Below are 72,089 nucleotides of genomic sequence, written 5' to 3'. Positions count from 1 at the left end.
ATATAACCAAGGATGTAAATTTATCTTTTAATCCCATTTTTCCATAAACTCTTTTAAGTCCCCTTGTATATACAAACTGTATAAAATATGTGCTGAACAGATTCTGTTAGTAAAAAAAAAAATAGATCTATAGCAACCCAAAAACTTTAGACGGCAAAGATTTAAATACATTTTAAATACATTACAAAATTCCCTTTTAAAACGATTTCTTTATTTGAAAGGCAAAGTACCAGAGAGAAAGAAACAGATCTCTTGTGGATCCACTCCAGAAATGACCATAACAGCCAGGTCTGGGTAAGGCAGAAGCTAGAGGACAGGAATTCTATCCTGGTTTCCCACGAGTGTGGCAGAGACCCAAGTCTTTGGTCCATCTTCCATTGACCTCCTAGGTGCATTATCAGGAAACTGGAGGGAAGCTGAATACCCAAGATTCAAACTGGCATTCCAATATTAGATCCTGTCCTTGGGAGCAAGGGCTTAATCTGCCAGCCCCACATTACTCAAATTTTTGTTTTGATATGAGCTCATCTTTTATCTAGACTAAAACTTTCTCTAAATTTCCTTTTTTTCACCAAATTAAAACTAGGTAACTTTGGATACCTTAAATAAAAGGTTTCTGGGTTAAAAAAAAAAGAATAAATTATCCAAAATAGTAAGAGAGATTAAAAGATGCAAACTCTGAAAAAAAGTACTAAATAGTGTTATATTTCAACCTATACTTATCATTATACTTTTTACAAATGGTTTTCATCAATATGAACTAACAGAAGTAAGTGACAAATTCAGCTTTTAAGGCAAATTTATTCATATTCAGTCAAATTCTCATCATGTCTTTGATTCACCTTAACATTAGCAGGATTTATATTACCATAGAAAAATATCCAACACAGCCTCACTTCAAAGAGCAAAGTCCAAGGTTTATCAGCCACATTTGATAGTGTTCATTCTGGCTGAGTCTTGAGTTGGCATAGAACACCACGTAGTGAGAAACAGGAAGCACTTGTGTCCCTGAAAGTTACTGACTGTGTGGTCTTTCTCTCTTTCTGGATAAAGGAACCAGGATTCAATTATGGGGACTCCACCCTCTCGACATAATTCAATCTAATCAGTTCCCAAATGCCCTGCTTCTGAACACCGTAACTGGATCACGTTTCTAACCTCCTAGTACCACTAACATAAGACTTTGTGACATGAACTCCTGAGCTCACAGGGACAAATATTCCAACCAAGTAATTCCTCCCTTTATCTCTCTTTCTATGTAAATCCAAATAGCTCTCTTCTTAATCTGGTAGTTCAACTCACTTCTACCATCTTTGCTTGACTAGTAGACCTTCCTATCAATTTTCCTACCAACAGATGTACCAACTCAAAAAAGAACCAAAGCATTTTTGTAGGTGTATGATTTTAGTAAGTCATCTCTTAACTTCAGTTTCTTAATGTGAAAGCAAGTAATCATACTTTTAAATATTTCATCTAGATTTTAAAGCCGTAATATAAAAATTGCACTAGACAAATGTAAAGAGTCTGTGAGAAACAAATTGTGAAATAGATACTGAACAGCAGAAGCAGTACAGAAAATAATGACACTTAGTAGAATTTTTTCCTGTTCCCTGGTGATGACAAATGTTTGCTAGAAAGCCAGGAGAATTGTTCCTTAAGTTGGGTTGTCTTGTTTCTTTCAAATGAAGATAGTAAAAACATTGGCTTCCAATAGGAAGAAGACAAAGAGGGCAGCTGCAGGCATTCTCTTTTGACCTAATAAGCTGGACAATAAAACACATATTTGATGCTATTATTATGAGTAACTACTATATTTTCTTCCTTTCTTAGAAAAAAAGAAACACAAATTGTAGTCAAACATAAACCAATATAGGGCATGGAGCCTTTAAGAAATTAGCATTTCCATCAAATGTCAAGTCAGTTGTGTGATTTAGATTAAGTGAAATACCAATGCTTTAGTATATCTTGTGATACCATGACACTTCCAGAAAAGGTTAACTTAGGTGAAAATGAAAAAAAACAAATTTCATAATTGTAGTGTTTCTAAGGCATTCAAATTACACATGTCTATGTGCAAATAGTTCAGTATGATGTCTAATCCTTCAGGAAATAGCAATACAGCCTGTGAAAATCAAGATGTGGCTGGAGCATGAAGGGAGTGTTTTATTATCTCCTAAAAGCACTGATTTATCTACACTAGATGGAAAATTCATTTGGCATATTTAGTGAATTCATATTTATATACAATGAATTACTTAAGTAAAGTTTCTGCTTTTACTTCCACTTCAGATATGCTCTGTGACTTTGGGAAAATCATTGAACTGCTCCCTACCTATTTCATCATGCATAACTTTAATCTTCATTCATTCATTTACTTAAAAAATGTCTCTCTATACCTTCCAAGTGCAAAGCAAATGGCTTGCTGTTATGTCAGATACAGTGACAAATTTAAACACGAGCCTCACTGAACTTGTTATCTTGAAAGAGAAAGAAAAATAAGGTATATAAATAATGCGTTCTTTGTGTTATATAAAGAACTATTATACAGGGTTGAAAGTGACAAATGCCATAAAGCTGTTCAGATAAAGTACAATGCATGTTCAGAGAGCCAAGATTATTTAATGTAGAAATAAATGGAAAGATTTTGGATGAGTTGAAATTTGACCTGGGCATAACAATGCACGTTGAATTTAAACATATGGAAATCAGAAAAAAAGCCCCATCTAGCTGTCCACCCAGGCTTTGGTTTGCCTAGAGTGTAGAGTACAAAGTTTATTATTTACATGTGGGCCAAATTGTAGAAGGAACTGATGTCAGTGTTAGCAGTTCAAGCTTTATTCTGTGAACACAGGTAGGATAGTGAAGGCTTTTGAAATAGGAAAAAGCAGAAATTAGTTCCTCTTTTTGGAAGACTAATATATCATATATCCAGGACACACTGTCTTTCTTTCCTAATTGTGTAAGAAACTCCAAGAACATTCTTGTGAATGCGAGAGAAGCATTTAACTTTTCTCATCAAAAACCTTCTGTGTTACTGTTTGCATTACCAGTAAAAAAAGGTTATAAATATAATGAAGTCTATCATAGCTTATTTACTCTAATACAGAAACAATGTTTCCTATAACAAACTGGTTTATGAGGAGGACAGAACAGAGGCTAGGTAACAATAACTTTTCCCAAGTAAATTAGTTACTAAAAATCTCAGTGTCAGAGAAAAATAAAGTTTAGGGTTTGAAGCAGTGCATTGCATAAGAATAAACCAGAATGAATTAAAGGAAAACCAAATATCTTGAGTCCACCTCGGAGTTTCTCAAGGAGAAAATACATTTAATCACAAACAAGGCCAATTTCATCCAGAGTCATGGCAGCTGTATTTGCCCTTTGCACTTTGAGTAGTGATCACATTTATAGAGACCTATTCACATCTCCCTGCCCATCTGGCTTTATGTCTAAATTCCCTCATGCCAGCATCACAAATCTCAAAGATGGCTTTGTCAAAGTGTGTTTTGTGACTTTTCTATGAGATTACCTTTTTCCCAGAAAAACTCACACTGGGATTTCAGTTTGGGCATTGGGGCTGTCTAATCCCACACTCAGCCCAATCATTATATATGGCCCATCTTTGCAGCCTCAAATGTCATCTTGCTATGAAGTGCATTCTCTGTAATCATATCCATTTATCTCTGCCTCACTCTGATTGACTCTCTGGGAACATGCCTTTAAAATATTTGTATTTATCTTAGCTGTTTTACATATGGTAGCAATGTAAAAAAAATTAGAAAGTAAACAACTAACTAACTAAATAAATGGTCCATTTGGGAATAAGAATAGCATGAGGAAGAAGTGCTATTTTTCAGTCCTTTCCCCAGACGAGTGTTTTGAAATCACACTATCTTCTCATTTCACATTAGAACAAAAACACTTCCAATCCTTCATGTGGTTTGAAATCTAAACAGTGCCAAAGATACAGCTCTCATTTCACACTTCAGAAATGATGCAAAAGATCATTTTATCCCCCTAGGGCTTGAAATAATGGGTAGTCATTGCATGTTTTCTGGTTGGGAAGGACTACAGATTACCTACTGTTCCTTGTATCGGTACCCATCCAGACACCACGTCATCGCCACTAAAAGCCTTATTTTTTTTTAAACAGGAACAGGGCGAAAATGAGAACAAAACACTTGTACATGTGTTAACTGTTCAGTAAATGTTAATTAGCCATTGAAGATGACAGCCTGGCTGTTTTGCATCCAACAGGAGCTTGAGTATGTTGTACAGGTTATCCACCTCCTAACTCAGACCGAATTTGTACATTTCTCCTCTACAGCATAGCATGTATAAGATTTTAAATCGGCTCTTCAGAAGGAAGGCATGATATAAATCCAGCATATGAATAAATAAATAATGCTCATAGACAGAGCTCCAGGTCATTTCTTTTTATCTCCTTCTGTTTTTGTTTTTGAGGTTTATACACAAGTTGTATTGATTTTCCCCTTTCACACACTTTCTAAGTGTGGATGAATTCTGATGAGATATTTTCTCCAAATACCAAATACAAAAGATGCAATTTTTTAGTAGTAGAATTATAAGTTTACCTAGGGAGCTTGTAATAGGTGAGTAGCTGATAGAAGTATTGGCTGAACTATTTTTAACAATGTCTGCACCATGGAAACTCAAGGAATTGTATAAGAACTATAAAATGTATTCAGACTTAGAGAGTATTTGCTTGTTTCGATGACCTTGGCCTGGTTCCTTCTGTTTTCCAGATCTTCTTGTTCTTCCTATAAAAAACTATTGCATAGGAATGTCATGAGGATAAATGAAGCTTCCTTTACATAGTAAAACTTTTCAGGTGTGTTTTATTTGAACCTGTTTGAAATCAAACATTTTAGTGCAAAGGAAACAGGTTTATTTTACAGAGATCCAAATGTATTTTCAAGGCAGCTTTTTTTGATCAAGTATGTCCCAATGTGAAGGCAACATGGAAATTTATTTGGGGACAATATAATTAGTATCTTTAAAATTAATTTTCACCGGGGCCGGCACTGTGGCTCAGCAGGTTAACGCCCTGGCCTGAAGTGCCGGCATCCCATATGGGTGCCAGTTCATGTCCCGACTGCTCCTCTTTTGATCCAGCTCTCTGCTATGGCCTGGGAAAGCAGTAGAAGATGGCCCAAGTTCTTGGGCCCCTGCATCCATGTGGGAGACCCGGAAGAAGCTCCTGGCTCCTGGCTTCGGATCGGCGCAGCTCTGGCCGTTGCAGCCCTCTGGTGAGTGAACCAACGGATAAAAGGCCTCTCTCTCTGTCTCTATCTCTCTCTGTAACTCTGCTTGTCAAATAAATAAAATAAATCTTTAAAAAGAATTAATTTTCACTGACTTTTATAAAAGAATAGAATTAAAGACAACAGTAAACTATTGACTTCTATGCTTACTCAGTAGATGAAGAGGCATATTCAGGTTTCATGCCCAGCTTCAGTATATCTGTCAATCTAAGCTTCACTTCCATTGCTGCCATATTCATAATGCACATGCTAAAATTTCATTAACAAATACTTACTGAACTATGCATAATTCATATTCCACTGGATATTTCTACTGGTGATGATACTCTCTGGGCAATATGAGTTAGGGTTGGAAAGTGATTCAACATTTATTATATATTCCTGTGTATGTTTTTAGTTTAAAACATATAATATTCAAAATTACTCAAAGAAGAAAAAAAATCTGTTTTCAAAGATTTTAAGCTGGATATGATGTGATGCATGTAGAGAAGGCCTTGTGTTTGGTTTAAAGGGCCGTGGTCACCCTCTTCAAAGTTTCAGTAATACCATGACAGGAGTCCCTGCATTTCCATTTTGCCCTCACCAGTTTCACAGACCGACCTGCATACAGGTGGCATCATAAGGTGGTATATGGTAAGAACTAAATGCATACTATTCATAATTCCTGATATAATTGATGAGGTCAAAGAAATGCTACACCCGTCTATGACACTTTGGAAATTGAAGAAACAGCAATAGCAGGAAGGCCAAGTTCACCTTCCTCTCCTTCATGAATCAGACCATAAACCTAGGAAATTCACACTGTGACCCTGTCCCTCCTTTCTTCTCTACACCTGCTCAGAGGACAGGTGTTCAGCCCTATTCTTAGAAGGAAGAAACGGTGCATAAAGATGCCCAAAGAATCTGAATAAATAGGTTTGCTACATTCCCTCCTATGTGTTAGCATTAGCTTAGTCCTTTTTGTTCTCTGATCATACTCCTGTCCATAAAAACATGAAGATTTCCCAAGCATTTTGGGTTTTCCTCCTCTGAAGACTTTCATGTCACATAAAATTTTCTCTTGTTGATCTGTCTTTTGTTATGTGAGTCTTTGTCATGAAATGTGTGATGGGTGATGGAAAGTTATTACTTTTTCTCTCCTAAAGAATGAAAAAAACCAGACCACTGTATCAAAACTACAAGGTTAGGGTAGGATGAAATACATCATCTATAAAATAAACAGGTTATGAAAAACATCCTGATACTACTTTAAATGGCCCAGTCGTTAATAGGTCTGTCTCCATATTGAAATAGAATTGATGCCTATATTCCAATTAAAATATCATTAGAATTCTAAGGCCATAATCTATTTCAACTTTGATGCACTAACATTTCTAAGAAGCATCTGTTCACTCAGATGGAGTAAGTTCCTAAGGGCAGACTAATACCTATTAGTAAACAAAAGGATGTAGGCTTTTATTAACTGAGTGAAAGTTAACTTCTCCCTCCTTTAAATTTAAATGTCTACACTTTTAATTGGTTACTGCTATTGCCCGTTTGAAAATCCCAATTGGGGATGGATCTTGTCTATAATTCACACAATAGTAGCAACTTACTGTTAACTGGCTGACAAGATACTGTCACGTAGGTCACTTCATGACACATTTGAACTTAATTGGTCAAACTGTCAAAATCTTGAAGATCCTATGAACGCAAGAGTTTATTGATCCAAGCCACCAAATATTACACCAAGAAAAGATGCACCACAAAAATCTATCTTTTTGAGAAACAGGATAGACCAATGGGCTCTTACAAAACAGAGAGTGCCTTCCTGCTCATGTCCTTTTACAAAAAAATACACTTATTAATATGAGCATGAGACCAAAACTTGGGCCAATTGACCTAGAAAACCAAGTGGTTGCACCCGACTATTTTCAAAAACTAGTCATTAGAGGTGCCACAGAACAAGTGGTGCTGAAGTGCATGAGAAAAGTGGCATGGAAAGCACTGGCAAGTCACAGAATGATTGATGACAAACCTCTTTTGCTGGGTACCATCTGTTAACTACTACAAGTAGTTAAGTGAATAGCAGATTATTTTTAAATAGCTTGTTTCTTTTATGAAATCCATGTAATAGAACTTAAAAAGTACATGTCAACTTGCCCTCCCAGATTTTAGCCCTTTCCTTCTCCTGTCAAAAATATTTTTGGTAAGTAAAAAGAGGCCTCATGCCATATGTGTTTTAACATGATAATTTCTGAAACTTTTATTTTCTTTTCCTTCTCAAGTTGAAGAAAAAAAATTATTGCTTAAATTCTGCTCCAAAATTCACTTGAGAAAAGATTTTCAGAATACGTGATTTCCCATTTTTGTAGCTGATTATTTCATTCACTAACATTCCCCAGTGTTCAAAATCGTATCTTTAATTTAGAGTAGAAAATGAGTAGGCAAGGCATACTAATACTGTTATACATTTTAGATATAGACCTTGTGAAAGTTATATTAGATCTGTCATTGATGAGTCCTTAATTTGAATAAGCCTTCTTAATAACTTGTATGTTTAAGACCTATTTTAAATCCCAACACTTGCAAAATGATGTTCTCTCCCTCCTACCTTCCCTCTCTTTTCTCATAAAAAATAAGAATTTTATGTATATATTCAAATCTAATTTTTAAAAGTAGGTTTTTTAAAAATATTGAAGTTATTTAAAACATTAAATTAACACCAATATGTTTTTCAGTGAAGTTTCACTGATGTTATCACATGAGTATACTGCTGTAGTTTTACATATTGATGGTGAAGTCTGGCCTATATTTCACCTATTTCACATGAAAATACGGATCATTATTGATGAAGAGAAAGTTGTGTCTACATTTTCATAAGGATTTTGCATAAATCTCTGCAGCAATAGGACTGTAAGATATTCTATGAATTTTTTCTCTTACAAGTCAAGTTTCTACAATGAATTTAAAATAAGGTAGGTTAAATCTGTGCAACAGAATGAAAATTCACATATATTCAACTGCCTAACTTAGAAAAGGAATAGGGAGATGACCTTTTCTATTCTATCACTGATTTCTAAGGGATATTAAAGCTGATTTCATATACTGTAGAGCAATATCAGTATTACTACAGCATTTTTAACAGTGGAAAGTGTGTGTATAGTAAAGACAAGATTAATACTGTCAAAATGAGTATAACAAATTGAACTTATGTTATCACAAAAATTAAGAGAAAAATACACAAGGAAGGAGGAGGGAAAGAAGATGGGAAGTTTCATTATGTTCTTATGAAATCTGTTCCCTTTATATAATAAAAATATTTAATGTTACTAAACTTAATTATAGTGATTATAGTTGCTTTTTAAAAAGTCAAAATTATTTTAGGTAGGTAATTGTCCCTAGGGGAAAAAACAACCTTAATAACTCTACTGATCTTATAAAGGTATTTATTTGGGAATTAAAATATCCAGTTTCTTTTATGAATCTGAACAAAGATTTGCCTAATTTTGTTTCCTGTTCTGACTATATCACCAATGAAATGAAGGCATATAGGAAGGATATATATATCAGAATTTCAGAGAGAGAGAAAGAGATCTTCCATCCACTGGTTCACTCCCAAAATGGCTGAAATGGCCTGTGCTGGGCCAAGCTGAAGCTGGGAGCCGGGAGATTCTTCTGAGTCTACAATATGGGTGCAGGGGCCCAAACACTTGGGCCAACCTCTGCTTCTTTCCCAGGCACACTAGCAGGGAACTAATTTGGAAGAGAAATAGCCAGGACTCAAATCTGTACCCATATGGTAAGCTGGGCCCAGCACTGGCCTCAAAATAAAGGACTTTAAAGATAAGCTTGAATGCTTTTATGATATAAGGTATAGAAATCATCAAAAACTAAAATTTGTACAAATATACAATCATAACTCCACACAACTAATATGCAGGGCCTGAGGTTTTTTTTTGTTTTTTTTTTTTTGTTTTTTTTTTTTTTCTCTAATATCCTACTAATTAAAGCCAGAAGAACTCGACAAAACTTTTAAGGGACCAATCAGGTATTCCATTGGGGTAGAAGAAACCAAACTACTTGAGCCATGACTTCGATACCTCCCAGGGTGTTCATCAGCAAGAATTGGAATCAGAAGAGCCAGCACTGGAGTCCAGGTACTCTGATAAGAGATGTGAGCATCTCAAGTGGGTTCTCAACTCCTAGACCAAGCACCAACCCCCAGAAAGACTTTTTAAAGAAATTTTACATATGAACAGAAATCAAATTCAAAGCAAATTCAGAACATGTTCTTGCTCTGTTTTATTACAGCATGTTGAGTTTTTCTGAAATCATATCAAGGCAGTTAATAATACTTTCGTATATTAATTCAGTTGCTCTTTTTTTTTTTTTTTTTTTGACAGGCAGAGTTAGACAGTGAGAGAGAGAGAGAGACAGGGAGAAAGGTCTTCCTTTTCTTTGGTTCACCCCCAAAATGGCCGCTATGGCCGGCGCAGCTGGTCTCCCACGTGGGTGCAGGGCCCAAGGACTTGGGCCATCCTCCACTGCACTCCCGAGCCACAGCAGACAGCTGGACTGGTAGAGGAGCAACCGGGACAGAATCTGGTGCCCCAACCGGAACTAGAACCTGGGGTGCTAGCGCCGCAGGCAGAGGATTAGCCAAGTGAGCCGCGGTGCCAGCCAATTCAGTTGCATTTTTAATACTTACAAAGACCCTGCTAGTTGCTCTGCTAGGCAATGTGTCATGATTTGGGCTTGGAGATATTAAAAAAAATTAGTCTATTTGTAGCATGGAAAGAATTAAGAAAAAAGTGAAAAAATAAAAACAAAAAGTAAAATTCTATTCTGAAAATGCTAACGTAGCTAGCCCAGTGTTAGTACTATAAATAAACATATGGATAGATATGTAAATAAATAATTGGTATAAATTATGAGCAGAATTGTAACCTCATGTATGAGATAAGGAGGTATTCCAAAAGTTAATGAACAAAGCATGTTATGAAAAAACTATGTATGATTTTCAAAATATTTTTCACCAAATTTATGTTTTATTTCTCTTTCTTCCACAAACTTTTTGTAGTGCCCTCCCAAATGTGATAATCTAGTTTAGTGATTGTCCCATGTTTGTGATTTTGCTCTTCCAGAGTGAGAGTTTCTTCAATGATTCCAGTGATGAGTTTCAAACTGCCAAGCTGTGCCAATAGGAAAATGCCACTTTAAGGAGTGAATATTAGACAATGGTGACTGAATTGGAAGACAGAGAGAGGAGAACGTATGCATAGTTGGGGAAGCATAAAATTATACAGCTTTGTAACAGAAGTTCAAGGGTGATGGGAAAGGGGTAAAAATTACACAAAATTGCTCAAGATATGTTAAGAAAATAATAGTGAGCATATCAATTAGGAGCAGACAACAGACTGACAAAAGAAGTTAGAAGGATACAAAGGCTTTCTGTTTTACCATTGTTTTCTTTTGAAGTGCTTGTGGTGTTTATACACACGTTGGCATTGCAGGCAAGGACTTAACCCATTACACCACAATGCCTGCCGTTCCCCTTGGATCTTGATTTCTAAATTCAGTTCTCTGATTAAAGAAACCTGGGTTTGGGGCCGGCGCCGTGGCTCAATAGGCTAATCCTCCACCTTGCGGCGCCGGCACACCGGGTTCTAGTCCCGGTCAGGGCGCCGGATTCTGTCCCGGTTGCCCCTCTTCCAGGCCAGCTCTCTGCTATGGCCAGGGAGTGCAGTGGAGGATGGCCCAGGTGCTTGGGCCCTGCACCCCATGGGAGACCAGGAAAAGCACCTGGCTCCTGGCTCCTGCCAGGATCAGCGCGGTGCGCCGGCTGCAGCGGCGGCCATTGGAGGGTGAACCAACGGCAAAGGAAGACCTTTCTCTCTCTGTCTCTCTCTCTCACTGTCCACTCTGCCTGTCAAAAAAAAAAAAAAAAAACCTGGGTTTGGAGCAGGTCTTTAGCAAAACGCTTTGGAAATTTGAATTCTATATGGGAGAACCTGGATTCAAATCTCAGCTCGGCTCTTTTTCCAGCTTCCAGTTAATGTGCAATGTAGGAGGTAACAGGTAATGGCTCAAGTACCTTCCATCAATGTGGGAGACCTCAACTGAGTTTGGCACAGTCCCAGATGTTGTAAGAATCTGGTGAGTGTACCAGTAGATGCTAGGCCGGCGCCGCGGCTCACTAGGCTAATCCTCCGCCTTACAGAGCCGGCACACCAGGTTCTAGTCCCGGTTGGGGCGCTGGATTCTGTCCCGGTTGCCCCTCTTCCAGGCCAGCTCTCTGCTGTGGCCCGGGAGTGCAGTGCTTGGGCCCTGCACCCCATGGGAGACCAGGAAAAGCACCTGGCTCCTGGCTCCTGCCATCGGATCAGCGCGGTGCGCCGGCCGCAGTGCGCCGGCCGCGGCGGCCATTGGAGGGTGAACCAACGGCAAAGGAAGACCTTTCTCTCTGTCTCTCTCTCTCACTGTCCACTCTGCCTGTCAAAAAACAAACAAACAAACAAACAAACAAAAAAAAACAAAAAAACAACAGTAGATGGGAGTGCCCGCCCCCCGCCACACACACCCTCTGTATTCTTCCTCTCAATTGTATTTGTAAAACCCACAGCATCTTGATGAATTAATTACAGAACTGAGGAAAGAATTGTCCAGCAGAGCTAAACTGCACAATCTTTTTGTGCTACATAAAAGGACATGACCAAATAAGGAAGGATATGGTAAAAGACATGGAATCAAATTTAAGGATCTCTCTGCTGCCAGTTATGAGACAATTAAAACTTGTAAATAAGTGATGATAATGACATATCATAAACCATAAAATCCTTGACTATTAAAGGACATGACTGTAATGATTGAATACATTTGAATGGTGTTAATGGTATCAGTGTTAAGTTTCCATTTGTAATGCTTCTATTGTGATTATGTACAAAAATGTCTTCTTTTAAGAAAATACTTAATATAGTATTTAGAAAATGGAGTATTTAAAAGGACAAGCACTGTGGCATAATGGGTTAAGCCTCTGCCTGTGGCATCGATATCCCATGTGGGTACCAGTTCATATCCCAGCTGCTCTACTTCCCATCTAGCTCTCTGCTATGGCGTGGTAAGGCAGTAGAAGATAGCCTAAGGGTTAGGCCCCTGTACGTGCATAGGAGAACCAGCAGAAGCTCTTGGCTCCTGGCTTCAGATCAGCCTAGCTCTGGCTGTTGTGGTCATGTGGGGAGTAAACCAATTGATGGAGAAACTCTGTCTCTGTCTCTCACTCTCTCTATATATATTTAACTCTGCATCTCAAATAAATAAATAAATCTTAAAGAAAATAGAGGAGCTGGCACTGTGGCATAGCAGGTCAAGCAGCTGCCTGCAGTGCTGGCATCACATATGGGTGCCAGTTAGAGTCCTGGCTGCTCTTCTTCCAATCCAGCTCTCTGCTATGGCTTCCGAAATAAATGGAAGATGGCCCAAGTTCTTGGGTCCCAGTACCTGTGTGGGAGACCTGGAGAAGGCTTCTGGTTCCTGGCTTTGGATCAGTGCAGTCCCGGCTTTCGCAGTCATCTGAGGAATGAACCAGTGGATAGAAGACCTCTCTTTCTTGCTGTTTCTGCCTCTCTGTAACTCTGCCTTTCAAATAAATAAATAAAACGTTTTTAAAAAATAAAGTATTATACTCTTAAATGATCAGGAAAAACCATACATATAAATAAACTTAGAAGTATGAGAAAGCTAATCTGAGAACTAGCCCATTGTTGGTGGGAATGCAAACTGGTCAAGCCACTATGGAAGTCAGTCTGGAGATTCCTCAGAAACCTGAATATAACCCTACCGTTCGACCCAGCCATCCCACTCCTTGGGATTTACCCAAAGGAATTTAAATTGGCAAACAAAAAAGCGGTCTGCACCCTAATGTTTATTGCAGCTCAATTCACAATAGCAAAGACCTGGAACCAACCTAAATGCCCATTAATGGTAGACTGGATAAAGAAATTATGGGAGATGTACTCTTTAGAATACTATACCGCAGTAAGAGACAACGAAATCCAGTCATTTGCAACAAAATGGAGGAATCTGGAACACAACATGCTGAGTGAAATAAGCCAGTCCCAAAGGGACAAATACCATATGTTCTCCCTGATTGGTGACAACAGACTGAACACCAAAAAGGAAACCTGTTGAAGTGAAATGGACACTATGAGAAATGGTGACTTGATCAGCATAGCCCTGACTGTTAATGAACAACTTAATACATTATCCCTCTTAGTAGTTTTTTTGTCTGTTCTACTTAATATGACTGGTTTAATTCTGTAATTAATACACAGTTATTCTTAAGTGTTGAAAATTAACTGAAATGTGATCCCTGTTAAACATAAGAGTGGGAATAAGAGAGGGAAGAGATGTACAATTTGGGACATGCTCAGGCTGACTTGCCCCAAATGGTAGAGTTAGAAACATACCAGGGGACTCCAATTCAATCCCATCAAGGTGGCATGTACCAATGTCATCTCACTAGTCCAAGTCATCAATTTCAGTTCACAATTGATCATAATGAAAGGACTAAGAGTCAAAGGGATCACATAAACAAGTCTAGTACCTGCTAATACTAACCGATAGAATAAAGAAAGGGGAGAGTGATCCAACATGGGAAGTGAGATACTCAGCAGACTCATAGAATGGCAGATGTCCTAAATAGCACTCTGGCCTCAGAATCAGCCCTAAAGGCATTCGGATCTGGCTGAAAAGCCCATGAGAGTATTTCAGGCATGGAAAGCCAAGACACTCTGGCAAAAAAAAAAAAAAAAAAAAAAAAAAAAAAAAAAAAAAAAAAAAAAAAAAAAAAAAACTAAATGAAAGATCTCTGTGAGTGAGATCCCAGTGGAAAGAACAGGTCTTCAAAGAAGGAGGTACCTTTCTCTGAAGGGAGGAGAGAACCTCCACTTTGACTATGACCTTGTCTAAACAAGATAAGAGTCGGAGAACTCAGGGGGCTTCCATAGCCTTGGAAACTCATGACTGGTGCATAGGGAGATTACTGAGGCCATAAACAAGAGTGTCCATTTGTAAAGTCAACAACAGGAGTCACTGTGCACTTACTCCTCATATAGGATCTCTGTCCTTAAGTGCTGCACATTGAGACTTAATGCTATAACGAGTACTCAAACAATATATTTCACTTTGTGTTTCTATGGGGGTGCAAACTGTTGAAAGCTTTATTTAATGTATACTAAACTGATCTTCTGTAAAAAAAAAAAAAGAAGAAATTATCAATTCCCAACTTGACTCTCACTGGGATTAAACATGACAATAGGTCTGATCTGATTTCATCATCATTTAAAAAATCATCTATTATTTTTCACTTTATGTTTGTGTGGGAGCAAACTGTTGAAATCTTTACTTAATGTATGCTAAACTGATCTTCTGTAGATAAAGAAAATCGAAAATGAATCTTGATGTGAATGGAAGAGGAGAGGGAGTGGGAGAAGGGAGGGTTGCAGGTGGGAGGGACGTTATGGGGGGGAAGCCATTGTAATCCATAAGCTGTACTTTGAAAATTTATATTCATTAAATAAAAGTTAAAAAAAAAGCTAATCTGAGAAAATAGTAGTGATTTAAAAACTTGGTAAAAGCCGTAGTGTTTTTCTCATTTTTCTGGAAAATTTTTCTGTAATTTTTGAAATTATTTCAAAATAAAATTTGTAAGTGAAATAGACAGCAAAAAGAAAATACATTGCTGCTTATATTGAAACAACTAAATCTGAATTCACTCATGATTGGTTTTGTGAAGCTGGCTGTCTAAGTGCAGCACAATCTCTTCTTGTCATCTGTTTCAATAAGCTATTTACAAGGTGGGCTTGGAAAGGTTTCCAAGAGCATTTGTCCTCAGGACCCAGCAATGTTCTAATCCAACTTTAACAGAAAAAAATGCTATTTTACTTTCATGTATGCTTATGACTAAAAAAGTTTGATATGTGACATTAGGACAATTTTTGAAGAAGCGCTATTTCCTCACACCGATTTGTATGTCATGTAAAAAACCAAAAGCAGGTCCACAAAATGTAGCTGACTGTGATACATAGGGAGAATGTTCAGAATATGGAGATGCTTTATCTGATACTCAAACCTAACAGACCTTAAGGTCAATGTTAAACAAGAACCTTCCTTGCAGGGTGAAATATGAGAGATTATTTTTTCAAGAAATCATTTTCCTAGGAACATCACTATGAAAGAAGATGAATGCAGAAAATGACTCAGTAAAAGTACAAAGATAATCAATGTAAAAAATTAGGACTATTAATGGAAATATGGCAGAACAAAGTAGTTACATAAAAATAGTAACCCTGAATGTAAATGGTCTCAATTCTCCAGTTATAAGACACAGACTGGATTAAAAAAGAGAACCCACCTATTTACTGCCTACAAGAAACACATCTCACCAGCAAAGATGCATTCAGACTGAAATTGAAAGGGTGGATAAAGTTATTCCATGCTGACAGAAACCAAAAAAGAGCTGGCATAGACATCCTAAATCAGACAAAATAGACTTTAACACAAAAACTATCAAAAATGACAAGAACACTATATAATGATTAAAGGATCAAATCACCAGGAAGATATAACTATTATAAATGTATATGCACCTAATTACAGGACACATGGATATCTAAAAGAAGTGTTAATGAATTTAAAGGGAGATATAAGCTCAAATACAATAGTAATGGACTTCAATACTCCACTTTCAGCAATGGACAGATCAACCAGACAGAAAATCAGCAAGGAAACAACACAATTAATAGAAACTATGGACCAAATGGACTTAACAGGTTTCTTCAGAGCCTTCTACCCTAAAGCCACAGATTATACATTTTTCTCACCTGTGCATGGAACTTTCTCTAGGATTGACCACATGCTAGGCCATAAGGCAAATTTCAGCAAATTACAAAAAATCAAAATCATACCATGCATCATAGACCACAATGAAATGAAGCTGGAAATCAGAGACTCAGGAATCCCTAGAACATGTACAAACACATGGTGACTAAACATTAGCTCCTGAATGAACAGTGGGACATAGAAAAAATCAAAAGATAAATCAAAAAAATTCTGGAATCAAATGAAAACATACCAAACTTATGGGATACAACATATTAAAACTTATGGGATATAGCAAAAGCAGTGTTAAGAGGAAAGTTTATACCAATTGGTACCTATATCATTTGGTACCTATATCACCAAATAAATGAGCTATCAGTGCATCTCAAGGATTTAGAAAAACAACAGAAAACCAACCCTGAAGCTAGTAGTAAAAAAGAAATAATTAAAATTAGAGAATAAATCAATAATATTGAAACAAAAAAAAGCTATACAAAAGATCAGCAAATTGAAGAGCTGCTTTTTTTTTTGAAAAATAAACATAACTGACACACTATTGGCCCAACTGCCAAAAAAAGGAGAGAGAAGATCCAAATCAATAAAATTAGAGATGAAAAAAGAAATATAACAGAGACCACAGAAATAAAAATAATCATCAGAAATTACTACAAAGAGCTGCATGCAAACAAACTGGGAAACATAGAAGAAATGGACAGATTTTTGAACATACACAACCTACTTAAATTGAGCTATGAAGACATAGAAAACCTAAAAGACCATTACCAAGATGGAAATTGAATCAGTAATAAAAACCCATACAACAAAGGAAAGCCCTGGACCAGATGGCTTCACTGCTGAATTCTACCAGATATTTAAAGAGATAACTCCAATTCTTCTCAAGTTATTCAAAACAATGGAAAGGGAGGGAATCCTCCCAAATTTTTGGAAGCCAGGTCACCTTAACTCCTAAACCCAGAAAAGATCCAACAGAGAAAGAGAATTACAGACAATTTTCCCTAACAAACAGAGATGCAGAAATCTTTAAGAAAATTCTGGCCAATTGAATCCAACAACACATCAGAAAGATCATTCACCTGGACCAAGTGGGATGTATCCCTGTTATGCAAGGATGGCTCAGCATTCATAAATCAATCATTGTGTTACATCACATTAACAAATTGAAGAACAAAATCCATATGATTAATTCAATAGATGCAGAGAAAGCATTTGATATAATACAACACCGTTTCATGGTGAAAACTCCTAGCAAACTGGGTATAGAAGGGACATTCCTCAACACAATCAAGGCAATTTGTGACAAATCCATGGACAGTGTACTATTGAATGGGAAAAATTGGAAGCATTCCCACTGAGACACGGAACCAAAGATGCCCATTCTCACATCTGCTATTCAATATAGTCCTGGAAGTTTTAGCCAGAGCCATTGGGCAAGAAAATGAAATCAAAGGGATTCAAATTGGGAAGAGGAAGTCAAACTATCCCCATTTGCAGATGGCATGATTCTATATATAGGGGATTCAAAAGACTACCAAGAGACTATTGGAACTCAGAAGAGTTTTATAAAGTAGCAAGATATAAAATCAGTACACAAAAAACAACATCCTTTGTATACACAGACAATGCCATGGCTGAGAAAGGACTTCTAAAATCAATCCCATTCACCTTAGCTGCAAAAAAATCAAATACCTTGGAATAAATTTAACCAAGGATGTCAAAGATCTCTATGATGAGAACTGCAAACATTAAAGACAGATAAAGAATAAGATACAAAAAAAATGGAAAAATCTTCCATATTCATTGGTTGGAAGAATCACTATCATCAAAATGTCCATTCTCTAGAAAACATTTTACAGATTCAATGTGATACCAATCAAAACACCAGACATTCTTTTCAGATTTAGAAAATACAATACTGAAATTCATATGGAAACACAGGAGACCTCGAATAACTAAAGCAATCTTATACAACAAAAAACAAAGCTAGAGGAAATACAATACCAGATTTCAAGACATATTACAAGGCAGTTATAATCAAAACAGGATTGTACTGGTATAAGAACAGATGGATAGATCAATGGAACAGAATAGAAATGCCGGAAATCAATCCAAGCATCTACAACCAGTTATATTTGATCAAGCAGCTAAAGCATATCCCTGGAACAAGGACAGTCTCTTCAACAAATGGTGCTGGGAAAACTGGGTTTCCATATGCAGAAGAATGGAGCAGGACCCCTACCTTCCACCTTACACAAAAATCTATTCAAAATGGATTAAAGACCTAAATATAAGACCCTGATACCATAAAATTATTGGAGAACCTTGGGGAAACCCTGTAAGACATTGGCACAGGCAAAGAGTTCTTTGAAAAGACCCAAGAGACACAGGCAATCACAGCCAAAATTCACAAATAGGCTACATCAAATTGAGAAGCTTCTGAACTGCAAAAGAAACACTCAGGGAATTTAAGAGGCAACTAACAGAATGGGAGAAATTATTTGCAAACTATGCAACCGAAAAAGGATAAATAACCAGAATATACAAAGAAATGAAGAAACTCCATAACAACAAAACAAACAATCCAGTTAAGAGATGGGCAAAGGATTTAAACAGACATTTTCAAAAGAGGAAATCCAAATGGCCAACAGACACATGAAAACATGTTCAGGTTCCTCGGGGAAATGCAAATCAAAAGCACAATGAGGTTTCTCCTGACCCCAGTTAGAATGGCTTTCATTCAGAAATCAACAAACAACAAATGCTGGGGAGGATGTGGGGGAAAGTACCCTAGTCCACAGCTGATAGAAATGCCAACTGGTAAAGCCACTATGTAAGACAGTTTGAATATAACTCAGGAATCTGAATATAGACCTCCTATATGACCCAGCCATCAAAACATTCCTGGGAATTTACCCAGGGGAAATGAATAAGCAAATCAAAGAGTTATCTGCACCCCCCATGTTTATTGCAGCTCAATTCACAATAGCAAAGAGGGAATCAACCTAAATGCCCATCAACCAAAGACTGGATAAAGAAAGTATGGTATATATGATCTATGGAATACTACACAGCTGTAAAACAAAAATGATGTCCAGTCATTTGAACAAATGGATGAATCTGGAAAACATACTTAGTGAAATAAATCAGTTCCAAAGGGAAAATGTACCAAATGTTCTCCCTGATCTGTGATAACTAACAGAGCACCTAAAACGGAATCTGTTGAAGTGAAATTCACACTTTGAAAAACAATGACTTGAATAGCCCTTGTCTTGACTGTCAAGGAACAGGGTTTTTTTTTTTTTTTTTTTTTTTTCTTCTTCATACTATTTGTTGAAATATTTGCTTAACATAGAGTTAATCATATGTGTATAAGTCAATTGAAAAGAAATCTCAGTAAAAAATATAAGTGGGAATAAGAGAGGGAGCAGGAAGTTTGTAACTGTAAAGCTGTTCTGCATACATTCCTACAGACTTACATCTGTGTGTACAGTTTAAAACTTGCCATGGACCCCAAATTCTACTAAGTTTGGTGGTAAAAACACCATCTTAAGTGCTAAAGTGATCATATAAATAGGATTAAGTGTTAAAGGGATCATAAATAAGATCAAGAGTCTGCTAATAATAGTAGATATAATTAAAAAGGAGAGAACAGTCCAATGTGGGAAGCATTACACAGCAGATTCATAGAATGACAATTGTTCTAAACAGCACTCTGACCTCAGAATCAGCCATCAAGGCATTCTGGTATGGCTGAAAGGCCATGAGAGAATTTCAGGCATTAAAACCCAAGATATTGTGGCAAAAAATGTCCTACAATGAAGGATCTCTGTGAATGAAACCACAGTGGAAAGAACCAGCCATCAAAGAAGGACATGCTTTTCTCTGAAAGGAGGAGAAAGCTTCTACTTTGCTTATGGCCTTATCTAAATACTGAGGGAGATTGTGGATTCAAAAGGCTTCCTTCCCTAGCCATGGCAGCTCTAGTCAATAGACTCAGGTGATCACTGATGCCACACATAAAAGTATTAATTGTTAAATTAACAACAGGTATCACTGTACACTTACTTCCCATGCAGGACCTCTGTCATCAATGAGTTGTAATATGAGAATTAACTGTAAAGCTTGTTCTCTGTTTTGTGTGTATGTATGTATGTGTATGTGTGCAAATTGTTGAAATCTTTGCTTAGTATAGAATTGGTCTTCTGTGTATAAAGTTAAGTGAAAATGAATCTTAATGGAAAATGAGACAAGGAGTGGGTGAGATAGTGGGGGGTGGGGTTGGAGGGCAGGTACTATATTCATAAAGTTGTACTTATGAAATTTGTACTCATGATAAAAGATTTCTTTGGGAAAAAAGACAATATGCTAGGTAATAAAGAAGGGATGGTTATTAGTTTTAAATATTTATGGTATAGAATGAATCATGGTTCATCTTGCAAAAAAGGTAAATTATAATCAATATAAATAATAACTACCCAGTGTTACAAAGTAACATATATGTGTTAAAACATTAGACAGGGGGTCGGCGCAGTGGTGTGGTGGGTTAAAGCCCTGGTCTGAAGTGCCGGTATCCCATATGGGTGCTGGTTCTAGTCCCGGCTGCTCCACTTCTGATTCAGCTCTCTACTATGACCTGGGAAAGTAGTAGAAGATGGCCCAAGTTCTTGGGCCCCTGTACACATGTGGGAGACTTTGAAAAAGCTCCTGGCTCTTGACTTTGGATTGGCTCAACTCTGGTCATAGTAGACATTTGGGGAATGAACCAGAGGATGGAAGACCTCTCTCTCTGTCTCTACCTCTCTCTGTAACTTTGTCTTTCAAATAAATAAATAAATCAAAAAAAAATTAGACAGATATAGTTATGAAGTGGAATTATAAGATTATTTGTTTTCCCTGTTTTTAAGATTGCTAATGCTTCAGTATTTCACTCATGAATGGATGGACGCTACTATGGTTTTACAATGTGAAGTATTGTCTTATTATTTGTTTGAGATTGGTTCAAGTATGCCCAGTGAATATCAAAATCAGCACATGCTCATATTGTTATGTAAAATGTTTCAGTATTTGCATTTAAACCATGCACAGCTCCTTATATATTTGAAATCATTACCAGATTCCTTATAATAGAAAATACAATGTAAATGCTATATAAGTAGTTATTAAATTGTAGTTATTAGAGAATAATTATAAGAAAAGATATCTATTCATGCTCAGTACAGATGCAATTATTTTCTGGAAATTTTTGATCTGTGGTCGGTTGAATACGCAAATGCAGAATCCATGTATATATATATATATAGTATCTATATATATAAAACTATATATATAATATGCAATTATATATGCATTATATATATTTGTGTGTGTATATATAAAATATATATGTATATATATAAAATATATATGTGTATATATATAGAGAGAGAGAGAGAAGAGACAGAGAGTCAGAGAGAGAAATTAACTAAAGTTCTTGGCTATCCAGAAAAAATTTTATCCAGAACATTTACTATCTTAGAAATATAGAAGGTCAAGGATTTATGGTGAGGAATAAATTACAGCCCTACACATGAAAACTCTATGGTGTTTAAAACTGAAAAGATAACCATTTAGTTATCCAAACTCTCCAATAAAGTCAAATTACATGAAAGATATATACTGTCAGAAATTTATCTTGAATTGACAGATTTTAAGGCTAGCTTTTCAATGTTCTCACAGGAAATATATAGTGAATATAAATTATTGTTTTTTTACTTTGCTGAAACAGATTTTAAGTGCAAAAAACATAAGTCATTTCATTGACCTATATTAAAAACCATCTTGTGTGTGGAATTATACACTCACTAAAATTTCTGATGGATTACAAAAATACGGCCCACCCTGTATTTTATGCTCCTATAAGCCTTAGCAAATCCTCACTGAAATGATCCATCAGGGATACCAATTCTGCCAGAATCCACAAAGAAGAATCAAGATACTCTATTAGACCTGAAGTCAAGGAATTGGTACATTATCCTATCACTGTTGCCAATGGTCTGCAAACACCAGAAAATTAGTATCTGGAGCATGGGGCACATAGCTGAGGAAGTAGAGTATCCATGGCAAGTGCCTCCCTGACCAATGCAACTGCTAAAAGTAGGGTGCTATGACCTGAAGAGTTATGTTTGCCTCCAAAACAAACTTACATAAGGAAATCCTAACTCCTAAGGGGATGGTAATAGGAGGTGGAGACTTTGAGTGCTGAATACCTTGTGAGGGAGGAACGCCCATGAATGGAATTAGTATCAGTGTCCTTGAATGAATGAATTAATTAATCAATGGTATTAGATTAGCACTGTTACCAAATACATTTCAGAGAACTTATTTATCCCACATGTAATGTGAGGACACAGGAAAGACACAAATATACATGAACTTGGAAGAGGCTTTAATATGCGGTCACCCAGATCTCAGATTTTCAGCCTCCAAAACTGTGAGCAATAAAATTCTTCTTTTTATAAGCCATCTATCTAGTCTATGGTACTTTGTTATAGCAATCAGAACTGACAGGGCAATTGCCTCACTAACTTCCATCTTCTGAATCAAGGGCAAGTGAATCTATATGAAGAGGAGTAATTTGTACCTTGAAATGTAGGTGCAAGGAATTGTTGAATACACAGTCAACTTTTCAATAGGTACTGTAAGAAAAGGTGTCCTGGAAAGATATGTCATTGAATTTTGTGTTCAGTAATACCATAGTCTCTCTGCTGTTCTAGGCAGATTTTCAGAAACACACTTCAAAATCCTCCCAATAAATTTAACTGGGTCAGTCTGACTATTATCTCCAAATCTGTTTTCTCCCATAAATTTTTTCTGCCATTATTCTTTAGTTCACATTCTTTCCTTCATCTCAAATGAGTTAATTATAGCTTTTCTCTTCATCTTTTTATCCAGTTCTCTCCCTATGAAAATGTCACCCCACAAAAGACAATTTCTGTCATTTTATAACCATTTCCGAATCTTTCTGTTCCTCAAAATTTGTCTCAAATTACTATGCCAGACTAATATAATAAGTAATATTAAAAACATGAGTAATTCTCACTTCTCTTAATTCTTGGTGTATTTTCAAGTTGATTTCTGTTAGGGAACCATTCATGGAGAAAGTAATTGTAGCACCGTTTGAAACAAAGTAACTGTAGCGCCCTTTGAAAGAAAGTAAATGCACAGTAGCAGGCAGCTTGAAAGTAAAGTAGAGTGGTAACCACCCTAGCTGGTAAGATTTGAAAACGGATGGCCTAACTAGACGGCCTAACCACAAACTGTCATTGCCATGATGACGGGACCCTGAGGGGTCGGAATGTGGGCAGGGCTAGCCTCTAGAAACTGTATATAAGGGGACCCTCAGACGCTGTAAACCAGAGATTGCTCAGCCTCTCTCCCCAGTCCGTAGTGCCTAGTGCCCACAGGAGTAGGCTTGAGCGATCTCTCCTCCTAGTCACCTAGAGTATCAATAAAGTGTGTTTAGCTTGACCTTCCTCAGTCTCCTCAACTCTTCCTTCACGGTAACCCGGCCAGTTCCCAAAGGGGTAGATCCTGACAATTTCCAAGTGTGATAGACTCTTATGCCCTATTAAATTTTAAAAGCTTTAGAATACCAAATGTGTTCAAAGTTTATATCAACTTTCTATGTATCAGCTAGCATAAATTTTTTAAAGATTTATTTGTTTGTTTATCTGCTTGTTTGAATGAGTGATAGAGTTCTTACTGCTGATTCACTTCCTAAAATGATGCCAACAGCTAGGACTGGGCCAGACTGAAACCAGGAGCCTGGAATTCTATCTTGGTTCCCAGGCGAGTGGCAGGGTCCCAAGTTCTTAGGCTATCAACTTCTCCCTTCCCAGGCTCGTTAGCAAGAAACTGGATTGGAAGCAGAGCAACCAGGACTGGACACAATGCTCTGTAACAGGATGCTGGTGCTGCAAGCAGCACCTGGACCCACTGTACCACAATGCTGGCCCTTACCATAATGTTTGGTAGTTGGTAGATAGTAAATATTGCTTATCCTATCGAATAAAATGATTTCATTAAAATACTATATCATATTTTGAAAAAAGGTAAATGAAATAAAATTTTGTTCAAATGTATTCATAGGATATTGATACCAAGGTTTCCAACAAAATATTTTATATTACAGTAGATTATTTTCATATAAAATAGAAAAAATACACCCAATACAAAGAATATATTCCTGATGTGTATAGCAGCAAGGATTTATGAATAGTTTCTGTAGACACAGACAACATTTGTTTAGAGAACTGTAATGACTCGTACTTCAGGCTCATCATTAAGCATAATATAGAAATGGCCGAATACAAGGTATTAGAGAAACATTCTCAAAATGCAAATGTGCCTTCCTAACATAAGGGTCTGCAGAGGCTTATCCCTTAAGACATTAAGAACTGAAATGGAGATAAGATTCCTGATTATATTAAGACAAAAATTTGTCTCATTTAAAGGGACACATCCAGATGACCCTAATTAGGTCAGCTTAATTTCTGTGATGGATTCATTTTATTTCCAGATGTTTCAATTCCCAACTGAACTACTTCTGACAAATGAACTGTGAAGATACTGGCATTTATTTATTTAGTCATTTATATATCTATTCATTTACTTTCAGCTGAATAATGAGTTTTAACAAAAACTTTTGGCATGCTATGTAAAAACACTATGGCATGTATATTTGCAAATGTATATCACTAGATGCAATTGCAGGACTAATGTTGAAATTCTGCAAGAGCTGTGCATTTCATTGTGCCAGCTAAAGCTAAGACGACAGGCTTTATTTCAATTTAAATAAAACCTGAAGGTAGAGCTGTGGAAAGCTGGCTCAAACTGTCTGGCATTCTGCCTAGAAGGGAAACTTTGATAGTGTGCTTCCTGAGACTACATTAACTTCCCCAGTATTTCTTAGTTAACATTAAAAATTTAATTCTCCAAACAGTATAATTCATCAGGATTTTGCAATTGTTTCATCTGCTTCTTTCTTTCTCACACTTTATAAAGCAATTCATTCAAATCAGGAAACGAGAATTTACAAAGTTAGTAGTCTATATTTTGCTGCTCGCTTTCATTTTTTAATTCAATACAATACTGCCATTCAAAACTTGGAAGTGTCATTTTGGTATCTGCTACTTCACAAAACTGAGCTCAGGGCAGTAGATGTTTTTGAGACCAAAAGGTTCCTTTTAAAGAATGTGTTTCTTAACTTTATTTTTAAATAAGTTTTCAGGGGCTGGAGGTTATCAGTCGGAGTGAAAGGTGGATTAAGAAGCATTTGTAGGTTGTGATCTGCTTATGAGAAAAACAGTCTGCTTTACATCTGCTTGATGAGAAGAAAAAGTATTCCCTGCCCAGAAGTGCTTAGAACATGTCAAAGAAAAAATTCACAATCCCAAATGAGCTCGCGTTTCCTTGCTTACTTGTTTTGGGCCCTTGGTTTTGCATTTCTTGTTGTCTGAGCAGAGGGTTTTTCCCACGCCTCTGAACCAGAGCTCTGGAGTTGCTGAGCTTTTTCATTTGCACGTTCTACCGCCTTCCCCCCAAGAAGTCTTTTCAGACTGCCCTTAACAGATATTAACACATTCCCAAAGCAAAGGCATTGAGCTAATTTATTTATGGACACCTTCTGATAATTTCAGACAGCTTGTTAGTGCATTAAACTTACTCTTCCAAGTCATTCTAAACCAGATCGGGGCCTCCCCGGTCTGCTCCATTCCATTAGTTTTGCATTTCACATAACTGTGTAGTCCCCTTTATCGGAGTGCAGGGACAAGAACAAGTACGGCTTGACAAATCTCTTATATTGAGCATGACTATTTGTTTCAAGGTTGAAAAGAAAATTTCAGTTGAAAAATTCAAATTACCTTTTGATTTTTCAGTCTTTACCCGATGACTTGTATTTCTGCCCTGACACTTAGCTTGTGCTACTCTTTCTTTTCAAATTTTCAATAAATCTTTGTTTACTATTATTTATTCCATAGTTGTTTTCCTCTTAGATATTTCTTTAATTAAATCCTTTTTTCCTTTTAACTTATCTGGCTTCTTTGTAATTTTTTTTTTTAAAACTTCATGCAGCAAAGATTTACTGACCACTTAATATGTGCTGGTTGCCACTTGTTTCAATAGAATCACTTTCACTGATTATAGTTTTTATAAGAAGCAAAATAGTACAGATGTGAAAGAAGCCAAGAATTGTCAAGTGTTGTTTAATAGTTTTGATTTGTTTTCACTCCTGGCCATGAAGGACTCTTCAACCCCCCATTACTTTGAAAGGTTAAAGCTTTTCTCCTACCAAAAAAAAAAGTACTTCTTACATGAAGAAAGATATTACATATTTCAAATTAAGTATGGAATTTTCTTACTAGGTTATAAAGGTAGGTTACTGATATGATAGACTTTTGTGTTCTATTTTTTTCATCAGTTAATAAGGACCTATAATTCAGCATTTAATAATTGAATGAAACCAAAGTTTGGAAATAGAATTAACATAAAGAGACACTGAAATTCTATCTGGTGTGATGGAATAATGTTTTCATCATATTTTTAAAAAGCCCCATAAAATTACATAACAAAAGTTTTAAATGGTAAAATCATAGTTTGATTTCTTCAAAAACATTACCAGAGAAAAGAATTTCAGTGCAAGATCTTTATTTGGAAGCAAGGAAGTGAAGTCGGAGTGAAAAGTCAACAGAAGACGTGTTGGTTAATGTGTTACTGGTGTGGACGCCAGGAGTCAGATCCCATAAGGAAACTCAACACAGCCCTCTTCAGCTACCATTCCTTGAGATGCAAAGCAGTTGCACTGTTTATCCAGCAACTCCTACCTCCCTTCCTGGGTAGATATGCATGAAGAAGGAGTCATTTCCTGAAAAGTTCCCTGGCATGGACCAAGGAATTATATGCAGCATAAAAAAGCCCTCAGACAACAGAAGGTAGTTCTTGTGGTGAAAACTTTATGATGAGTATGGGAATCATCCATGGAAACTGCAGAACAGACAGAAGCAAATTTTCAGACCATTAATAGTATCTTCTACTATAATATCGATAAGGAAAGCATCTACTTCATCAGTATTTTAATTTACTTTAGAAAATTAAAAAGTTACCATTATTTCACTGTTTATGTCCCAAGAAGACTTAAATATATATTATGCAAAATAGATTAAAGTATTTGGTGAGAAACTTGTATACAGATAATCCACTCTTGATTCTAATGAAGGCACATTTTGATGCAAAACAGATTATTGCATTTGGTGAAGAATTTGAATAGAGATAATCCTCTCTCTATGTAATAAAGAAAATTTGGAAAATTATTGATTTTGGTTTTTCTCACTAATATGTTTAACAGTCTGTCCTAAAATAATTAGTTGTTTTTAAAAGAGAATCAATGATTTCCATTTGATATCTGGTGTTATCACTTAAATAATGTAATTCAGGAGCAAAGGAATAATTTAATAGCATATTTACATTTTGCATGTGTCTAAATTTGAAACACCCTTCCTTAAGAACAGTGAAGAGATGCAGAGTTCCCAATCGGTAGTGTTGATGTACAGCAGACTGCCATCTCTATTTCATATCCATTTACTGCTTAAAATTAAAATAAAAGCTACTAAAATCCTCTTTGAATTCTCCTAAAGGCAAGCCAAGGCACATGGATTCATGCTTGTCTGCTCTCAGTCAGAACAGTGAAAGTCTGTGGCACTGACGCTGTGACAGACGCCCTACTCCAAGTGCAGCATCTCAAGAATAGCAGTTTCCCAACCCAGCACTATTCTAGGACAGAAGTTTCCTATTTGGAGAAGTAAGCTGAGAAGATCAGAGGCTTTGGCCTTTGCTCAAAGTATCCTTTTATAGACAGAGGTAAAACTGAGAAAATCAGACACTGTCCCAACCCCAGCTCCAGCGCAGTGGCACAAGAGGTATTTGCCTGGGGTCAGCGATTTCCTAAGAACCAAGTGCTGGTTCAGCCTCAGGGAGATTTCAAATGGAAATCATTGATTCTTGCCCTAAGAGGATTGACTTTACTTGATACAGAGTGTAGGGAATTCATTCCTTTATTCCCAAGGATGCTCTTGAAAGCCACAGATGCGGCAGATGTGGTGAGCCATTGAGAGGAGCCTGGTAGCAACATGAGAACTCACAGTCCAGCTGCAAGTGGAGCAGAGAACCAGGGAAAGGGAAGCTCCAAAGGGCCCTGTGGTGTCAGCATAGCCTCAGACACTGAGGGCTCCCAGTCCCTCCACAGTGGAACAATTACTGGACCTGAGGCATTATACAAAAAGAATGTGGTAATCAACTGGCAAATGATAGAGGCTAGTAACTGGGTATTATACCAATAGAGGAAGTCTAGACAAAGCATTCTGGAAGAGTGTGCTTGTGCCCAAGATCTTATGATATAGGGAAGGACATGAAAGACTACACAAGACTGGAGGATGAGGTTGTCAGCATCCAGAGCTGCTACTAAGCACTGCTCTTACTGTCCACTAAATGTGTGTATATATTTGTTATATATTGCATATAATATATAATTATTTATATTATATATAGTGTCCACTTATATATATATATAACACAAGTAAAGAAATAAGAACTCAATGTGTTTAAAATAATTGAAATAATATGAAATCTGTTGCCTGACCACGTTAGAAATCAGTAACAAAATAAAATTTAGGTAATGTATAAATAACTTGTTTGAAGTAACATATTCTTTTTTTTTGACAGGCAGAGTGGACAGTAAGAGAGAGAGACAGAGAGAAAGGTCTTCTTTTGCCGTTGGTTCACCCTCCAATGGCTGCCACGGCCGGCGCGCTGTAGCCGGCGCACTGCGCTGATCCGATGGCAGGAGCCAGGTACTTATCCTGGTCTCCCATGGGGTGCAGGACCCAAGTACTTGGGCCATCCTTCATGCACTCCCTGGCCACAGCAGAGAGCTGGCCTGGAAGAGGGGCAACCGGGTCAGAATCCGGCGCCCCAACCGGGACTAGAACCTGGTGTGCCGGTGCCACAAGGTGGAGGATTAGCCTAGTGAGCCGCGGTGCCAGCCGGTAACATATTCTTAAATATATATGGCAGATAGAAGAAATGAGAAACATTGGAAAATGTTTGAGATACACAAATTAAAGGATAGTGTATCAAAATTCATTGTATTTAGCTAACATTCTTAGAGGAAAATTTGTTTTTCAAAATGCTTATATAAATAAATAACAATTATCTCAAATAATAGTATAACCTTTTATTCTAAGAAACTTGAAAATGAAGAAAAATTAATCCCAGTCAGAAGGAATAAAATACTATCGAAATAGAAAAATTGAGTAAAATAAAGAACAGAGAAAAATCAACAGAAAAAAATGTTGGTCCTTTGAAGTGTTCCCAAATTGTAAAAAAATTCTACAAAAACTAAGACTAATGAAGGAGGGAGACAGAAAGACAGAAAATTTTATTTATTATTTATTTGAAAGTCAGAGTTACAGAGAAAGGAAGAAAGAGAGAGAGAGAGAGAGAATCTTCTATCTATTGGATCACTCCTAAATGGCTGCAACAGCCAGGGCTAGGCCAGGCTGAAGCCAGGAGCTTCTCCCAAGGTCTCCCAAGCACTTGGGCCATCTTCTGCTGCTTTCTGGGTGTGTTAGCAGGGAGCTGGATCAGGAGTGGAGCAACCAGGATTCAACCTGCCCCTATACGAGATGCCAGTGTCACAGGCAGAGGCTTAACCTGCTATGCCACAACAAAGGCCCCTATTCTGTTTGTTTTTAAGATTGATTTATTCATTTGAAAGGTACAATGGCAAGACAGGGGAAGGACAGAGAGAGAGAGAGAGAGATCAATCTGGTTCAATGCAGGTGTCCCAAATGGTGTCGTAACTGTCACACAAAATGTGTGCCCCTAATCCGCATCATTTATCATATCCTTTATTGATGTAATAAACCCATAAACACAAGCAAGTGTTTTCTTGAGTTCTGTAAGCCATCCTAGTTAATTAATGATAACCAAGGACAGAATTGTAGAAACCACAACAGGAGGGGGTGGACGTACTTGTGGGACTGAGCTCCTGATTTGTGGGATCCAGCTAGATAGTGTCATATTTGAGTTGAATAACAGGTCATGCAGTTGAGTAAACCTATAACAAGAAAATACAACAAATTAGTACTTGAAAACAAGCTAACCAACAAACAAAAGAGCTTCCTACACTGAGTGGGAGTTTATAGAAAAGCTAGGGGAGTTAGAATGTAATAATGGATTAGAGTAGCAAACATAAATATGAGCTCATATTAACTTTAATATACAGGAAGTCACACAAAATATTTAAATGTGTGTATATACATGGATTAGTATACATTCATTTATTTCCTTACTCTATCAGTTGAGGAATCCCAGAAACAATGACATGCTCTCAGCAAATGACATTTCTAGGACCCATATCTTATTTTCTAGTACTGTCTATCAATAAAATAATTTATGTTTAATTGTACAAATTACTAATTCTATCCCTGGGACAGGGAATATTCATGATGATCCTGGAACATCTCATAATAACACCAGAAATTAAGAAAGTGCTATGATAATGATATTATCCACAATGTTGGCAGTATATCAAAATGACACAAAAGCCAAATGAAAAGAGTTTCTAGTGGCCAAACCTGCAAAAATTTGAGCTAGAAGAGAAATAAATCTGCACTGAAGTATGTGTCAAAATGTGAAATAAATATCAATAAATTCATCCTGAAATAAGCAATTGAATAAATAATTGAGAAAAATATTTAAATTTCTTATGCTGAAGCATTCTAAAATTCTTCTGCTGAAGACATTCTACCATGAACATGGTTGAGTGTAGCTCCCCACTCATTAAGTGTGGATTGTGCATAGCGACTTCTTTCCCAAGAGTTCAGTATGGCATGTACAGAAGAGTTTAGCATGGAAATAAAGTAAATACATATGGGGCTAGAGCTAGGAGTAACAAGTAAAGCCACTGTCTGCAGTGCTGGCATCTCATATGGGCAAGCGGTTCTAGTCCTGGCTGCTCCACTTCTGATCCAACTCCCTGCTGATGTCCTGGGAAAGCAGCAGAAAATGGCACAAACCTTGGGCCCCTGCACCCATGTAGGAGACTTGGAAGAAGCTCCAGGCTCCTGGCTTCAGATCAGCCCAGCTCTGGCTATTGCGGCCATTTGGGAGTGAACCAGTGGATGGAAGACATTTCTCTCTCTCTGTCTCTGCCTCTCTGTAACTCTGATTTTCAAATAAATAAATAAATCTTTTTTATCCTTCTTTTTTATTATTTATTTATTTTGTTTATTTTTAAGGAATACAAATTTCATAAGTACATTTTAGGAATATAGCTATTCTTCCCACTATACAGCCCTCCCACCCACACTCCCAACACTCCTCTTCCTCCCTCTCCCCTTGCTAGTCCCATTCTCCATTAATTCACTTTTAATTAACTTTGTACAGAGAAGACCAACTCTATACTAAGATTTCAACAATTTGCACACAAGCACACACAGACACAAACAAACACTGTTTGGGAACTAATTTTACAATTAATTCTCAATACAACTCATTGAGGACAGAGGTCTTGCATGGGGAATTAGTGCACAGTGACTCCTGTTGTTAACATTAACACCCTTATGAATGGCACCAGTGACCACCTGAGGCTCTTGCCACGAGCTGCCTAGGCTATGAAATCTTTTTGAGTTCACAAACTCCATCAGTATTTGGACAATGCCATAAGCAAAGTGGAAGTTCTCTCCTCCCTTTAGAGAAAAGTACATCCTTCTTTGATGGCCACTTCTTTCCAGTGGGGTCTCACAGAGATCCTTCACATAGAACATTTTTTGCCACAGTGTCTTGGCTTTCCATGCCTGAAATGATCTCACAGGCTTTTCAGCCAGACTAAGAAGCAAGTTGATTCTTATGTCTGAGTGCTGTTTAGAGTGATTGCCATTTTGAGTCTGCTGTGTGGACTGCTTACCATGTGGGCATTCTCTCCTTTTTACTTCTATCTATTATCATTACCAGGCATTTGATCCTATTTATATGATCTCTTTAACACTTAATCCTATCTATATGTTCACTTTAACACTTAATATGATCACTTTAACACTTAAGATGGCATTTTTTACCACCAAGCTTAATGGGATTTGGAGTCCCATAAGTTTTTAAACTGTAACCTTAGAAATAAGTCCATAGGAATGTATGCAGAACTGTAGAACTTTACAGTTACAAACTTCCTCCTCCCTCTCTTAGTCCCACTCTTATTTTTACTGAGACCTATTTTCAATTGACTTTATACACCTATGATTAACTCAATGTTAAGTAAAGAGTTCAACAAATAATATGAAGGAAAAAAGGTCAAAAAAACAAACTGTTCCTCGACACTTAAGACAAAGGCAGCTCACCGGCGCCACGGCTCACTAGGCTAATCCTCCGCCTTGTGGAGCCAGCACACCGGGTTCTAGTCCCGGTGGGGGCGCCAGAGTCTATCCCGGTTGCCCCTCTTCCAGGCCAGCTCTCTGCTATGGCCTGGGAGTGCAGTGGAGGATGGCCCGAGTCCTAGGGCCCTGCACCCCATGGGAGACCAGGAGAAGTACCTGGCTCCTGCCATCAGATCAGCGTGGTGCGCCGGCCGCGGCGGCCATTGGAGGGTGAACCAATGGCAAAGGAAGACCTTTCTCTCTGTCGTTCTCTCTTACTGTCCACTCTGCCTGTAAAAAAAAAAAAAAAAAAAAAAAGACAAGGGCAGCTCAAGTCACTCCTTCTTGAAGTGTCAATTTCACTTCTACAGATTTCATTTTGGGTGCTCTATTTGTTCTCACAGATTAGGGAGAAAATATTGTATCAAAATTGATCATATATGGACAATTATAATCAATAAGCATATTAATAGAATGAAGGACAAAAACACATATTCATTTCAATGGATGGAAAAAAATTGACCAAAATTGAGCAAATTTTCATGATCAAACACTAACAAGGGAACTGCCTGGACTTGATCAAGAATATCTGTGAAAAATCTCCATGATATCATGTTCATAGGGAAAGAATTTATGTGTTCACTTTAAGATCAGAGACCAAACAAGGATGTCTACAACTACCCTTTCCATTCAGTATTTTTCAGGGAGATTCTCATCAGGACAAATAGAATAAAAGAAGAAGTAAGAGGAATCTATATTAGAAATAAAAGTAATTGGGGCAGCTATTGTAGAGCAGCAAATTAAGCCACTGCTCACAGCATCTGCATACTGGAGTGCCAGTTCTGAGTCCCAGCTACTCTGCTTCCAATCCAGCTTCCAGCTTTTGCATTCATCTTCCTGCTAATGCATCATAATGCAGTAATGGATCAAATGCCTGGGCCCAGGTATCCACCTAGGAGACCCGGTGGATTTCTAGGCTCCAGGTTGGTCTAGCCCATCCTCGAATTTTGGGCATTTTTAGAGTGTACTAGCAGATGGATGATGTTTCTTCCTCTATCTCTTTTTGTCTCTTTATGTCAATCTGCTTTTCAATAGAAGAAAATAATATTTAAAAAAAAATAAAGAAGTAAAACACTTTTTTTAAAAAAGATTTATTTATTTGAAAGGCAGAATTGCAGAGAGGCAGAGGCAGAGAGAGAGAGAGAGAGAGAGAGAGGTCTTCCATCCACTGGTTCACTCCCCAGATGGCCGTAATGGCCGGAGCTGTAATAATCCAAAGCCAGGAGCCAGGAACTTCTTCTGGATCTCCCATGAAGTTAAATGGGCCAAAGAACTTGGGCCATTTCTACTGCTTTCCCAGGCCACAACAGTGAGCAGGATTGGAAGTGGAGCCTCAGGGACTCTAACTGGTGCCCATATGGGAATGCCAGCACTGTAGGAAGTGGCTTTACCTTCTATGCCCAGTGCTGGCTCCATAAAACACTATGACTACAAAACAATTACAAACATATCTAATTTCCTTACAATGTCCTGAAATTTATATTCATTAAATGAAAGTTAAAAAAATAAAGACTTGGTTCTCACAGTCTTACGTTGATGGAACGAAGAGTGGAGAAACTTAATCCAATTATAGTGTTGGCAGGCAGGGCTACAGAGAACTTGTAAAAAATTTGTATTTACTTGAAAGGCAAAAAGGTAGACCATCCACTGGTTCACTCCCTAAATGTTGCCAGGGCTGGGCCAGGCCAAAGCCAGAAGCCAGGACATTGATCTGGTCTCATGTGTGTGGCAGGGATCCAAAAAAAAAAAAAAAAAAAAAAGGAGTAGAGAACTAACTAAATGCAAGAACAACAACTTAAAGACAGATGTAATCTTTATGATGATGGATTATACAATAATTTATTAATAATAAAACCAAAAGCATAAGCAAGTGAAAGAAGAAAAAAATCATAATTTTAGATAATTTTAATAAATACATAATTTTAGAACTTGTGAGGAGTAAAAGCTTTATTCTGAAAATTATAGCTCAAGATAGTGAAAATACAACCCATTGCATGAAGGATCTTTGAAAATTATATACCTGATAAAAGACTTCTACTAAAATACACAAAGAACTCACACAACTCAACAATAAAAAGACAAATAACATAATTTAAAAATGGAAAAAAATATTCTTCCAAAGAAGATAAACAAATACCCAGTAAGTACACGAAATGATGTTCGATTATTAATTGCTAGGTAAATACAAATAAAAACCACATTGAGATACCAATCCATATCCACTAGACAGACAAAATTGTTGTCAAGGACATAGAAGAATTAGCACCCTTGTCCATTACTGGGAGAATGAAAAACAGTTTTGTAATTTAGAAAATAGGCAGATCTCCAAAATGTGGAGCATGCACTCACCATGTGTCACAGCAATTACACATGTAGGTATATAAAATCAGGAGCAATGGAAACAAATATGCTTATTAAATTTGTGCATAAGTGTTCACAGATGCATTGTTACAATGCCAAAAGTTGGAGACACATCAAATGTACATACAGACCTAAAATTTAGCATAGTTAATTTAGGTAGATAGATAAATGCCCAACTTCACTTCAGAGATTCACCATTTGAAAGTCAACCCTTGAGATCAACTATCCCATATTTGCAAAAATAGATTTCTAAATTTCCTGCACAGTGTAGAGAACAGTCAAGGAGCGTGGACTGTTGAATCTTCTATCATCTTCCAATAGATCCATAACAATGATCAGTAGTACAATCTTATGTCATGTATTATCACAATCAACCATCAACATATAGAACAACACAGGACATCAAAAATTTCGTTGTTTCTTACTTTGGTATTGTATTTCCATAGTGTCTTTATAGAGCATATCAAAATACTAGATCCCTGGGAAAATGGCCATGTTAATCATCTATGGATTATTATAAAATATAGCTGTACTTCACCACAGAAGAACATATGCAAGTCTATAATACATCATATGAAATGAAATATAAAAATCTGATTAATCTAACATTCTATCATTGTCTTAAAACCATTCTCCTCCAGGCAAAGATCAGTAATTTGGTCTCCTTCTAAATCTAGGCTTAAATTTGACAGCTAAGGCTTTAGGACATGAAGAGATTAGTACTATCTAAATCCTGAGGTTGCCTAATGCATCTATAATCTGGAGCCAAGTGGCTAAGAAATACACCTTGGACAATAAAAGAAAAGCACAAGTCTAGCTTCTCTTGTTTCTCCATTCTTACATTCTTTACAGTATTTCCTAACAATAAATGCAAATAAATTGATGAGCAAACATAAAATGCAAGCCTAGACTCTTTTCCTAAGGATAAACAGGCTTTCAAAATGATAGTAACCTATCGCTAATATCGCTAAAAGAGAATCTATTTTTTTAATCTTTCACTAACACTATGAAAGTTATTTACATAATAAAATCAGCTGCATACATCCCTATAAACATGATCAACCCATACAAGCAAAGACTAATTTAAAAAAATATATATTTCTAGTTACAGAATTGAAATCAATTGGTTCTCCCTAATACTTATTTCTTGCTTGCTCAAGTAGTCACTTTGATTCAGTTCACTGAAAAATGCTATGATTAGTACAAATATTTATTCCAATCTACAAAGAGCTTACATTATGTTGTAATATTATGTTCTGACAACATATATAATACTTTTTAATCAAGACAATGGGATAACTCAGAAAAAAATTACACAATAAACAGTCTTACTCATGTGTTTATTTCCTGCTTTTTTTGTGCCTACTTTTTATATTCACACAAAGGGAACAAATTTCATGTATTTCATATATACAGTTTTAAGAGTATAATATTACTTCCCATCCTACCCTCTCTCCTTCCCTCAATCCCACTCTCCCTCCTCCTTCTTTTCTTTTAACTTTTACAGTGACATATTTTCAATTTACTTTATAATAACAAGTTTAACCTTCCACTGAACAAAAAATTCAACAAGTAGTAAAAGAAAATCCACTGTTACTCAAGAGTATAAACAAGAGCTTTAAACAGTAATCAAATCTCAAAATGTCAATTTTTCTCATATACATTACTTTTTTGTACTCCATATATTAGTTACGAAAAATCAAGGAAAGCATATGGATATTTGCCATTTTGATATTTGCTTATTTCACTAAGCATTCATTTTGTAGCAAAAGACAGGACCTCCTCTGCTTTCCGATATAGGGAATACACAAAGTATTCTGATCTATAAGAATTTTCTCTTTAAAATCATGGTAGCTGTTTTGAGAGTTCTCATAAAATAAATTTGAAGAAAGTAAATCATAAAAAAATGTAATTTTTTCCCTCTTTATCTACACTGAACATTGGTATAGTATTTTTAAAAAAAATCATAGTATCATATCATGGTATTAATGGAATAGATATTGTTTCCATTTGTAGCAGAGAAAACTAAGGAGGTGAAACATCAGAAAAGTATTCAGCTATTCACGCACTTCGCAGCATAGCTGGAAGTTAATGCAAGTTTTAAAAATTCAAGGTCAAGAGATTGCACTTTTAGAGAGATAGATCTTGTCACTATTGTATTTAAAGCAGCATGGCCAAATAAAGTCTCTTTTCAACAGCACACTTTTAGTCACAGAGCCAAACAGGATCCATTCCTATCAAACCTGATGAAAAATTATCTCTAGGATTGCAGAGGTGTTGTCAAAAGCTTTCACTGCCACATGATTTGTCTAATAGTGCCTTGATGACTGTTTAAAACATGACATACATAATATCTGAATGAGCCTGGTGAAATCAGATCTGTGTTCAGCAGCCAATGTGCCCCAAACTACCTTTGTTATTGCTTTGTATTTTTCCCCTAAATTTAAAGTGCTCATATCTCTTTACCATCCCTCCATTCCCACATACATGCTCTTATTTTATGCTTGGTAAAGTAGGCCAGTCCCAAAAAGACAAATATCATATGTTTACCCTGATTTCTGGTAACTACAACACAGAGTACAAAAAAAAAAGTAATGTATATGAGCAAAATTGACATTCTGAGATTTGATTATTGTTTAATGCCCTTGTCTATACTATTGAACAACAGTGGCTTTTCTACTTACTTCTCGTTGAATCCTTTGTTCAGTGGAGGGTTAAGCCTGTGACTATAAAGTAAATTGAAAGTATCCCATTGTATAAATTAAGAGCAAATAAGAAAAGGGGGAAGAGGGAGGGTAAGAATGAGGGAGGGAGGGAAGGTAGGGTGGGAAATATCTTTATGCTCTTAAAACAGCATATGTGCAACACATAAAATGCATTCCCTTTATATAAATAAAACAGCAAAAAATTAAAATTTGTCACTTTAGCATCTATAATGATTTTGTATGTACATTACCTCATTTAATTCTCTTGAAAACTCTGAAAGAACTTCGTCACCATTTGTAATTAATAGTAGCTGACATGTCTTCAGTACTTAACTAAGACCAGCCATCCTCCTAAGCACTTCACACATGCAGGTATTTGCCATTTTCATTACAAGAGCAACTCAATGAGATAATTACTATAACTCATCCTATACACAGATGAGGAAACTAAAGAGAAACTAATTGATCTCACTAAGTCATCCATTGAATAAATGGCAGATGTATTGATTAATCCATAACAGTTGTTAATCTGCTAATTTGTTACCTCAAAGTCAGGGCCTAGGGTCTCATGTACTAAAAGGATTCCCCACAGATAAAGGCAAGACTAGAGCTTCAGTATCTCACATAACAACTTAGCTAGTTAGCTATGAAGGTATGTACTCTTTCCTTTGAATCATTTCACCTTCTTCAAAACAGAGAGAGACACAGGTAGACAGAGAGAATTGCTCATATTTAAATGAGAATTAATGGGGAGGTAAAAATGACTACATTGATATGATCATAATAAAGATGATATGTATTATTTATATTTGAAGTAATCATTCTGAGTTTTTAAATCTTATGTGAGAGGATACATTTCCTTAATGCAATATTAAAAGATTGTAAAATATCTAAATCTATATATTTTCCAGAAAATGTAATATTTCCTGTTTAGTTTACATTCCTTGATGACTTCTTTACACCTACCCAATTTTTTGGAAAAGCATGTTTTTCTTCTTGTTTCTACTTACAGGTTCAGTAGCACTTGCTTCTTTGTTATAGAGCTGCATTTGATATTTAATTATTTTCAAAAAGGTGTAAATAATCTTTAAAGAAAGAAAAATTCTTATCAAATTCTAGCACTCTTATATTGAAGCAGTTGTTTTAAATGTTCAATAAGTACCTGCTCCAAAATGCATGCAAAAATGAGAATATGATGATACTCATTTAAAAATAAATAAGTATAGTCACTTTGGTTAGAAGCAATTTTAGTATATCACTTGAAGAATGTCCCACTTAAAATTCTGCTTTACCAAGTTGGTTGATTTAATCCTGCTTTATATTCAGATAAACTAGCTGTTATTTACTGCCTGCATACCACTGCATACTAGGTCTTCCAAAAGCAAATACAATTCACTTTTTTCTTTATTTTCCCCCTGCTTAGTGAGCTCATGGATATTGAAAAAATAGCAATGGAAATAAGCCAATCTAAATAAGGTATTAAAGATTGTATTAATAATTTTAGGTCATTTGATAAAGCTATGAATACAAACATGAGTCTGGAAATCAGGACAATTGTCCCAATCCTGTTATACATGAAGATTGGAAGGGTCATCAGTATCCACACTTGACCTGACATCATATAATTAGAGTTGGTTGGCGCAATAGCATCCAGGAGGGGAGATTCCAAGATGGCAGAATAGGGAAAGGGGTACTGCTCTGGGCTAGGGGTAAATATTGACAAAAAAGTGTAGGTAGAACATTCTCAGGGGACAGCTAGAGAGAAAGCTACAGTGGGCATTCTACAGAATGAAGGAAAACACTGTGGATTGGCGTGGAAGGTGCAGGCACACAGTACAAACACGGACGCAACCTACAACCCCAGCATCTAAGAGCCAGAGAAAGCACCAGCTTTGGAGAATGAAGTAAGATCAGAATGCAGCAGCCTGTGCCACTGGTGATATAGTCAGGGAGAGTTTGTCATGATCCAGGCTGGAGCCCAATGGGGATTAGGGTAGGCGCTGACCCACTGAGAAAGAAACATGCTTGTCTCTCCCCATCCCCCACCTATAATAGCACCAGGCAACTAGCTGAGAGGGCAGGGGCCATTTGGGGCATAGCTGTGGAAGCTCTTGTGTACTCATCCAGCAACTGGCTGGGACAAGACATTATCTTGTCAGCAGTACTGGTGGCAGCAGCTCAGGTATGTGCACTGTGCCACCAGTGGGGAGAAGGTAGCATTCAGCCAGTGTCTCTTGTGCATGTTTGTGATCCAGAGATTCTAGCAGAAGGAAAATTCCATGTTCCCCACTGACTTTAACTCTGACTGGGAGGATTAACAGGAAGCTGGGCATCCATGTAGAACTAAGAGGTTCTCCCAGCCTCTCAATATCTCACAGACTCTGGGCCACAAACCACTTAGGTGGAGTATGCACATGCAGCTGGCTCTGGGAACATTTCAGTATCTCTATAGTCAAGACAGGCTAGCAATGAGAGCAAATCCTCTACACACTATGACTGTGGGTGCAACATTGTGTGCTGAGACTGGGAACTGTAACTGTACAAGAGGTTGCTAGGTACAGCTGAGTCTTTGAGCAATCAGTGTGTGTGGCTCCATAAGCTCAGAGCACTCTGATTGTCTGGGGTGGATTATTGCAACAGGATCTATGCTTACACTGGAGACTGCACAGATCCTTTGTGCAGTTCATACAGCAATGCAGATGAGTATTGCACCTATTGTAGGCTAACACCCAAGCATTAATCACTGTGGAAGAGAGGAGGTGATGGTGTAATTTCACCAGCAGAAGTTATTATACTCTCCTTTCTGCTAAAGAAGAGATCCGCCATGCCCAATGTGGGTGTGTCACCCTGGATACTCACCCTGCCCTGGAGCACTGACCAGAGATTCTTGAATACATCTGGCACACAACTTTAGGTATTCACCAAAGAGCAAGCACCCCACTAAGCCACAGAGGCATAGTTCAAAGATAACAGCAAGCATAAGAAAAAAAAATATGTCCACAAATGCCTAAAAATAAACATAGAAATTCAAGAAACAAGAATAAGGAAGACGAGGGCCAGCGCCACGGCTCACTAGGCCAATCCTCCACCTTGCGGCACCAGCACACCAGGTTCTAGTCCCAGTTGGGGCACTGGATTCTGTCCCGGTTGCCCCTCTTCCAGGCCAGCTCTCTGCTGTGGCCAGGGAGTGCAGTGGAGGATGGCCCAAGTGCTTGGGCCCTGCACCCCATGGGAAACCAGGATAATTACCTGGCTCCTGCCATTGGATCAGCATGGGGCACTGGCTGCAGTGCACTGGCCGCGGCGGCCATTGGAGGGTGAACCAACAGCAAAAGGAAGACCTTTCTCTCTGTCCCTCTCTCTCTTACTGTCCACTCTGCCTGTCAAAAAAAAAAAAAAAGAAAAGAAAAGAAAAAAAAAAAAGAATAAGGAAGATGACTTGACCTCTCCAACGGAATACAGCAACACTTCAATATTATAATGTGAAGATGAAGAGATTGATGAAATTCCTGAAACAGAATTCAAAAGATTAATCATGATTATTCAGAAGCAATTAGAAGCAAATTCATAAATTAAAGAAAAAATTCTACCATGAAATTGAGACTTTGAAGATAAATGAAAATTAAATATTAGAATTGAAGAATACAAAATGTCAAATAAAAATTCAATGGAAAACCTCAACAACAGAGATTGGTGAGGCAGAAAAAGGAATAACCGAGCTATAGGACAAATCTTTGGAAATCTTCAGTCAAATTAAATAAAGAATGGGAAATTATAAAAATTAAAAACATGGGGCCGGCACTGTGGTGCAACCGGTTGACGCCCTGGCCTGAAGCGCCAGCATCCCATATGGGCACCAGTTTGAGACCCAGCTGCTCCACTTCCCATCTAGCTCTCTGCTATGGCCTGCAAAAGCAGTGAAGATGGCCCAGGTCTTTGGGCCCCTGCACCCACATGGGAGACTGGGAAGAAGCTCCTTGCTCCTGGCTTTGGATTGGTGCAGATGCAGCCATTGCAGCCAATTGGGGAGTAAACCATCAGATGGAAAACCTCTCTCTTTCTCTATGCCTCTCCTCTCTCTGTAAATCTGACTTTCAAATAAAAGAAAGAAATCTTTAAAAATATTAAAAACAATGCTGATGATTTATGTTATACAATCAAATGACCCAACATACAGGTCATAGTAGTTCATGAAGGTGTGGAAAGAGAGAATGGATTAGAAGGCCTATTCGGTGAAATAATTATAGAAAACTCCCCTAATTCGGAGGAAAATAGGGAAATCAAAGTACATGAGGTGCATAGACCTCCTTATAGACATGACTAGAAAAAGTCTTCACACGATACAATATAGTCAAATTTAAAAAGTAAAACATAAAGAAAAAATTCTAAAATGTACACGAGAGAAATGCCAAATTTCATTCAAAGGTTCTTCAATTAGACTCACAATTGATTTCTCATCAGAAACCCCACAGCTAAGGAGAGACATAGTCCAAGTCCTAAGAGAAAAAAACTGTCAACCTAGAATGCTGTATCCTCCACAGCTCTCCTTTGTGAATGAAGGTGAAAAATAGACCTTACATAACAAATAGAAATTGAAAGAATTTGTCACCACTCATCCAACTTTACAAAAGTTGCTTAAGAATGTGTTTCACACAAAAACACAGAAATATAGTCATCATCATGAACAAATGTGAAGGCAGAAAATCTCCCAGTAAAAGTGCAAAGGAAATCCAAATCCTACAATAGGAATATTTATAGAAACATGGCAGGGCCAAGTCATTATTAGTCAATAGTAACCTTGAAAATAAATGGCCTACATGTCCAAATACCAATGTAGTCTATGGTCACAAAAGGCTTCCATAGCCTTGGCAGCCCATGGCAAGAGTCTCAGGTGATCACTGACATCATAAATAAGAGTGTTAATTTTTAATGGGACAACAGAAGTCACTGTCCACTTACTCCCCATGTAGGACCTCCATCCTTAATGAGTTGTACCATGAGAATCAACTGCAAATTTATTCTCAAACTGTACTATATATGTTGTATGTGTACATGGGTGCAAACTGTTGAAATCTATGCTTAACATGGAGTTGGTCATCTGTATATAAAATCAAACTAAAAATGAGATGGGAGAAGTAGAGGGAGGTGGGTTGGGAGTCTAGGTGGGAGGGTGGGTATGGGGAAAGAACCACTATATTTCTAAAGTTGTATCTATGAAAAAATGCATTCATTAAATAAAAACTTTAAAAAAAGAAAAGAAATGGCCTAAACTCTCCAATTCAAAGATACAGTCTGTCTGAACAAAGATACAGTCTGACAAGACCCATCTATTTGCTGCCTACAAGGAACATACCTCACCAACAAAGATATAGGCACACTGAATGGGAAAGGATGGAAAAAGATATCGCATTCTAACAGAAAGCAGAGATAAGCAGGTGTAGCCATCCTAATATCAGACAAAATAGAGGTTAACACAAAAACTGTTAAAATAGAATAAGAATGGTACAGTGTAATGATTAAGAGATCATTTCAACAGGAAGATATGACTATAATAAATGCATATGCACACCCAATTCCAGGGTACCTGGCTATTTAAAAGAAATGTTAATGGATATAAATGGAGACAAAGATTCCAATACATCAGTAATGGGGTACTTCAAAAACCTATTTTCATCAGTGGAGAGATCAACTAGACAGAAAATCAACAAAGAATCAACAGAGCTAGTTGAAACCATGGATGAAATATACCTACCATATCTATAGAATATTCCACCCCATAGTTGCAGAATATACATTATTTTCATCCATGTATGGGATATTCTCTAGGATAGACCATATGCTTGACCATAAAGCAAGGCTTGTCAAATTAAAAAAGAATCTAAATTATATGATGTATCTTTTCTGACCAGAATGGAATGAAGCTGAAAGTAAACAACTCAAGAATCTGTAGATCATATGTGAACACATAGACTGAACAGCATACTCCTAAATGAACATTGTGTCATAGAAGAAGTCAAAAGACAAATTAAAAAAAAAACTTCTTGAAATGAATAAATATAACAATACAGCACATCAAAATTTACAGGTGGGGCTGGCACTGAGGTATAGCAGGTAAAGTTGCTGCCTATGGCACCTGCATCCCATGTGGGCTACAGTTCAAGTCCCGGTAGCTCCACTTCCAATCCAGCTCTCTGCTATGGCCTGGGAAAACAGTATAAGATGACCCAAGAGCTTGAGCACCTGCACCCATGTGGGAGACCCAGAAGAAGTTCCTGGCTCCCGGCTTTGGATCAGCTCAGCTCCAGTCATTTCAGGAGTGAGTGAACCAGTGGATGAGAAGAAATGAACAAAATTGAAACAAAAAATACAAAAAAAATCAGTGAAATGAAGAGCTGATTTTTTGAAAAAATTTAAAAAATTGGTACACCATTGGTTCAAGTAACCAAAAATATAAAAAAGATGGAGAAGACAAAAATCAATAGAATCAGAGATAAAAATGGAAATGTAACAACAGATACCACAGAAATAACAAGAATCATCATGAATTACTACAAAGAGCTGTATGCCAATAAATCAGAAAATCCAGAAGAAATGGACAGATTTCCAGACACATACAGTCTACCAAAATTAAATCATGAATACACAATAAAGTGAAACAGACCAATAAGCAAGACAGAGATTAAATTGGAATAAAGACCCTCCCAACAAAGAAAAGCCCAGGATCAGATGGCTTCACCAATGAATTCAACAAGACATTTAAAGAATAGCTAATTCCAATTCTCCTCAAGCTATTCAAAAAAATTAAATGGGAGGAATCCCCCCAAACTCCTTTCATGAAGACAGCATCACATTAATTCCTAAACTATTAAAAAAAGGAAAGAGAGCTATAAATCTATATCCCTGATGAACTTAGCTGCAAAAATCTTCAACTATACACCAGAAGGATCATTCATCCAGAACAAGTGGGATTTATCTCTAGTATTCAGGGATGGTTTAATATTCACAAATCAAAAAATATGATACATCACATTAACAAACCAAAGAACAAAAACCATATGATTATTTTAATAGATGCAGAGAAAGCATTTGATAAAATATAACACACTTTCATGATGAATGTTCTAAGCAAATTGGATATACAAGGAACATTCCTCCACACAAACAAGGCAATTTATGACAAAGCTACAGCCAGCATCTTATCAAATGAGGAAAAGCTGGAAGTGTTCACACTAATATCCAGAACCAGACAAGGATCTCCGCTCTGACTAATCAATATAGTCCTGGAGATTTTAGCCAGAGATATTACCAAGAAAAAGAAATCAAAGGAATACAAATTAAAAAGGAAGTCAGACTATCCTTATTTGCAGATGACATGATTCTTTACATAGGGTAACCAAAAGAGTCCACTAAGAGATATTGGAACTCAAAAAAGCTTGGTAAAGTGGCAGTTTATAAAATTAACATGCAAAAATCAGTAGCCTTTGTATATACAAACAATGACACGGCTGAGAAAGAATTTATAAGATCAATCCCATTCACAATAGCTATAAAAAATTAAATCATTTGGAATAAATTTAACCAAAGATGTACAAGATCTCTGCAATGAAAATTGAAAAAAATTAAGAAAGAAATAAAGTACATGCAAAAAAATGGAAAAAGCTTCCATGTTCATTGATTGGAAGAATTAATATAATCAAAATTCTCATACTATTGAAAGCAATTTATAGATTCAGTGTGATCACTATCAAAATACCAACAACATTCTTCGAGCTCTAGAAAAAACAATGCCAAAATTAACATGGAAACGCAAGATACCCTGAATAGCAAAAGCAATATTATACAACGAAAACAAAGCTAGAGGCATCACAATACCAGATGCAAGACATACTACAGGGCAGTTATATTCAAAACATCTTGGTACTAGCCAAAAAAGAACAACAAAAGCAACAACAACAAAAACACAAGTGTAGACCAGAAGAACAGAATAGAAACTCCAGAAATCAATCCACACATCTTTTCAACCATTTTGTCTTTGATAAAGGAGCTAAAATCAATTCTGGAGCAAGGACAGTCTCTTCAACAAATGGTGCTGGAACAACGGAATCTCCATGTGCAGAAGTATGACACAAGACCCCTTTCTTATGACTTACAAAAAAATCTACTCAAAATAGATCAAGGGGGGCCAGCACTGTAGTATATTGTGTTAAGCCTCATCGTGTGATGCCAGCATTCCATAGAGGTAGCAGGTCGAGTCCAAGCTGGTCCTCAGACAATCAATCTGCCTGCTAATGGCCTTGGAGGACAGCAGAAGATGGCCCAGGTGCTTGGGCCCCTACACCCAAGTGGGAGACCTGGAGGAAACTCTTGCTGCTGGCTTCAGATTAGCCATTGATGCCATTTTGGGAGTGAACCAGCAGATGCAAGATCTCTCTCTCTCTCTCTCTCTCTCTCTTTCTCCCTCTCTCTCTCTCTGTCACTCTGCCTCTAAAATAAATAATCTTTTAAAAAATGACAAGGACCTATATCTATAATTCAATACCATGAAATTACTAGAGAACATTGGGGAACCCTCAAGATATTGGCAAAGACTTCTTGGGAAATATGCCAGAACCACAGGCAATCAAAAACCAAAAATGACAAATGGAATTACATCAAACTGAGAAGCTTCTGTTCTGCAAAGGAAGCACTAAGCAAAAATGATAAGGCAACCAAAAAAAATGAGAGAAAATATTTGTAAACTATGCAACTGGTAATAATTAATATCCAGAATCTATAAAGAAGTCAAGAAACTCAACAACAAAACAAATAACCCAGTTAAGAAAGGGGCAAAGGATGTGAACAGGCATTTTTTAAGAGAGGAAATTCAAATGGTCAACAGACACATGAAAAAATTCTCAGGATAACTAACCATCAGGGAAATGCAAATCCAAGGTACAGTGAAGCTTTACCTCACCCTAGTTAGAATGACTCATAAAGATATCAACAAATAAAGCTGGAAAGCCGGTGCTGCGACTCACTAGGCTAATCCTCCGCCTTGCGGCACTGGCACACCAGGTTCTAGTCCCGGTCGGGGCACCAGATTCTGTCCCAGTTGCCCCTCTTCCAGGCCAGCTCTCTGCTGTGGCCTGGGAGTGCAGTAGAGGATGGCCCAAGTATTTGGGCCCTGCACCCCATGGGAGACCAGGAGAAACACCTGGCTCCTGCCATCGGATCAGCACAGTGCGCCGGCTGCAACGCACCGGCAGCGGCGGCCATTGGAGGGTGAACCAATGGCAAGGGAAGACCTTTCTCTCTGTCTCTCTCTCTCTCACTGTCCACTCTGCCTGTCAAAATAAATAAATAAATAAATAAAATAAATAAATAAATGCTGGTGAGGATGTGGGGGAAAAGGCACCCCTAATCCACTGTTGGGAATGTAAACTGGTACAACCATTGTGAAAAATAGTATGGAGATACTTCACTTTATGAACCAGAAATTCCACTCCTGGGAAATTACCCTACTGAAATGAAATCAGCAGATGAAAGAGTGATCTGTACCCCCAAGATCATTGCAGCTCACTTCACAATAGCTAAGCTATGGAATCAACCCAGATATCCATCAACTGATGAATGGATAATGAAATTATATATATATATATATATATATATAATGGAATAATATTTGGTGATTAAAAATGGAATCCTGTCTTTCACAACAAAATGGATGCAATTGGAAATTATTATACTTAATTAAATAAGCCATTCCCTACAAGGCAAACACCGTATATTTTTGGTGATCTGTGGTCACTATTAGAATACCTAAAATGTAATGTAAAGGAGTAAAATTGGCATTTTAAGATTTGATGATTGTTTGTAGCTCTTTCTCTACTTTTGAAGAACAGCATTTTTTCTTTCTTTCTTCATAATATTTGTTGAAACCTTCACTAAATGTAAGGTTAATCTTGTGCATATAAAGTAAACTGAAAATAGATCTTTGTAAAAATCAAGTTGGGAATAGGAGAGGGAGGCAGAAGAAAGGTGGGAGCGTGGACAGAAGGGAGAATAGGGTAGGAAATATCACTGTATTCCTAGAACTGTATATATGAACTACAGGACATTTGTATATGTTAAACAAAATTGGATAAAGAAATAAATATATCAGCACCATAGACACATTGGTTTCAGCCATTAAAAGATATGTTATTTTAAAAAATCAAACAGCAACAAAAGCAATAGCATCCAGGAGTTACAAAAGATTGATCATGAGCCCAAGAAGGAAACATGTTTTTTTGGCAATAATTGTATTTTGGGCCAGCATTGTGGAATACAGGGTAAATCTGTTGCCTGCTACATTAGCATCTCATATGGGCAATGGTTCATGTCCTGCTACTCCATTTAGGATCCAGTTCCCTGCTAATGGCCTGCAAGAGTTAACAGAAGATGGCTCAAGTGTTCTGGGCCCCTGCTATCCATGTGGGAGACCTGGATAAAGTTCTGTCTATCTAAATCTGACTTTCATAATAAATATGTAAACCTTAAAAAAGCAAAAAAAAAAAAAAAAAAACAACACCACAATTCCTGTATAGAGACAGTAGGGACTATAACACTAAGTGTCTCTAAGTGGCAAGGACAGTATCAGCACTGCAAATTGCATCACATATAAGTTATTTTTCACCTTCTTAGACTAATCTTCATTTGCAGTTTTGTTCAGAATCCGCATTTAGATGTTTCAGTGGGTTCAATAATGTGTAACAAAATTCCATGTCCACTTGGAACCTCACAATATAACCTTATTTGGAATGATTAACATGGGACCAACTTTGTGGCAACCACTTGCTACACTGGCATCCTATATGAGCTCTGGTTTCAATCCTGGCTACTTTACTTCTGATCTAGTTATCTGCTAATCCACCTGGAAAAGTAGCGGAACATGGCCCGAGTACTTGATCCCATGCTGCCCAGGTAGGAGACCCAGAGGGATTTCTGGGCTCCTGCCTTCATTTAAGACCAGCTTCAACAGTTGCAACCATTTAGGGAATGAACAGTAGGATGGAAGATATCTTTGTTTCTGTCTCTAACTCTCTCTCCTTGACTGTACCTTTTACGTAAATAAAATAAATAAATCTTTTTACAAAACTAGGTCACACTCAATTAGAGATTTGAGCTAAATCCAAAGACTCTTGTCAATGTAATTTGACAGATCATGCAGAAATATGTATAGAGAAGAAGAGCATATGAAAATGGAGGCAGGTGTGGAGGCAGCCACAAGCCAAGAAGCATGAGAAATACCTAGTGATCACTGTTAAATATAAGAGTGGGAATAAGAGAGGGAAGAGATGTGCAATTCAGGACATGCTCAAGCTGACTTACCTCAAACGGTAGAGTTAGAAACATACCAGGGGATTCGAATTCAATCCCATCAAGGTGGCATGTACCAATGCCATCTCACTAGTCCCAGTGAAAAATTTCTGTTCACAATTGATCATAATGATAGGACTAAGAACCAAAGGGATCACATAAACAAGAATAGTGTCTGCAAATACTAGCTGATAGAATAAACAAGGGAGAGAATGATCCAACATGGGAAGTGAGATACACAGCAGACCCATAGAATGGCAGATGTCCTAAACAGCACTCTGGCCTCAGAATCAGCCCTTAAGGCATGCGGATCCGGCTGAAAAGCCCATGAGACTATTTCAGGCATGGAAAGCCAAGACACTCTGAAAAAAAAAACCTAAATGAAAGATCTCCGTGCGTGAGATCCCAGTGGAAAGAACGGGCCATCAAAGAAGGAGGTACCTTTCTCTGAAGGGAGGAGAGAACTTCCACTTTGACCATGGCCTTGTCTAAATATGATCAGAGTCAGTGAACTCAGGGGGCTTCCATAGCCTTGGCAACTCATGACAAGAGCCTAGGGTGATTACTGATGCCATAAACAAGAGTGTCAATTTGTTAAGTCAACAACAGGAGTCACTGTGCACTTACTCCTCATGTAGGATCTTTGTCCTTAGTGTGCTGTACATTGAGATCTAATGCTATAACTAGTACTCAAACAGTATTTTTCACTTTATGTTTCTGTATGGGAGCAAACTGTTGAAATCTTTACTTAATGTATGCTAAACTGATCTTCTGTATATAAAGAGAAATGAAAATGAATCTTGATGTGAATGGAATGGGAGAGGGAGTGGGAAAGGGGAGGGTTGCAGGTGGGAGGGACGTTATGGGGGGGGAGCCATTGTAATCCATAAGCTGTACTTTGGAAATTTATATTCATTAAATAAAAGTTAAAAAAAAAAGAGAGAGAAATACCTAGGAGGCAAATGAAACAGACGAGGCAAAGGGAAAATTTTCCTTAGAGCCTTCAGCCTACAACTTGATTTTGGACTTCTGTCCTCCTTAGCTGAGAGAATAGCTTCTACTATTTTAAACTACTTAGCTGGCTGTGATTTGTGATGGCTGCACTAGGAAACGTGTTCTCAGAGTTTTGTCTGACTATGGCTTGTACTGAAACACAGCACCTTATCTGGCCTACACATTTCTTCCAGATCATCTCATGTCCATTTTGTATCTTATTGCATTGCACTTCCATGGACAGAAGGCATTTGGTATAATGATTAAGAAGCTGCTGGGGATGACCAAAGCTCTTTTGGGAATATCTGGATTTAAGTTTTATCTCTGATTCTGATTCTGCCTTCCTGCTAATGCAAACCTCGAGAGACAGCAGATGATGACTCGAGTAGTTGGGTCCCTGTCACTTCTGTGGAAGAACCAAACTGAGTTCCAGGATCCCAGATTCCACCTGGCACAGTCTTGTCTATCATGAGCATCTGGGGAGTGAGCCAGCTGAGGAGACATCTCTCTTTTTCTCTTTCTCTTTCTCTGCTATTCAATTAAAAATTATAGACAAATAATTTTTAATGTATTGAATTTTTTCTATTTATTTGCCTATGTCTCCAAAAATCAGTAAGATGTTTGAGGATAAAGATATTGTCATATTTATCTTTCTATAGGCAGGACAACTTTGGGGATAGAAAATATAAAACAGAATGAATGGTTGTTTTTAGAATTAAATTATTAGCTACAGTATTTTGAGCATGTTCTACAAAATATCTAATGAGGTTAGCATTATCTCATTTAGTTAATACTAACTGCCATCACTTCCTGTCTACAACAGTAATTTGTTGACATGACAAGAATATTATAGTCAAAACAGATGTCTCTTCTTTCAAAATATATGATTATTGGAATGATTTTTTGAAGACAAAATATCAAAAACAAACGTTAGAATGCATAGGCAAGTTTCCCTTGAGATTCTAACTAAAATCAGATGATTTAGAAACCTTTGCCTCTAACTATTCGAATATAACATCTCTTCCCAAGAGAGGGGATAATCTTTTCTGTTATTTTCCTTCTGTCTAGAAAGGGAAGGTTAGTATCAGTTGATGTACACTGATAGTGGATTTTATTAATTTCAAGTCTACTAACATTACCCATGTATGGTGGCTCTCACAGTGTGGCATGCATGACAATAAGCAGAGATTCTTTGAATCCAACCCCAAAGAGGTCTGTGCTGAAATCCAAAAATATATCTTTTAACAGCCTTCCTGGTGGTTTTAATTTTGCTATGCCTTTGAGAAACACTGCTTCAAGAATACTAAAAACACTCCAAAAGTAACATGTGACACTTATTCCAACTTGTTCATGCCATTGCCACTGTGGAATGTGTTACCAGTGGTTTCTAGTAATGCTAAAATATGGTCTTCTAATTCATGTTCAAGCCTCACAAACTTTCTGAGCCATTTCACATCACACTGCATAGCATTTATGATGCAATTATGATTCTGTTCTATTTTACTAATTTTTTTTAACTTTTATTTAATGAATATAAATTTCCAAAGTACAGCCCATGGATTTCAATGGCTTCCCCCCCATAACGTCCCTCCCACCCTCTACCCTCCCCTTTCCCACTCCCTCTCCCCTTCCATTCACATCAAGATTCATTTTCATTTCTCTTTATATACAGAAGATCAGTTTAGCATACATTAAGTAAAGATTTCAACAGTTTGCTCCCACACAGAAACATAAAATGAAAAATACTGTTTAAGTACTAGTTACAGCATTAAATCTCAATGTACAGCACATTAAGGACAGAGATCCTACATGAGGAGTAAGTTCACAGTGACTCCTGTTGTTGACTTAACAAATTGACACTCTTGTTTATGGCATCAGTAATCACCCTAGACTCTTGATTTTGCTATATGTTTTCCTCCATTCAAATGATAGGTACCTTCTGATACATAAAGCTGACATCAATTACTTTATTTATTTATTTTTTTTGACAGGCAGAGTGGACAGTGAGAGAGAGAGACAGAGAGAAAGGTCTTCCTTCGCCATTGGTTCACACTCCAATGGCCACCGCAGCACCACCCTGATCCAAAGGCAGGAGCCAGGTGCTTATCCTGGTCTCCCATGGGGTGCAGGGCTCAAGTACTTGGGCCATCCTCCACTGCACTCCCGGGCCACAGCAGAGAGCTGGCCTGGAAGAGGGGCAACCAGGATAGAATTTGGTGCCCCAACCGGGGCTAGAACCTGGGGTGCCAGCGCCGGAGGCAGAGGATTAGCCTATTGAGCCGCAGCGCCGGCCCAATTACTTAATTTTAAATGAATATATGCTCAAATTAATAATGAAAGACTACATGGAAATGACTTTAGCAAGCTAAATATATCTCTATAATCAACTATCTAGAAATTTTTTTCTACTCAGAGATACTTGCTTATAGAAACTGTCCCAACAAAAAGTATGAGGATGATGAGATATTATAATTAGTATTGTTCCTGTTTCTTGAAAAATTCAATATTCATAAATAATATTATTTTGCCTAAGGAAGCTATTAAATCCAGGTAATACAAATGCAAGTGCTGAGAGTGGTTCCAATTGCAAATATATAACCAACAGCCAGTGAGAGAGGGTTTCATTGGTTAATATTAACATTATTGGTCAAAAAAATAGATGCTTAAAAATATTCGTGAGACTGAGCTCTTTGTAAGCAGTCTAAATGACAAGTCTCTTTTTAATAAATTACTAAAAGTGTAAAATGCACTGCTCCTTGCAACCAGTTTGAATTCAGAAATGTGAACTTCATTGAAATTAATGAGTGACAGGAGACAGGAAAAGTTTTCCTAGTCTAAAAATTTATACAGTTCACTATATATCTACCTTCACATCAGTCAGTCTTCCCAAACCTTGATTTAAAAAATTGATTTTGCTTTTGCAGTTTTAAATACAAATAATGATCTCCTTTTGCTTTCCACCCACAGCTGCAGAATCCCACCTGGATTAATCTAGTGATTTATTGAAAATGAGCACATTGATCTTCCTTTACCCTTCCTTTCTTGGCTCTGTAAAAGTTCTTCTGGACCCAACATCAGCAGTAGTATTGGATATTTAAAACCCTACAGAGACTGAGTCTCCCTGGTTGAAAATAAATTGCTGCTCATTTTGGTCAAGCTCAATTGGTTTTCTAGAACAGGGCTAAGCTTGATGGTGATGTCATGAGCACTCAGTTCCAGGTGGACAAAATTGATTGATTGATCTTACTCAGAATGTCAGAGGAGCAATGCACAGTGCATAAGACATAAGTTGCAGTGGGATTCCTGGATTGTATTTGTGGGGAGATTTAAAAATCCCTGGCCAAAAAGGAAAACATGACAATTGTGATGATAAGTGCCTCCTGGGGTGGCTTCTTCAATTGCAGGAGGTCATGTCACAGAAATACTCCAAATAGCATGTATTGTGTAAAGTTGCTGCCAGGTCACTTACAGAAAACTTGGAAGAGAGATTTCTTCGAAAAGCATATTGCTTTTCTTGATTACAATATGCACCTAGATATCCTGAAATATCCTTCAACTTTGAAATTTCTATCACCTTACCTGTTTACTAAGCATGTATAAATGAGAATATCTTAAAATAAAATGACTCATAGCCAAAATATCTTACTCAAATAATATTGACTATTGAAATTTGTAGATGCAGCACTTGAAAAGAAAGTAGGGGAAAAATGTATTTGGGGTTGTTTTTTTCCATAGGAAAAGCCAGAGTATCAGCTCTCAACATGAAAGCTGTGCTTTTATTTCACTCTCTCTATGACTGATGTACTCACTGCCTATGAGGTACTAGTGTGTATAAGAGCTTGTGACTGCATAGTGAAAATATTACTTCCCACCATCCAAGAGTTAATTACAGACTAAAGTAGATGAAATGTACTTTGATGAATGCTGGAATGTGACTAGGAACAGGTTGTATTGGAGGACATGTGAAGAAAGTTCCAATTTAACTACCAGGGAGTACAAACCCTTTTAAGAGGCAACTCACAAAGTAGGGCATGGGTTCAGAAAATATTTTCTTTAGGAAAAGAAAGCGACTGCTGCATAGTCTTCATCCAGTTTTCTGCAAATCAGTGCATATGTTTTGGGTTAATTAACTTCAAATTAAGCCTTTTATAATTTAAAGAATCTCATTTTGGTTTGATACTGGCAGGATACTTTCCTTAAAGTTCTTTTAAGAACGTGAACCATTTTTAATTTCATTTCATTTTATTTTAAATATATAAATTTAAATAGAACATGATTTGAACAGATCATAGACAACTTTTTTAAGGGCATAATTATTCTTCTGATAGTTAACACTTCTCACAAGATTTTGAAGTAGTGTTCTGGAGGGATACACATATGGTAAGATAAATATCCTTGAAATTTTGTGGCATAATGGGAGAGATAGGGTTGTTAGTTACTAAGTAAATAAAATACATAGGAGCTCAAAACATTTATGACTCAAGAGTAATGAAGGACAACCAGGCCTATAATAATAAAATATCACAGACTTGGGTGGCTTGGACCACAGAAATGGGTTTTCTCTCAGTTTCAGAGAATGGATTCCATGCTCTAGGTGTTTGCAGATTTGGTTGCTTCTGAGTCCGCTCTCCTTTGCTAGTGGGTGACTCCTTCTGATTTTCACATACTTTTCCTCTGGGAGCATATGCCCTTGCTGATTGTTTTTGTGACCTACTCTCCTTTTCTTATGGAGATATCAGTCGTATTGGATGAGGTCCAGCTCAAAGGCTCATTTGAACTCAATTTACTCTGAAAGACCCTTTCCCTTGTTATTTAAAAAAAAAAAAAAAAGATTTATTTATTTGAAAGACAGAGTTACAGAGAATGGGAGAGACAGAGAGATAGGAGCTCTCTTCTGAGCTGCCCCAATCCGAAGCCAGGAGTCAGGAGCTTCTTCTACATCGGTGCAGGGCCCAAGGATTTGGACCATCCCCTACTGCTATCCCAGGCCACAACAGAGAGATGGATCGGAAGAGGAGCAGCTGGGACTAGAACCGGCGCCCATATGGGGTGCCAGGGCCTCAGGCCAGGGCTTTTACCTGCTGTGCCACAACACCAACCTCTCTGAAAGACCCTTTCTTCAGTCACATTTTGAGGCACTTCAGGCTTGGGCCTCAACATATTAGAATGGGGGCTCATGATTTTTCCTGTAACAGAGAAATATGTCAGTAGTGAATTGGAAGATGGGAAAAGATATCATGACATAAAAAAATGTGAGGGGAAAATAGTAAATATGATCATACAGAAACTTTAAAAAAAAAAACTTTGAAAGCCTTGAAAAATCACCACATTAATGCAAAGAATTAGCATTGTGAATGCTTATATTCTTGTGATGCCCTGATTATAAGAAATTAAGGTAAGCACAAATAAGCTTTCATCCTCTTTAGATATTTAACTTAATCTCTCCATTTTAAGATTCACCCCTAAGGATTACCATACAAGTTGTCCTTTCCTTAATAAGTCATATGACTTCACTTTATCATCTCTATCAAATATTACTTTCCTTGACTGGAAGAAAAAAATGCTTTATCTAACTGATAGAACTCTATAAATTCAAACCCTATAAATATCAAAATCCAAAATTCTTCTATAGGATGTTTCTCAAATCGCACAAGCACAGACAACATTTTCCTTCTGTGTTTCACTACTCTTTGTGTATTGCACTTAATAATGTGAAATTTTTTCCTCATCCATTTGCGTATAATCAGTCTTCATTATTTGAGGGATCTATACTCACTACAACGTATTACAAATTCAACAGTAATGGAGGGCCGGCGCCGTGGCTCACTAGGCTAATCCTCCGCCTTGCGGCACACCAGGTTCTAGTCCAGGTAGGGGCGCCGGATTCTGTCCCGGTTGCCCCTCTTCCAGGCCAGCTCTCTGCTGTGGCCAGGGAGTGCAGTGGAGGATGGCCCGAGTCCTAGGGCCCTGCACCCCATGGGAGACCAGGAGAAGTACCTGGCTCCTGCCATCGGATCAGCGTGGTGCGCTGGCCGCAGTGCGCCGTCTGCAGCGGCCATTGGAGGGTGAACCAACGGCAAAGGAAGACCTTTCTCTCTGTCTCTCTCTCTTACTGTCTACTCTGCCTGTCAAATGGTCTTTTGTACATGTTCACAGAGTGGCTGTAATTTTTGAGTTGCTCAATGCAGCTTTCCTACCTGAGGTTGGCCATCTTGTTTCACCTCTCACATTGTAAACTAGCATCTATTTCTTGGTTTATTTTTTCACATATTTTGCATTTTTGTGTCTTTTATTGTTGTTTCTGCTGGTTAAAACGGCTGACAACAAGGATAGTACCAAAATACTGTCTAATATTCCTAAGGACAAGAAGCTTCTGATACACCTAACACAGAAAATGCAGATGTTGGGAAAGCTGCATTTATGCATGAGTTATAGTGTTGTTGGCCATGAATTCAATCATAATGAATCAGCAATAGAAAATGAAGTATTTTTTAAAAGGAAACACAGCTAAACGAAGTTTATGCATTGATAGGTTGTGACCACAAGCAGGTAGGAACCTAATCCTATAATTCTTTTAGAAGTAATGGCCTAACATTTACTAATTCAATTCAAGTTCATGACAACGTTATAGGATAGAGCTATTGTAAGAAACATGAGTTAACTGCATATGTCTAATGTCTATCAACTGCTGAAGTGTGATTCCATGTTCTACTCATCTTAGCATTTCTAAGACTTACTATAATGCTTAGGACCATGGTAGCTAATAGTACATATTTTTCAAATGCTGGTTTAGGAGAAAGATGGATACATATAAACCATTTTTCTATAAATTATAAGTTTTTGACTTATTTGCATGAAATATCACTTTTTAAAACATTGATTTAAAATCAAACTAGATAAAAAATATTAAAATTGGGGCCAGCAACTGACAGAATGGGAAAAATATTTGCAAATTCTGCAATCAATAAAGGATTAATAACCAGAATCTACAAATAGATCAAGAAACTCCACAACAACAAAACAAAAAACACACTTAAGAGATGGGCCAAGGATCTCAATAGACATTTTTCAAAAGAGGAAATCCAAATGGCCAACAGACACATGAAAAAATGTTCAGGATCACTAGCCATCAGGGAAATGAAAATCAAAACCACAATGAGGTTTCCCCTCACCCTGGTTAGAGTGTCTTACATACAAACAAACTAACAACAGATGCTAGAGAGGATGTGGGGAAAAAGGGACACTAACCCACTGTTGGTGGGAATGCAAACTGGTAAAACTACTATGGAAGTTTGTTTGGAGATTGCTCAGAAACCTGAATATAGCCCTACCATACAACCCAGCCATCTCACTCCTTGGAATTTAACCCAAAGGAAATTAAATTGGCAAACAAAAAAACTGTCTGCACCTCAATGTTTATTGCAACTCAATTCACAATAGCTAAGACGGGGAATCAACCTAAATGCCCATCAACAGAAGTCTGGATAAAGAAATTATGGGATATGTACTCTATAGAATACTATACAGCAGTAAAAAAAAATGAAATCTGGTCATTTGCAACAAAATGGAGGAATCTGGAAAACATCATGCTGAGTGAAATGAGACAATCCCAAAGGGACAAATATGTGTTCTCCCTGATCAGTGACAACTAACTGAGCACCAAAAAGGAAACCTGTAGAAGTGAAATGGACACTACGAGAAACAATGACTTGATCAGCCCTTGTCCTGACTGTCAGGGAACAACTTACTATTTTATTCGTTTTAGTATTTTTTTGTTCTACTTAATACTATTGGTTGAACTCTTTAATTAACACACAAATATTCTTAGTCATTTAAATTTAACTGAAAAGTGATCCCTGTTAAATATAAGAGTGGAATAAGAGAGGGAGGAGATGTACAGTTCGGCACATACTCACTTGAACCCCTAATGGTAGAGCTAGAAACATGCCAGGGGATTCCAATTCAATCCTATCAAGGCATCATGTATCAATGCCATCTTCCTTGTTATAGTGATCAGTTTAAGTTCATAATTGATCAAAAAATAGGGTTAAGTGTCAAAGGGATTACATATATGAGACCAATGTCTGCAAATATTAGTTGATAGAATTAAAAAGGAGAGAATAATCCTACATGGGAAGCAGGATACACAGCTGACTCATAGAATGGTGAATGCCCTAAACAGCACTCTGGCCTCAGAATCAGCCCTTAAGGCATTCAGATCTGGCTTAAATCCCATGAAAGTTTCACAGGCATGGAAAGTCAAGACATTGTGGCCAGAAAAATGACCTAAATGAAAGATCTCTGTGAGTGAGATCCCAGCAGAAGGAACAGGCCATCAAAGGAGGCAGTACCTTTCTCTGAAGGGAGGAGAGAACTTCCACTTTGAATATGGCCTTGTCTAAATAAGTTAAGAGTTGGTGAACTCAAGAAGCTCCCACGGCCTTGGCAGCTCATGACAAGATCCTCAGGTGATTACTGACATCATAAATAAGAGTGCCAATTGTTAAATCAACAATGGGAGTCACTGTGCACCTGTTCCCCATGTTGGACCTCTGTCCTTAATGTGTTGTACTATGTGAATTAACGGTAAAACTACTAGTCAAACAGTACTCTATACTTTGTGTGTCTTTGTGGGTACGGTCTGTTAAAATCTTTACTTCATATATACTAAATTGATCTTCTGTATATAAAGACAATTGAAATGAATCATGATGAAGAATGGGATGAGAGAGGGAGTGGGAGATGGGATGTTTGCTGGTGGGAGGGAGATTATGAGGGAAAAAGCCACTATAAATCAAAAGTTGTACTTTGGAAATTCATATTTATTGAATAAAAGTTGAAAAAAAAAAAAAAAAAAACAAAACTGGGGCTGGTGCCATGATTCACTTGGTTAATCATCCGCCTGCTGCCCCGGCATCCTATATGGGTGCCAGTTCTAGTCCTGGTTGCTCCTCTTCCAGTCCAGCTCTCTGCTGTGGCCCGGGAAGTCAGTGGAGGATGGCCCAAGTGTTTGGGCCCCTGCTCCTGCATGGGAGACCAGGAGGAAGCACCTGGCTCCTGGCTTTGGATCAGCATAGCTCCAGCCATAGCGGCCATTTGGGGGGGTGAACCAACAGAAGGAAGACCTTTCTCTCTGTCTCTCTCTCTCAATGTCTATAACTCTACTTGTCAAATAAATAAAGAAATATTAAAATTAATATACATGTGTATGTTCTAGTTAGAAGGCTACATGCTTCTTATAATTTAGGTAGAAATTATGCAGATTTGATATAAGAAAAATGCAGGAGCCAGATGAAAGAAATTCACAGACTAGCAATTTTAAAATATCCAAAAACATTATATATAGTATAGATTCCTCCCATTCAATTATATATCATGAAGCAGAAACATAAGTATAATCCAGGTTTTCTTCATGGTTGTCCATTTTTGATATTGATAATAATTTATTAACATAGACCACAAGCTAAAATTATTGTGGGCTCAACTCAGCATATTATCTTTTATTGTCTTGGATATAGAATATGGTCCCCTGGTTATAACTGGGATCAAAGTCAAATTATGACAGCAGGAAGGAATTTCTTCTTTACATTCATACCATGCACACTCACTCAGCAGGAGCAACAGTGAGGCAAAAGGTTGAATGTTGACTCTGATTCCAGATGCCCATCCTGACACAGATCAGTGATGATAACATGGCATTCCTGCCTGTGTTCTCCAGCAAGGCTATAGGAGTATTTATAGTTCAGAGCATTATCCATGCCATTGACATCTCAGTGGTAAAATATGCTTCTTTATGAGATTGGTCTTCCCTAAATGGATTCCTAAATGTCTTTTTGTAAATAGTAATATTTCAGAATACAGTAACACTTAAGGTAGTTTTTCTTGTATTTACAAGATTAAATTGTCCTAGGAATGTAGTTCAATTGAATTTTGAGTGACAGAAGTTGCTTGAAGTTATAATTTGGCAATCAACATTTGCCATTTGTCACAATAATCAATCAATTAATCTATCATTCAAATAAGTGGAATGCTATTCTGGATCCTGCACTATGTACTCAGAAAAACACACAGAGTAGTATCAAGAAAATTATCTCATATATTTCTGGTAAGTTCAAAGTACATTTATTTAATAGTTGCCGAAAATTTGTGGAAGTTAGTGAAACTTCATGAAAAAGAAATGACTTTGTTCTTTATAAAAGAGATATTTTTATAATCAATTGGATGATAACATTCTTTTATTTCTTCATTTAACTAAAGTACATTATTTACCATGTTATGAGCTTGGAATATAGATGTGAATTTCATCCCTCTTTTCCAGTGGATCAGTCTCTAAAATGTGAACATATAATTTCAATACATATATTTTGAAGAGTTATAAATCTATTATTATTACTGTTATTATACAGAAAGTATGCATTTACCTAAGAATAAATGTAAGGGGCATTTTACTCAAAATGGCAGGGTATATATTGCAAACTAATATTCTTCAATGGAGACAATTGAATTGGATCCTCAAAATATTTCAGAGAAAAGTTCAAGGAAACCCTGAAAGTGGCATGGGAAGAGATGGGGTATATAGAATTTTTATCTCTCTTGACCCTGTCTGGAAGTATCTCTGATTGTTGAAATGTTATTGTGCCCCAATAAGATATGTTTATAAATTTATATCTCAATAACAATTGTTCCTTGAGGATTAACTCTTCATTCACTTTGTTTCTTAGATCAGCAATAACATTGAAACACAAACTGGGTGACTTAAAAAATAGAAATTTATTATTTGATATTTCTGGAGGCTGAAAGAACAAATCAAGCTGCCTGCATGGATGATTCCTTCTGCGAGGTATGAGTGGGAATCTGTTCCATGAGTTCCTTTTAGCTTGTAGTAGTTTGTTGGTGATCTCTGGTTCTCCTGTCTTGTAGATGCATTGCAATAATCTCTGCCTTCATCTTCACATGGGGTTCCCTCTTTACAGTTTTCTGACTCCATGAGTTCCTTTTAGCTTGTAGTAGTTTGTTGGTGATCTCTGGTTCTCCTGTCTTGTAGATGCATTGCAATAATCTTCTGCCTTCATCTTCACATGGGGTTCTCTCTTTACAGTTTTCTGACTCCAGACTAAATATTCCTTTCTTGTAAGGGCACAACCACAGTAAATTAGAACCCTCCCTAATGACCATACTCACCTACAAAGCCCCTATTTCCAAATAAGCTCACATTCGCAGTTATTGGATGTTAGGACCTCAACATCTTGGGGGAAACAATTCAACTTGTAACAAATATTCTAGATTTTTAATAAATGTATTCTTAGGAAATAAATAATAAGAGTGTTTATGAAAATAACTGAGTTGTATTGATGATACACTCTGATCTAAACATGGAAAATATATTTGAATCTAAAATATAATACTTTTCAATATTTTTAAAAGATTTATTCATTTATTTGAAAGGCAGGGTTACAGAGAGGAGGGAGGTAGAGGGAGGAGAGCTTTTCCATCTGCTAGTTCACCGCCCAAAAGGCTGCAATGGCCAGGGCTGGACCAGGCCGAAAACAGGAGCCAAGAGCTTCTTTGTGGGTGCTGGGGGCCAAGCACATGGGACATCTTCTGTTGCTTTCCTAGGTATACTGGTAAGGAGCTGGATTAGAAGTGGAGTATTAGCCGGCGCCACAGCTCACTAGGCTAATCCTCCACCTGTGGCGCCAGCACACCGGGTTCTAGTCCTGGTCGGGGCGCCAGATTCTGTCCCGGTTGCCCCTCTTCCAGGGAGTGCAGTGGAGGATGGCCCAGGTGCTTGGGCCCTGCACCCCATGGGAGACCAGGAGAAGCACCTGGCTCCTGGCTCCTGCCATCGGATCAGCGCGGTGCGCCGGCCGCAGCGCGCCAGCCGCGGCGACCATTGGAGGGTGAACCAACAGCAAAGGAAGACCTTTCTCTCTGTCTCTCTCTCTCACTGTCCACTCTGCCTGTCAAAAAAAAAAAAAAGAAGAAGAAGAAGCAGAGTAACAACCAAGTAGCAGACCTGCTTTCACTCACCTCCAGCCATTAAGAATCAGCCCCCAAATATGTTACTTGAGTGCTGCAAGACTAGTGGCAGGAGGTGCCTGTGTCTCTAGTCGCTCAAGTTTGCATCTTGTTTTGGAGATGGGTGGCAGATTCTCCTTGGAGATTCTTCAGAAGCAATGTAGCTGTCTGGATTATAGATCTCTGCTCTCTGCCGGGTCACAGCTTCTCCTCATTGCCATGTTCCTTGATTGCTGCTGCCTTCTGGTTACAGCTCTCTTCTCTGCTGGGTCCACAGAGGAGGGCTGCTGCCTTCTCTGGTCTCTTGACCAGGAAGAATGAGTCACCGGACCAGGGAAGGAGAGAGCAAGGCTTGGCTGCCTTGGAGGGCTGCCTGCCCTAAGCTGTTTCTCAAGACTGCCTGGCTGAGACTTTTATGCATTTCTAAAGCAAGGAGGTCTGCCTAATTAGTCAGTGTGTATGTTAATGTGGTATGCTACATGAACCAATCAGGGAACTAATATCGGAATGGCCTGTTTTGCACAAAAGTGTGCAGAGTGCTCAGTCAGGTCCTTAAACTCACCAACATCTGAAGATTACATTGTATGCTTCCCCAGTCTCCAGTATCGCCCTCCCTCAGGCCTCCTGGAGAGTCACAACATGTGTCTTTCTTTTTTTTTCTTTCCTGTTTTTTTCTTTCCTTTCCAAGGGTCCCTGGAGTCCTTGTCAGTGCTACATCAAAAAACTATTGCTTAAAGTATTAGAAATAAAAGGGAACTGGAAAGCATCTCCTGCTTTCTTTTTCAATTAATGAATTTCAGCTTAAATTTTTGAACCGTCTATCCTTACCTTTTGTAAAGAATAAGTGCAGACATCTTATGGTGGCTACTCATTGAGTTAGCTGACTTCCCTCTCTTACATTTTTGTAAGTTACCTCCCCTCCAACTCAGATCCATAGATACAGAGGCAGGGCCTCAAAGCTGTTGTTACTGAGCATTGTCTTGTACTTCAGCTTGTGGTAGTTGTTTGGATCAAGGGTGGCTAGGTGACTCATCCTGAGCTAAAGGGCTCCTTTGAATAGATTTTCACATTAAAACTATGTGATTTCAAGCTGAAAGGAGAATGGGTGTTTGTGATCTCTTTCAGATAAACAGAGTAGCATATATAGAAAATCAGTGTCTCGTAAGAAAATTAAATGAAGCAACTGCCACGAAAACATTAAATGAAGCAACTGCCAAGAAGACAGGGGGCAAGACTTAGAGATACATCCAGTTTCTGGATTCAATAAAAGTATCCTGTTTTCATTTTATTTCTCTTGCTTACTTGAGCTTCAGACAGTTCCTTGAGAAGTAGCACTAGTAATATAAACTTTTGAACGACAATGCTTGGGGTCTAAATCCTGCTTTGGTATGAATTGTATAAAATTTTTAAAATTCTTGTATTCCTCAGCATCTAAGCCATAAAGGAAAAATAATAAAGTAACCTGACGTACAAATTTATAGTAAAGTTAGTGAGGTGTATACACGCAGTTTATATATAATTAAACAAATGTCTATGAATGCATAAATAAGGAATGTATGTATATATGTTACATACATATATGCATACATAGCTGCATATACATAAACAAACATAAAATAAGGCATGTATAAACATCTGTAAATATAGAAATGAAGACCATATAAATGCATTCCTCATTTAACTTCCTCATTAATCTACAAGGTAACTGTTCACACACACACATATAAAAAAGTCATACCAAAACATAGCACACGTTCAGTAAAGGACAGTTTGCCAAAAAGAATACTGAATAGGGGCAAGTGATACTGTCTTTTAGTGACTTTGGATGTTTTGCTTGAGTTGCTGGCTGGGAAACAACAGAGAACTAGTCCCTTCCCCTGAAAAGAGAAGTCATTCAGTCAAATACTAAATTTCTCTCCCAACTCTTAGGTGCCTGCAACTGAGCGTTCAAACAAAAGCCTCAAGAAAGCTAGCACCCAAGCTCCCAAGTACACACAACAGACTGGCTCGTCTGATGATTCTCACACCCTAGGGTAAGTGTTTGTAGTAGAAGTGAAACCTTCTCATGGAACATATCATACACACAGGGTTTCGGTCCATAATCCAGAAAGACATACTCCTAAACATAATAATCCTTAATGTTGACATCCCTATAAATCAAAATCCCTGAAGTGTAAAATCTCAAAAGACAAAGATCCAGAAAACATTATTATGGAAAAATATAATCTAAAAAATTATTTAAAAACAGGCAATAAAGGATTTATTTGAAAAACATAAATAGACCAGAAAGAACACTTCAAAGGGCAATTTACTCAATAAAATCAGTAATGATAACATATTTTGCAGGCATTAACACTCAGCTATAATGACTACATTCATAGGCATAACACAATTATAGATAAATGAGTTGTACTGATAAAGGAATAGGTCAACAAATGAAATGAGTAAGTGCATATCACTATGATTGGTAACTATGTACAATTAGGATTATATATGTGATAGGGGTTTAATAGGGGAGAAGTCCCATGTGATTGTGATAGCTGAGAATTCCCACCAAAAGCCATCCATAAGCTGGAGACCCTGAATGTCACTAACATGGCTCAGTCCAATGGCAAAGGCATCAGGACCAGAAAGGTCGCAAGCCTATGAACCACAGGGCTGCTGGCATGAATTCTTCACTCCAAGCACAGTGCTCCTAGGGTTCTCATCTCCAAATCAGCAGAAGAAACTCTGTCCCAGTTTTGAGAGAGAGACCTGTTCACCTGCATTTGTTCTCTCTGGGCTCCTGGTCAACGGCATGGTGACCACTCACACGGAGAGTGCTTCTGCCCTACTAGTGGTCTTGGGCCCGCACACAAACCTTATCTGAGATCAGTCTCACAGACACACCTGCAGCAGTACATTACTAGTTTTCCAGGCATTTGTTGCATCTAAAACTGCTGCAACAACTCACACAACTGAAAACACACTAATCTCTTCCCTAGATTTTTTTTCCTACCAAATTTGTGTATCTTTTTTTTCCCCAGAAAAAAACTCTGATTTGGGGAATATTGGCATTAGGGATTTCAATATTAGAAATTTTAATTTGGATTTTGAAAAATTTCCTGATTCAGGGGATTTTTAGAGTAGGGATTTTGATTTTAATCTTTGAAGATTCAACATTCAGGATGACAGCATTATGACATTCAGAATTGTGTGTTTTGGGATTATAATAGGCACCATGAATTTAACTGTGCTCCCATCTTTTCACCATTTTTTCCTCTTCCAGGAAAGATAATAGAGCAACAGAGACAGTATGCCTTATCTTGCTGGCTGACCGCTTGACTTTTTTCCAATAGGAACATTGTGTTCCTATAATGGTTTCCTTGGGCTGCTGTAACAATGTTAAATGGCTTCAATGACATAAATTTATTGTCTCTCAAATCTGGAGGCCAAAGTCAGGGTGTTGGCAGGGCCTTGCTCATTGATGGTGCTAGAAAATAATTCCAGAGCTCTCTCTAAGCTTCTGGTAGTTTCTTGACTTGAGGCAGCAAAACTCCATCTTTCACATGCATTCTACTTGTGTGCAGGTCAATCTCTCAGATGTTCCCTTTGCATAAAGACACCTATCACATTAGGTTAGAATCCACACTAATGACATTTTCTTAATTCTGTCATCCGCAAGGACACTAATTCCAGATAAGGTCGCAATTACAGTACTGGTGATTAAGATGCCAATACCTTCTGTGGGAACACAATTCGATCCATAACACTACTCATAAGGATAACTTAGTAGGTTTGCCTTCTGACACGATTTCCAATTATTTTATGTTCTGACATGGAAGAGGGATTGATTCAAGAAACAGGCACCATGGAATGAAGATAATTCTTCCAGGATTTGGCTTGCTTCTGTTCTTGGTTAGAGTGTTCTTTAATGCCTACAGGAACCGAAGTATTCATATATTTATAGAAATGACTCTATATGCTGTAAGTACAAGCATGAGTAAGACATGTAACAGCTGATATTGATACATTATTTGACAAGGGAATATTTATTAGATAGGTTACAATAATTGTGATTAGTATTTTATAAAAATTAGAAATAAAATATTATTGGAAAATGGCCGAGTAAATCATTAAGAAATTCTAGGGCAAATAGGAAAAGATTTATATACATGTAAGTATCACTCAAGAAATACTGGAATGAAAATTATATTTTTAGCACAACCTTAAGTGAAAAATAAAATTTTATGTGATATCAAAGAGGATAATGATAATTCTGCAGTTAAAAAATAATAACAATAAATCTGATTGTCATATTCATTTTAATATTAGAATAGTACTCTATGTGACATCATGAGAACTGTCAAAATGTACATAACTACACAAAAAAGTAGCACTTAGCTAATGGCAACCCACGTCTAGTCCTGTTCCTCCCAAAGTTACTTATAATCATTATTACTCATAATATGGTGGGTGACTAAGTTTCTAAACATTTTTAAAAAGGATACCTTCTATTTATCAATGTTAGATACTTCCTCTAACTTTTTACCATGTAGATGAAGAGTTTTACATAAATCTCCACTTTTTAAACTGATAGTATTAACGCTCCATATTTCATTTCTGCCTTCTGATTTCTGATAGTTGTAAGTTTACTATTAGATTAGAAGAATGGAAATATTTTATCTTTCATAATCACCAACTTTAAGCATTTTGCCTATAGGTTGAGTTCCAAATGCAAAAAAACCCCATAAATATCATTTACGTTATTACAACTTTGTGATTATGATTCACTGCAGGGGAAAGTATTTTGACATGAATATATTAGGCTCTCTAAATTTCTAATACCTTAATCCCTGTGCTACTCAAATTGGAATGTTCAAATGGATTTTCTACACTTCACTAATTGCTCAAAACCATGCCAATTTAATTTACTTCATTTTTGGATCATGCTATTCTTGTGCTAGTTTTAAATTTTTTATTTTGAAATACTTTCAGACTTAGAAATGGTGACTAAGAAGTATTGAGAATTCTCATATATTTTCTCATGCTAGCAAATTATATAACCATAATACAAATTTTAAAACAAGGAAATCAGAATTTTTATAATCAATTAACTAAAATATGTACCTTAATTTGAATTTCATCAGTTTCTTCTTCAATTTTTTTTCTTTCCTGAGGTCCAAGCTAGTATTCTATGTCCCCTTAGTTTCCTAATCTCCAACAGTTCATTAGTATTCCTTTGTCATTAATGACCTTGAATCTTTTGAAGAGCACCACTCAGTTATTTTACAGAATATCCTCAATTTGTTGTCTGGTATTTCCTCACGAGTAGACAGTGGCTATGCATTTTTGAAATGATTAACAGCACTCACATGTGCTCCTTTTACTGACGTTTATGCAGAGTTTTTTTTTTTTTTTTTTTTAACTACCAGTGATTTTAATCCTGATCACTTATATAAGATAGTATCTAGTGAGTTTCAGCAATATATAGTTACTATTACCTCCTTTGGAAAATAGTTTGCAGAAAATCCCTCAAGGCTATGCAAATATTCTATTTCCTTTTAATTTTTTAACAAACAGTTGTAACACCAATCAGTGAATCATGCAGTAATAGTTAATGAGATAATTGCCTAAATGCTTGTTTTATAGTTTTCTCATTCATGCTATATTTAGTAATTGATTTAGTAATTTTCTGTATAGAAGAGTTGTCTCTTTTCCTACAATTATGTATTAAAGTAGTTATTTGTCTTAATATGGACTCAAGGATATCCATTTTGTTCTATGGTCAGAATGCAGTGATATTATTTTTTATTTGGTTGCTCAATATTTTCTATCTTTGTTCATTGCTACCTTCATATACCTGGTTGTTCATCCTTTTTGCTTGACCTTTCTCTTTAATTCATTATAAAAGCACTTAATTATTTTTTTAGCTAGAGTATCTTTTGGCATGAAAATATTCCAGGCACATCTTATACTTTCCTTGTCTTAGTCCAGGAATCTTCCCCCATCCCAAACAATTTTGAGTTAATTTTATTAGAGAATAATTTTTTAAAACCAAATATGGCCACCGTTGCTACCAGGGTACGATGTCTCCAGGCCCCATCAGCATCTCAGTAGAGAAAGGAAGAGGGCAGATGTTTGGATGCTGAGCTACCTGTTGAGTCATCAGCATCCTGCATCAGGGTGCCTGGATGTGAATCCTGGCATCACTCTCCACTAGAGTTTCCTGCTATTATGCACATGAGGAGACAGCAGGTGATGGTTCCAGTACCTCTGTCCTTGAAAGTCACAGGAGAGATTTGTTTTCAGCTCTTGGCTCCTGACTTTCACTTGGCTCATCCCTGATTGTTTTGGGCATTTGGGGAGTGAATCAACAGAAAGGAGACTTCTCTGTGTCTCTCTGTCTCATGGCCTTTAAAAAAATTACAATAAATGAGTATTTTTAAGAAAAATAGAGAAAGGAAGTATAACTAATCATACATATAAATATATATATGTGTGTGTGTTTGTCATTATCATCTATCTACTTATCTCTATTACCTATCTGTATTAATAATTATTAACTGATTCTGAAGACTTTAATTCAAATCAGTTTCATTCATCCCAGACTTCTCTTTCACTTTTAAGTAAAAGCTTTCTCTGCAAATTTGCCTGTTATGATCTACAATATAGTCATGTATTTGTTCAGTTCTAGTATACACATTATATAGCTATAAAGTTGCTATTAATTATAATACAACATTTATGTGAATTTCTTTCTTTCTTTCAGCCATATAGTAGTAGCTGCTATAAGTAACCTATTGATACGTTGTGTTCTGAAGTTACTTGGGATAGGTCTTCTATTATCCATCCCCATGTGTGAACCTAAAAAACTGTTTTGTTTTCTTTTTTCCTTTCTAACACATTTATGTTCATTTGTTACTCTTTGTATTTTATTTTGGTTTCCATTCACATTTTATTTGATTGATTGATTACAGTATGGGAACCATTACATTGATTTTGAAAGTCAAAAAATATACAAAAAATTTACCCTCAAAATCATAGCCTTCCTTGTCCATATGATCCATTTTAATTCACATTTGTCTTAGTTTATTCTATCTGTTACAACAAAATATCTTAGAACAATAGAAATGCATTGCTACCAATTCTGGAGGCTGTGATGTCCAATATCAAAATGCTAGCAAATTCAGTGTCTGGAGGGGGCTCCCTCTGTGACTCAAAGATGGCTTTCTGCAGGTTTATTGAATTTCAAGTCCCACCTTAGACTGCCGTGGCAGGACCAACCAAATGAGTTTGCAGGCCTTCTGTGGCGCCTGGGATGGACACTCCCCACTATATGAAAAAGGGATTACTCACTATTTTCACAGTTAGTGGTTTAGAGGGTTGACTTATTTTGTGTCTGATATGAGGATAATTATACTTTCAACATTTCAGTTTTCATTTGCCTCATATACTTTTGCCCAGATTTTTATGAATTATTTTGGTTTTGGTGTATCTTTTATGTGTAGCACAGAGTTCAATTTTGTTTTGTGATCTCAAATGGAAAAATTTTTTTCTTAACTGAATAAGTTAAGCCCTTTCACATTTATTCATATGACAGATATATTTAACTTGAACTCTTTGATTACATTTTATAATTCTGTTTACTTTTGTTGTATTTATATTCTTAGATTATATTAGCTCTATTCCATTGTTTTGTACATGGCTACTTCAAGAAGTTAGTGTAATTAAAATATAAGGTTATCTTAGTGCAAAACAATTGATGTCTATGCATAGATTTTCCATAAAACACATTTCCATGAAATTTTTGAAGACCCCTTGATGACTTACTTCAGATTCCAGTCATTGTAACACAGTTCCTAGTTTGCATTCATTCCCAGTATTTTATCTTAAATTCTTTTATCTTTATTTTTAGTCATTTTATTTTATTTTATTTTATTTTATTTTATTATATTTTATTTTTTGACAGGCAGAGTTAGACAGTGAGAGAGAGAAAGACAGAGAGAAAGGTCTTCCTTTTTCCGTTGGTTCACCCCCCAAAGTGGCTGCTATGGCCAGCGTGCTGCGCTGATCCAAAGCCGGGAGCCAGGTGCTTCCTCCTGGTCTCCCATGCGAGTGCAGGGCCCAAGGACTTGGGCCATCCTCCACTGCACTCCCGGGCCACAGCAGAGAGCTGGCCTGGAAGAAGGGCAACCAGGACAGAACCGGCACCCCAACTGGGACTAGAACCCGGGGTGCCAGCGCCGCAGGTGGATTATTAGCCTAGTGAGTCGCAGCGCCGGCCTCTTTTTATTATTTTTAACTTCTGGACTGTTTTCCTGTCCTTCTTCAAAGTCTCATACAATTTTAATTTGTGTTTATTCGCCTTTTTGTTTCTCAGTTTATTCTTAGTTCACGAGATTTTTTCCCCTCATCTTCTATTTCTTTCCAGAATTCAATCTATTTTTCATTTATGATTTTTTGACCATTTCTATTTTTTTAAATTTTTGATTCAAGATATTTTTAACATAGCCTTCAGTGCTTGTTTAAGTACATGTAGTTATCTGTGAAATGTTGGCTTACAATCTTATGTTTAGCTGTTTTATAATGAGGGAGGGTGTATTTTACCTCCATTGATATGTTTAAATTTGTTTCCTTATTTTCTCCAGTAGCTTTGTAAGGATTTCATGTGGTTGCTGTTCACTTTTATAGTATTAGAACATTAAGCGATTTTCTGGGTATAAGAACACTTTCCTATCTGGGTATCGCGATCAAGATACTTCAAAGGATTTTGTGGGTTTCCTTGGTTTCGATGGTGGAAAATTATGGGTCCTCTAATTGCATCATTCTCTTTAGTTTAACGAGACACTCTAAGCCCTGCCTTTTCTACTTTTTACTGCCACTAAACAATTTCCAGGGAGTGTTTCTTCCCGTTTCCTCCGGTGTCCTTTCCAGAATCTAAGAGTGTCTCTTTGCTTCTAGCCCTTTACCTACTTCCCTTTAACGACTTCTTGTTTGATTTATCTTCTTTGTGCGAATACTTGGAACTCCCCAAAAATGTTTCCAGTATTTTCAGAATTATTATAGTTATTTCAAATCACTTAGGTACCCTTGTCAGACAGTCTCATCTTTCTGTCCTGATTTGTTTTTAAAGTTTTATTTATTTATTTGAAAGGCAAAGTTACACACAGCAAAAGAGGGAGAGACTGCGAGAGAGAGATTTTCCATCCACTGCTTCACTCCCCCAGTGGCCACAGTGACGGAGCTGGTTTGATCGGAAGCCAGGACCCAGGAGCTTCTTCCAGTCTCCCATGTGGGTGCAGGGGCCCAATCACTTTAGCTATTTTCTGCTGCTTTCCCAGGAGCATTAGCAGGGAGCTGGATAGGATGCAGAGCATCTAGATTTTGAACCAGTGCCCATATGGGATGCTGGCACTGCAGGTGGTGGCCTTACTTGCTATGCCACAGTGACAGCCCTTGTCCTGAGTGTTTTTAGTCCTACTTTGGCCTTAACAATGATGCATGGAAGCTGGCTGGGTGTGACAGAAGCATAAGAGAACATATGCTTGACCCCCTCTGCATTCCCAGGCCAGAGGTTGGAGTGCACTGGGGACCCCACCCCTCATATGCAGGGATTTAGTAATTTTGTTCTTTTTATTCACATTTATTTTGTGGTTTTGACATTGTTTGTCTTTATGCTATGAGAAAGGGATGTTGTACTTTTTTTTTTTTTTCACAGAATTTGTATTTCCCTTTCTATTTGCTTCGGACTGATTTGAAGAGGATTTTTTGAAGATCCTTCGCTTGTTGCTGAAATTACTCTCAGCTACCTGAAGTGTTTTTATTATTTATTTTTATATTTTAAATGCCTTTTTCCCTTTTTCCTGTTTTTCAGCTCATTTCTCCATATATTTACTTCTAAAGTTGTATTATTTTTAATGTTATCAAATTCTATGTCTAATTTTTAAAGGTCACTTTAAATTTAAATCAGTTTCCTCATATTGCATTGCTGTTGTTTGCTTTTTCAGAAATTTCTAACTATCTTT

This window comes from Oryctolagus cuniculus, chromosome 7 (assembly GCF_051225735.1).
Source record: "Oryctolagus cuniculus isolate XC-2025 breed Fujian yellow rabbit chromosome 7, ASM5122573v1, whole genome shotgun sequence".
Taxonomy (NCBI): Eukaryota; Metazoa; Chordata; class Mammalia; order Lagomorpha; family Leporidae; genus Oryctolagus; species Oryctolagus cuniculus.
This window is presented reverse-complemented; position numbering follows the sequence as displayed.